Raw genomic sequence first — 72,089 nt, forward strand, 5'->3', positions numbered from 1 at the left:
TCGGTTGGGTTGTATTTAATGGGGAGGCTGTGCAGTAGTGTTCAAAGACCTAATGGCTTGGGTTTCATAGATCTAAACAGAAACCAAGTCTGTGCTACAAAGTAACTGTTTTATTAAGTCACTTGAGCTTCCTCGCAGGATAGCATCAGTTCCTCCTCTGTGCATGGTACGTATTTATTATACCTAGGTCCCTCTCATAGGTCTTTGGATACTTTTCCTTTCTTATTCAAAGTCACAGCACCTTGGCGCGGCGTTCTCTGGAAGTCTGCAGTGTGCCGCCCTTACACCTGGCTTCTTCTCCGGGGAAACAATCACTGATTCGATCCCTCATTTGGCAATCTCTTCATGGAGAATGGATAAAAATCGTAAAAAACTGATGGCAGCCCCACTCTCTGAAAAGCCCTTGTAGAGCTTACTACTCAAGTGAAAGGAGAGAAGTCAGGAACCTCTTCTCGTCGTACCATCTTCCCCGGTCTTTTCTGATACGGAATATTTGAAAGAAACGAGTTAAAAGCAGTAGACGTGAAGTAAAAGGAGAGTTCGTTCCTGGTAGGAACACAAATCTGCGACTTCGGCTGTGCTTCCGGACCCAGGCCGGGACCTACTTCCGGCCCCAACTTCCTGTCTCCAGAGTTTCGAGTTCCGCTGCTTCCGCCCAGAGTTGCTCTAGGCTCCGGCTGGGAGCAGCTACTTCCGCCAGCAGTCCCTAGCGACTGGCACTTGGAAACTGGTCCTAAAACGGCCTCCTCCTTTTCCCCTCAACCCGCCCGCACTTCCCGGGTCCCCAGGTGGCGGCTGTGGCTGCTGAGCCGCTAGCGGAGCATTCTCTCTGGCCGAGTCCTGGGTCTGGGGGAGAAACGCCCTGGTCTGGCCGAACCTCGGTCTCTCCGCAGCCAGTGACAGAGGCCACAGGCCTCACCGTGCCCACCCTGTCCTGGGGCGGGGCCCGGCCTCCCCGCCCCGGACCCCGCCCCTCCGGCCTGCCCAGCGCCGAGTCAGTTTCTTTAGCCCTGCGGCGGAGTAGCCGCCCTCCTTCTCCCGGACGCGGCAGTCCCCTGGCTCCGGCTGTTGGGGAACATGGAGTTTGCGGAGCTGATTAAGACCCCACGGGTGGACAATGTGGTGCTTCACCGACCTTTCTATCCGGCCGTTGAGGGGACCTTGTGTCTGACTGGCCACCACCTGATCCTGTCTTCTCGGCAGGACAACACGGAGGAGTTGTGGCTGCTCCATTCAAACATCGACGCCATCGACAAGCGGTGAGTGCTCATCGCGCCCCCTATTCTGCAGGGAACCTGGGGTCCTTAGGTGGTCCTCTGAGGAAACGCGCCCCAGTGTTTTCCTTTTGGCCCGACCAGCCTGCAAAATGAGCCCTGTCTGGCCTTGACTGAAGATTTGAGTTTTTGAAAGCAGAAAACCATCCATAGGAGATCCCCTGGTTGCTAGTAAATCTGGATGGAATTCCCAGGGCGATCACATAATTGGTATCATCCTGATCATCATTTTTGGTACATGACACTGTTTCAGTGGATTTTTTTTCATTTTCTTTTCCTTGCACCATGATATTCCTCGAATATGTCCATCACAGTTCATGAAGTTATGATTCAATGCGATTTAGGTAAAGTCTATATTTGCCACTTTTGAGGAAAATTCAACTCAGTATGTATGGTCTAAATTCCACAAAACTCTTTCTCCCCTCAAAGAAATGATCACATTTCTCTTTATTTCTCACCTTTCATTTCACCCATTTAATCCTTCCCACTATGGGAGATTATAATGTCTTTTACTTCTCTTTACTCACTTCTGCTTTTGGAAAGAACAGAGTTGGAGATTAAGCACAGGTTTTAATCACCCTCTTTTTTTTTTTTGTTTTTGCACCCAGACTCTATCTTTCCAAAGTAGAATCTTAGAGTCAAAAAAGTTATACTTCCATCTGCAGTCAAAATTCCCATTTCCCCAATGGCTGTGTACTTTAGCCAGGAGAAGTTAAATTGATTATCCAATTTACACTAACGTGTCAATGAATGACAATAGCTTTACCTGTTATCTCTCAAGAGAATTTGATATTAAGAAGATTTCTAAAGAGGTTATGCCTTCAGAGAAAATAATTTCTAATGGTAGAATTTGAAAGAGTAGAGTGAAAGGGTAATCGATTATTTTTTTTTAACAGAGGGTTGCTATTAGACTCTGCAGATCACCTCTGGGGCAAAGGTTTTCAGTGCTCTCTCCTGGCCTGCACGATAAAGTCTAAACCCCTTCGTCTGACACTCATGGCACTCCATGTTGTTCTGTCACCAGCCTACTCTTCCCACCCTAGGTCTTGCCATTCCCTTTCATGAACTTTTCTTTACTAGCCAGTCCTCACTGTTTTTGCCCACCCATGTCCCGCGTGCTCTCATGTCTATATTATACTGACACGGAAGGAAGTGGAGGGAGTGCCTTGTTCCTCCCAAGTTTCCTAAACATTTACTGAATGTTATTATATTGCAGCTATTTTGTGAGGCATAAAGGACACCGTGGTGAATAAAATACATTCCTTTCAGGGGCTTATAGGCTATCACCCAATCGTTAGCCATCTCTCGATATTCAGTCTAACCATTTCAACTGCCATCCATCTCTTTCACAGATTCTTCTGTTAATCCCACAACTAGAAGTAATTCCCCTTACTCTCTTTCCCCTAATTCTCTTTCATAAATGTATATTAAAACTTGCATTTGGATGGCTACACATATATTAGCCCCTCGATGCTGGGACTCACATTTTGTTAATTTTTATCTCCTTCAAAATGCCTAACTGTGGCTTGGGCAGATAGGCACATAGGAAATAAAAGAAGGCTTGACCACTGAGTGGTCAGTGGTGCCATTGAATGCAAATTAAGAGTTTCTCCATGCCAGCAACTGTCTTTTCTTTCTTACCTACTACTTTGTGTGGTTCCTTTTCAGTGTTCTATCATGCCTGCCTAGCATTTACTACATGCTGGGCCTGGTAGGGCTTAAGGAAGTATATAAGACGTGGGCCTTTTAATCTGTTTGGGGGTAAATGACAAACTGCACACCCATTTGCCTTTTTCCTGGGGAGCAGCATGTTGTAATGGGGAGAGCAGGAGGTAGGTGGTCAGATCAGAGGTTGTTGCTTTCAAGAAATGTTTACTTCCGTGTGCCTTCTACACACTGCACTGTCAGGGCTCTGCAGATGTGGTGGTGACTAAGACGGACGAGGAGCTTATGTACTAGTGGAAGAGACGGACGTTCAAAGAAATCAACAAATAAGTGCCAGGAAGGGAAATAAAGGCACATGGGAGGATAGAGAATGCCAGGAAGACAAGTGACACTTGAATGAATGACATCCGAATGAAGGGAAGAAGCTAGCGCTGTGACTATCAGAGGAAAGCATGTCAGCCAGGGAACAGTGAATACAAAACCTGAGACGGGAACATGCTGGCAGGTGCAAGGAAAAGCAAAGAGCAGTGTGGCTGGAGGGCAGTGAACACGGGGTAGAGGCCAAGGGGACAGCAGGAACTGAGGTTGGAGGGGTAAGCAGGGGCCCAATCTGGTAGGACCTTATATGCCACTGTGACGGTTTTCATGGGAAGGCCTTGGAGAGTTGAAAGCAAGGAGTAGCAGTTGATAGACTTTAGGAGATGATTGTGGTTGCTGGCAGAAAATTGATTCTAGGGAATCAAGAGTGGAAGCAGCCGCCTGGTTAGGAGACTGTTGAATAGTTCAGGTAAAAGGTGGTGGTGACCTAGAGTCGAAGGAGTAGAGGAGCAGACTCAGACTTTGAAGGCTGAGCTGTCATGCCTCACTGGTGAATCGTAAATGGGGTGTGAGAGGAAGAGCAGCATTAAGGATGACTCTTTCAGTTTGCCTCTTGTCAGACAGGTGCCCCCTGGGCAAGCTACTTAACCTCTGTGAACCTCAGCTGTATCACATAAACGGAAGACAACCCCTCTCATGTCAAGTAGAAATTTATATTGGATAATGCTCTACAAGCTTGTAAAAAGCTTTCATGTACACTGTGTACATAATTTTATTTCTTTCAGTAGACAAGGTTGTACACAAGTTTTACAATTGTACTTGTTTTTTCTTTTGATGGACCTCAGATGTAGACAGTTGAGTTAATTCTACTCAGTTGATGACTCATCATTCATTACAAGGTTTTCTCAGTGTTTCATTTTATTCTTCTTTAGCCCTAATTTTCATTCCCATTTTTCACCTCATCCTCAATCCCGATAGGTAACTGTGTTAAGTGTTGCTTTTTGTCCTTGGAGATTATATACACACACACACACACACACACACACACACACACACCTATTATATATATAACATCACTGTGTGGGGGTGAATGCACGCATGCATGTGTGAGTTTAATTCACCTGAGTAGAATTGTGTTGTAGATCTGGGTGTATCTCGGTACTCTTTTTCAAGATCTCTTGATACTGCTTTCTGTACATTCATGTCACTGCTTCTGACTGCAGCATAGCATTCGAGAGTGCCTACAACATTTATCTGACCCTTTAGATAATCTCCAAGTCCATCATCCAAACAGCTCTGGTAAGATAAACATATTCATTTGGGTCCCAGTACAATCTTGTGCAAGAAGAGTTTCTCTGAGATTGTGCCTAGGATGGGATGGAGCCGGAGAGTCAGCGCCTAATTCATTTCACAAAGTAGCACTAGATAGCTCTCCAGAATGACTACTCTACTATGCCCTCCTACATTCTTACCAACATTTGATATTATTGTCTTCCTAATTTTTGCCAGTCTGATGATAGTGAAATAGTATCTTTTTGTTTCAGTTTGTATTTCTCTAATTACTTGTGAGTTTAAGTATTTCTTTACATATTTGTTAGCAATTCGGTCAAAAATGGTTTCCTTTTTGTGAAAAACTGGATTTGTTGTCATTCTTGTGTTGATTTGCACCAGTCCCTTGTGCACCCTCTAGCTGTTAAGTCTTCACTTATGTAGTGCAGATGTCTTCTCCCAGTCTCTCATCTCTTAGTCCATTTTCCTGGGGTCCCCTTTGTTGAACAGAGGTCCTCAATTTTAATGCAAAATTTGTCAGTGCTCTACTCTATGGTTTGTGTTTTTAAAGTCTTACTTTAAGAAGTCTTTTCTTATCCCAAGGTCATTAGATATTCTCCTACATTTTCTTTCATATTAGCTTTCTAGTGTTAGTCTTCATTTTTAGGCCTGTAATGTGTTTGGATTCTACCTTTGTTTCAAGTGTGATAAGTATCCAACTTTGCTTTTTGCACATAGCAAGTCTGTTTTCCTAGACCACCATCTAACAACCCATCCTTGACCAATTTATCATATATCAGGTAGTTTAATGTGTATATATATTATATATATGTTTATGTAATATTTATACAGCTTTTGCTGTGTTCAGTAAGTTTTGTAATGTGTTTTTAATTTGTCTCTTAAGTATTTTCTAATTTCCCTTGTGACTTCTTAGATCCATTGGTTGTTTAAAAGTGTGTTGTTTAATTTTCACAATTTTGTGAATTCTCATTCTTTTTGTTGTTGTTATTGATTTCTAACTGTATCCCATTGTGGTCAGAGACTATACAGGCAAACATTGTTTTATTATGCTTCACAATGAGAGTGCAACTTACTTTGTTGCAGTAGCTGCTCTGTTTTGGTGTTTGGGACCGAAATGGCAGTATCTCCAGCGCATGCCTGCTGTCTGCGTCTGTGACGAACTCTCAATATGCTAATTATAGATTTTTTTGCTATTCTTTGACGTAAGGCCCCAAATAATCTTTGATAAATGATTTGGTCTAGTATAAATTATATTTGAAATTTTTTTCTATATATGTATTTTTTAAAATAATTTATGGTTCGCATTTTTATGATGCAGTCTTGACTCTTGCTTAATTAAACTAATTAGGGAGAAGAAAGTTGAACATAGATGGTGATTATAACTATATTCTCTTTTCACAGAAATAATCATATACTTAAAGTTAGAAATATCTATGTTCCTAAGCATAATCTATAATTGTTTACAGATTTGTGGGACCCCTGGGTACCATCATCATAAAATGTAAAGATTTCCGAATAATTCAGCTGGATATTCCTGGAATGGAGGAGTGTTTGAACATAGCCAGTTCCATTGAGGTAAGCATTTTGGAAGCAAAATGTGTGATGAAAATAAATAGTAATGAAAAGAGCCTTGTATTCTGACTCAGTGTAGCTCTTAGGTTTCTTCATTAGGTATTTGCTCATGTTCTGTGATTCAAATATTGAAGACTGACAGGAAAAGCTTCACCCTGACTCATATTATAGGAATGTAACAAGATTTTATTGACATATAGTAATTTTTAGGTTTACTTATTCTTCCAGGTTTATCCATATTATAGCATGTGACAGAATTTCCTTACCTTTTAAGACTAAATGATATTTCATGTATAAGAAGATGAGCTGAACTGTCTTACATATTTATCATTTGGAAGTGACACAGTAATGTTGATTCAGCTAAATTCGCTGCCATGAGTAAGAAATGCACGTGGCTTCTAGGCTGTTAGACTGAAATGTGGCCCTGTTATTTGGGCAGGGGAATGCTACTGACCCAGTCCAGTTAAGCATGTGGTTGTTTGTTTGCTTTGTTTCTTTTTTCCAGTTGTGGGGCTGGGTTTTCACTGACATGTCTACATTTCTCTTAATCCATTTTCTAACTTGTGAAGATAGAAGGTTGGTGGGTGTTATTGAAGTTGCCCATGGTAAGGAAACAGGGCAAGACTTATTACTCCACTTTCTGATTGCATTACTTAGCTCTGTTAGCATCTGATACTACTCAGTTGTTTACTTAGCCGTAGATATTATCTGATGTTCTGTACAAATCAACTGATTATATAGATGCCCTTACAACTTAAAAGAGGTCATAAACTATGAGTCATCCTCATAATTTGATATCAGAATGTGAACTCTCTATTGTTTTTACAGTTTGGTAAACACACATAGTGAACTTGGCCTCTAGCCTTTACTGTCTTTCAATTCCTCTTCCCCCAATACATTTTGACATAATTTTGGAGTAATAAGTAAAATTCCCATATAGCATAGTTGAGCTATTTGTAATCAAGAGACCATATACCCAAATATATTCTGTTTGCGACAAATAGATTCCCATTGGAAGGATAATTGGCAAGTGTCCAGTTTTCTAAATTGTAGCAGGAAGTTTGATGAAGCCTTTTGCTCTGTACTTTCAACTGCCTTTGGGATTGAAATGTTTTTGTTCTTTCAGCATTAATGTGTTTAAAGGAAAAGTCCTATCTCTAGTGACATAAAATGTAATCATGACAAGTGTTTATTGTCCGCCAGAGTGGTTGTTGACTTGCATTTAAAATAATAGTTGTACCAGTCACAATAGAAAACAGTATGGAGGTTTCTTGAGAGATCAAAAATAGAACTACCATATGATCTAGCAATTCCATTTCTGAGTATACATACAGAAAAACCAAAATCATTATCCTGAAGAGATAGCTGTACTCGCTGTGTTCATAGCAGCATTATGCTTAATAGCCAAGGTACAGAAACAACCTAAGTGTTGATGGATGAATGGATAAAGAAAATGAGAGAGAGAGAGACAGATTGATTATTCAGTCTTAAAAAAGAAAGTAATCCTGCCATTTGCGACAACATGGATGAACCCGGAAGTCATTATGCTAAGTGAAATAAGCCAGAGAGAGAAAGATAAATACTGCATGGTATCACTTATGTGTGGAATCTTAAAAAGTAAAGCCAAACTCATAGAAACAGAGTAGAAAAGTTGCCAAGGGCTGCAGTGTGGGGAAAATAGGGAGATATTGGTTAAAGTTATGAAGTGTCAGCTATAAGCTGAATAAAGCATGTGGATTTAATGTATAACATGGTGACTCTAGTTTATAATACTCTATTGTTTCATTGAAATTTGCTAAAAGATTCTAACTTAAATGTTCTCAAAAACAGCAACAAAAGGTGATGTGAGGTAATGGTGTGTCAACTCAGTGGGAGAGAGGGATCCTTTCACAATGTGTATGTATTGTGTTCTACACTTTAAATATTTTACAGTTTTATTTATCAATTATATCTCGGTAAAGCTGAAATTCTGCTAAATATTACAAAGTATATCTTAAAAATGAATGAATGAATGAATGAATAGATGGTTGAAGAGCTCTGGCCTACATCAGATGTGAACACTGGCCTTTCTGCTTCTGTTTGGTGTGATTGGCAGCCAAAGACCACATAGAAGTAGATAATGGATTAGCGAGCCATGCTTCTCCATATTTTCTGTTTTATGAGCCTTGGGAGAAAGACTTCATGATTTATGTGAAGTAAAGAAGAATAGCTTGAGATGGGGATATTTTTGTTAAACTGCTGAATGACATGTTCAGCCTATTTCTTAATGAGTCATGTGCCTACCCTTTTGCGTCTGATCTTTCTGTGACCAGAAGGAGGTAGCTACCTTTGAGAGTTTGGGGGTATTAGCATGTTGTTGGGCCTACTGCCGTGCTCCAGGTGTGTGTCTCCATAGTTACTGCAGTTTGAATTATGCTAATTGATTTTGGCACCTTCTTGTCTACCCATAGAAATGCTTTCCATAATTCCCTTGTCTGAAGGATGAAACTGCCACATGACATGTGTCTGTTCCTCCTGTCTAGTTGGGTTTTCTGGTGTTGTCACCCAGAGCTTAAGTGCTGTAGATGAATATAGGCTCATTGTGGGCCCGGCTTGAAAGTGGGTCAGCATGGCTGGCATAAAGATACGCTGCTACCTGACCAGATGGCATTTCACAGTGGGCAGGGGATGAACATTGAGGGAGCATGTGTGTGGAACATGTAATAGCTAAAACTGTTTTACAGTGTATATTATGTGCCAGGCCCTGCTCTAGGCCTGTCACACACACGTGCTCTGAATGCTCCTAACAGCCCTATGAGGTAGGTACTGTTATTTCCCCAGTTTTACAGCTGAGAAAGCGGAGCATGGAGTAGTTGCATAACTTAATTACTCTTGCACTGGGATCTGGAATTTGGGTCCAGCAGTCTGACTCCAGTCTGACTCTTTGGCATCTAAGCTATATCATCCTATTTTACAGTTACTAACAGATGCTGATTTTATATAATTTAACTTACATGTGTTTATATGGTTGATAACTAGATTTTGAGCCAAGGCTTTACAGACTAACAAAACCTGTTTGTTATCTGATCCACCCCCCAAATATATGGTCTGTTTTATTAGGCTTCATAAAGTGATTCAAGAAGGAGTTATTTCATTTTTCTCCTAGAGTGGGTATGCACATTACTTAATTCTTCTCTTCATTCATCAAATGCTAATTGAGTGTATGTTATGTGCCAAAACCTGGTTAGATGCTGGACACATGGAAATTAACTTCAGTATGCTATAATTGTACCTAGTGATGAATACAATGTTAGAGAAGTGTGCCCATCATTATTAAGTCACATTTGTTTAATGCCAATATGGCCATTAGAAAGTGTTCCAAATTATGGTATATTCCTTTATCCTTTCTTTATTTCCTTTTCACCCCTAGGCATTGTCAACCCTGGATTCCATCACTCTGATGTACCCCTTCTTTTACCGGCCCTTGTTTGAAGTGATAGAAGACGGCTGGCATTCTTTCCTTCCTGAGCAAGAGTTTGAACTCTACTCTTCAGCTGTGAGTAGCTTTTCAGAGAACTATGGGTATTGAGAAATAACCCAACACCTTACCGTACTTGCAAAAATAATCACTTTCTTTTGATGAGTAGTAAGGTGCATCTGACTTGCTCATGCCTTTTCTCATAACACTGAACTCAGGGCCCCACCCTGTCCTGTTTTCTCTTCTTAGCAGGGCAGTCAGTTTTTGTCTTCGATTCTCTTAAAACATGGTACCCTTAACATGTAGTCTCAAATGGAACTATTACTACCACTTTATGGCAGCCTAAAGTTCAATTAGGTTTTTGAGAATTAAATTACTAATGAAATAAACTAAAGTTCTACATCTTTTCACATGTGTTATTAAGGGATCCTCCCTGTTTGTTTGTTTTTTTGTTGTTGTTGTTTTATTTACTTATCATTTTTACTTAGATTAAATCCTTTTTTTCCTAGTGGGCATCTCCTTTTTGGTCTGGCTAATTATTTAAGCAATTTGTATATTTGAATTTCTGTTATAGTTTCTTGCAAGTTTTGTAATCCAGATTTAATGAGAACATCTTTAATGCCTTGATTTGAGGTGTTAACTTACTGTTGCTAGATTATAGAAATTTAAGGTAATCAAAGCATGGTCTCTTGTTCAAAGTTTAATAATTATCTAAGTAATCTATACAATAAAGCAAGTGCTGGCAAAAGTATATACAAGCACAGGAGAAATGACGTAATCAAATCTGTGTTATACAAAATCAATTCTGATGCAGAATGCTAAGAAACTGCTTAAGTGTCTACTATAATAATATAAAGAAGATGGTTGGATCAATAGCAGAGGGGTTATAGTGCAGGAAGATTCAGGAAGTAGAATTAAAAGGAGCTGGCCACCTGCATTGCATGAGAGAGGTGAAACAGGCAGTGGCATCTGGGATGGTACTGCTAACATGAGAAAGACAGAAAGAGAAGTGTGTTTGACAGGGAACAGGTTGAGTTCAGTTTTGGAGATGGCAGATTTGAAGGGCCTGGATGGTTTGGTATATATCATTGAATATGCGTAAGAGGTAGTTTAGAGCTTATTTGAGAGATTTATGTTAAAAATGAAAAATTGAGAGTAATCAACGTATATTCTGTGGAAACCATAGAGAGAAGTCAGGATTGACTAGGCAATGCATCTAAAGTGATAAAGGGGCAAAGGATTGAACCATTTAATAGGGGAGTGGAGGAAAAAGTCAAGGGAAGAACAAGTTTCAAGGAGGAGGGCATCGACAGTGTGGAAGGCTTCTTATTCATTGTTTGTCTCTCTTCTGGGCTAGAATATAAGTTGATAAAATATAAACTTAAAAGGCAACTTTGAAAATAAATAAAGTATTTAGGAATAAATTTAACAAAAGAAGTACAGATCTATACACTGAAAAACAAAACAAAACAAAAAAAACCATTGCTGAGAGAAGTTAAAGGACATATAAATAAATGGAGAGATATACCACGTTCATGGGTTGGAAGACAGTGTGGTTAAGTTCAGTAGTGGGCTGACTTATATAAAGGAGCAGATAGTAAACATTTGAGGCTTCGTGGGTCATGCAGTCTCTGTTACAACTACTCTACTCTACTGTTATAGCATGAAAACAGCAATGATAATACACCAATGAGTAAGTGGTGCTATGTTGGGCTGGATTTGACTTGAGGACTATAGTTTGCCAACTCTACTAAGATAACTATTTTCTCCAAACTGATTTATAGATTCAGTGAAATTCTTTTCAATATTCCAGTAGAGGCTTTTATAGAAATTTTAGGACAGGATTATCCTAAAATTTATGTGGAAATGCAAAGTTACTGGAATAGACAAAACAACTTTGAAAAAGTAGTTAAAGGATTTATATTTACTTGATTTCAAAATTTACTATAAAGCTACAGTGTTGCGCGTGGGTCACCGGCCAGCAGTGACCACGGAACGCTGTGGATGGCTCGACGATAAACATGCGAGAAAAAACATGCACAGAGACAAACTAGTTTCTGTGGGGAAGTAGGGACGAAATGGCCACCCTCCCTAGTGGGGAGCGCACTGATTTACCGTCCATACCTGCTTTTATTGGGCTCATTTTGCATAATAATTCAGGTAAAGTACAGTACTCATTACGGGGAAGTAAGGAATCATAGAAAACAAAGAACTCTGCCGGTCTATTGAGTTGGGGGTCAAAGAGCTGTAAGACTGAGGAACAAAATAACTTCCTCCCAAGACCCTTCTCATTCAACTGAGAGCATTCTAAACAAAGGAGGTTTCACAGTAATTTACATATTCTTTCTTAGGCCTGATCACCCTGGGGAATCCGCACTTCTCAGTACCCGAGCTGCACCACCCTGTCATTGTTTCAGGCTTAGGTGGAGCAAGGGAACTAAGGCAACCGAGAGATAAGGAGATTTTCTTCCAGACGCTGAGAACTCAGGCTATGTCAGAGCCGAGGAGCGAGGGCCCATCACCCCCCTTTTGCTGCAGCCCCCCCAAGTCCTTCTTTTGGGGGGGCCTCCCAAAGTGATCGTGCCTGTCTTAGGTCGTTCCCCGTGGGGAATCTTACCCGTCTTTGGCTAACCGACCAAGCTTTTTGGGGTTCAGTTATGAATAAAGCAGAAGAAGCAGCATTCCTGCCAGGAAGATAAGCTTTTGTCTCCTTGCTGGCTTAGGGTTCCAAGGGCGTTCCCTTAGCCTTAGCTAGGCGGGGGTTTCAGCCTCTGATACCAGTCAGGGCGGTTCCCAACACTACAGCAATCAAGAGAGTGTAGTATTGGCATAACAATAGATATATAGATCAGTGGAATAAAATAGAGAGTCCATGAAAAAAATACAGTAAAAATATAAAGATATATGGGAAAAAATAAAATAGAATGTCCAGAAATAATCTCTCTTATTTGCAGTCAATTAATTTTTGCCAAAGGTGCCTAGATTATTCCGTGGGGAAAGGACAGCTTTTTTGACTAATGGCATTGGACTAATTGGATGCAAAAATAAAAGATGAACCTAGACCTTTACACCATCCATAAAAATTAACTCAAAAGGTTTTATAGACCAACACATAAAAGTTAAAACCATAACACTTTTTGAAGAAAACCCAGGAGAAAATCTTTATGAACTTGGATTATGCAGTGATTTTTTAGATATGACACCAAATATGACTGAAAGCAGATAAGTGATCTCCTAGTGTTGGATGTGAAGGGGAAGATATGGACTGCAAAAATATACAAGGGATTTTTGTGTGAGGTGATTAAAATGTTTGTTATCTTGATTGTGGTGGTGGTTTCACAGACACATACAACTGTCAAGACTCATGAAATTGTACACTCTGAATGGATCTATTTTTTAATAAAATCACAATAAAGTTGCTTAAAAAGAAAAGAAAACTTAATGTAAAGGTTAAGTAGCTATTTAGAAACAACTAAAGAGAGAATTAGTGATCTGTAATACATACAAAGTAATTACTCAGAATACAGAACAGAGAAACAAGGAAGATGAAAAAAATGACAGAGAAGTTAGATACTTTCATGAATGATAAAGGAAGAAGAGCCAATATTTACTAAATGGGAATTCAAGAAGATAATAGAGAAAATGGAAGAAAGGCAATATACAAATAGATAATGGTTGAGAATTTTCTAGAATTAATGAAAATCACAAACCCTTGGATTAAGGTACCCCAGGAAGCACCATGAAAGATAATCAGAAAGTAATCTTTATTTAGATGTGTTGAGTCCAACTATCAAACAGTAAGACAAAGAGAACATCAAAACTAACCAGAAAGAGGACAAATTGTATACATAGTATAACAAAATTAGAAGAGAAAGAACTAATTTGATAAAATTAAACATTTATTCATGATAAAAACTCTTAGCAGTGCTGGATTTGAAAGGAATTTGTTTACTATGATAAAGGGTAACTACCCAAACCAAAAACATACAAAAAGCAAATCTTTTATCATTCTCGAATTAAAGAGTGAGACAAGACTCCCTCCAGCTCAATGAGTCAAGAAGGAAAAATAAAAGGTATAAGGATTGAAATGAAAGTAGCGAAATTGCCATTCTGTGTCGATTATGTACTTGTCTATATAAGAAATGAAAAGAATCTTGAGATTATAGGCATTTGTCTATACCAAACACAATTTTGGTATAGACAAATATATAGACAATTTTGAAAACATCAGTGAAATAAAACGGTGAGGGTTTTAGACCTTTACTGAGAGATTTATAAAGCTTTATTGAAAAAATTAAGAAAGTTTTATTATTTTATTTTTTTAATTTTATTTAATTTTAGAGAGAGGGGAAGGGAGGGACAAAGAGAGGGAGAGAAACATCAATCAATTGCCTTTCACACAACCCCCCACTGGGGACCTGGCTGCAACGCAGGCATGTGCCCTGACTGGGAATTGAACCTATGACCTTCCAGTTCACAGGGCAGTGTTCAGTCTACTCAGCCACACAAGCCAGGGTAAAAACATTAAGAAAGTTAAAAAAATTGGGGGATACCATGCTCACGGACAGGGAGACTAAATATTAAAAAGGTGTAACTGTCTTCAAATCCATCTATAAAGTCCACACAATCTGATTAAAACCCCGGTGGGATTTTACATGGATTGTGATAAAGGTTACATGATCGAGCAAAGGACCATGAGGAGCCAAGTTACTTTTGAAAAACAGAAAGAAGGGAGGAGGAGACTTAGCCTACTAAATATCAAGCTTATTCTAAAAGCTGTGGTACTCACTACAGATAGACCAGTGGGACAGGCTAGAGAGTCCTATATGTAAGGAAACTTAATATATGACAGAAGTGGCATTGCCAGTCAGTGGAGAATCATATCATTCTACTGAGTAGGATCAATAAGTAATAATATCTAATAGTGAAAAATCAGGAAGTAACATTATAGTCATGTTTATTTAGAAATTCGGAGGTAAATACATACCCCCCCATACACACAAGCTAAAAGAATAGAAAATTATTGTCTCTGGGGAAAGGAAATTAGGAGAGGGGTAAGCAGGGAACAAGTAATTTCCTTTTTCTATATCATGCATCTTTTAGAAATTGTCTTTTTAAAATTGGCAACATGAATAACTTTGAAAAATGAAATATATAATTAAAAATATGATATTGTAGTCTTTTTGGTGTGGCTCAGTTGGTTGGAGCATCATCCTGTAAACTGAAAGGTCATAGGTTTGATGCCTGGTCGGAGCACATGCCTAGGTTGCAGGTTCAGTACTGGTCAGGGCAAATGAGAGGCAACCAATCGATGTTCCTTTCCTTCTCTGTCTTGCTCTCTTCCCCTCTCAAAAATCAATAACTATTTTAAAATTATATATTATATTTTAATATATTAATATAGTATATAAAATATGTCTATATTCCATATATTTAATAATATTAATATATTGTGTAAAACATATAATATATATTACATAGTACATAATATATATTGTGTGTGGCATATATAATATATGCAATATATTATTATATATGTAATTATATGAATGTAATATTACATATATCATACATTATATTATATCCTATATAATAAAATATATTTATATAATATGTATATTTATACATACATGGTATTGTATCTTGTAAAAGTGTTTTAAAAATACTCTTGTCCTATAGTACATCTAACAAACCAGTTTTATCCTACTGGTGCCACAACCTATGGCCAGTATGATTTACAGGAACATATTAAATTTACATATATATATAATTTTATTCTTTAAAAAGTTTTTTGCAGTCTTCAAGTGGTTTTCATTTTTGATGTTTGAAATAAGTTGTCATTTGATAGTTTTATATTGTATACTTTTTTACTAACTCCTAAGTATAACCTTTCTTAGTGATGTCATTATTCCTTTAAGAAAGATGTTGCCAATCTTTCTACATTTTTCTCCTTATTTATTTATTTATTTATTTATTTATTTTTAGAGAGGGAAGGGAGGGAGGGAGGGGGAGAGAGAGAGAGAGAGAGAGAGAGAGAGAGAGAGATACATCAATGTGCAGTTGCTGGGGGTTATGGCCTGCAACCCAGGAATGTACCCTGGCTGGGAATCGAACCTGGGACACTTTGGTTCCCAGCCCACGCTCAATCCACTGAGCTACGCCAGCCATGGCTTTTTCTCCTTTTTTAAATAATAGAAAGAAACAAGGGATATGAAATAAGTGGTACCTCTACTCTCATCTGTTCTGGTTCAGTATTATGTGAAGTATTACAGTCTTTGTGTTGCTGTACTTTAGGAGTGCCATTAACAAAGTAAATGGTCCCCAGAAAAGGATGGATAAGATGATGTTGGCCCTGATAGTTGGGTGTATATAATATATGTAACTTGGAGAATAGAAGACTGAGAATAGAAGATAATAGGAGAAATGTGTGAATCTCTTTCACACATTTGATGGGATGCCGTGCGAAATAAGGAACCTGTACTGAAATCATGGTAAAAACCAATAGAGGAAGTTATAGAGCAACATATTTTGCTGAATATGAGGAAGAACTTTCTAGGAACTGGAGATACCTAGCATTGAAGGAAGCTGACTCTGCAGAATGGAGCACCTTTTCTCTGGAAGTTTTAAGTATGGGATAGGTATCTTTCTATTAAATTCTTGAGATGGCTTCTTTATTATGTGAAAGTTGATCTCTAGGGTCCTTTAAAATTTTTCGGATTATTTTGTGACATTGAGATACTTGCTTAGCTTTGAAGTATTTTGTGTTTTTTCAGACCAGTGAATGGAGGTTAAGCTATGTCAATAAGGAATTTGGAGTCTGCCCCTCTTACCCGCCAATTGTCATAGTGCCCAAATCCATCGATGATGAAGCTCTCCGGAAGGTAGCTACATTTCGCCATGGAGGACGCTTTCCAGTACTCAGCTATTACCATACAAAAAATGGAATGGTAAGTATACAGTACTGCTGCTTTCCACTGAAGGACTTGGTTTGAGGATTTTTTCTTAGAAATGTTTCACTTTCTGTGTGCCTGTCCATCGAAGTGGTTAGTCTCTCCTGCTATCTTTCTTCATTTAAACTTTAGGGGATCAGGAGCAGAGTGTTTTCTGTGATCAGTATGTGACTTTGAATTCTTTCCATGATACTGCTCAGCCTTGGAAAAGCCCAGAGAGGTTCAGCGTCAGGACCCAGTACAAAGGGAACCAATGTTCATGTGCCACTTAAAATAACACTCAGGCAGAGAATACATTTTTCTGACCAGAATGATAAGATACTTTATTAAAATCATTAAAAATTTTTCTATGAAAAGTAAATTGAGCAGATGTTTTTATCTTCAAAAGGAGAAGAGTGACACTTGTCATTAGTCACAACTTAAGTAAACACAGGCATCAGGAATTGAATAGGCAAGTGCTCGCAGTGTAGGTGCTTCCCAAATATTTTCTAAACTCCGGTTCTCTCCTCTTATTTTCTCTCAATCAATAAACTCTACTTCATTTTGAGACCAACAGTAAATTAGAGGATAAATTATAGCCATCTTTCAATTTTTTCCCCGTAGTATTAAGTCAAACATGGATATTTAGGATAAAAAGATTTCTAAAAATTTGCTAGTTTGGCATCAGGTCACCTGTTTCCTTCCTCGCCAGTATATCTATTTTAACTAGAGTTCATTGTAAAGTATTTTAATAATTGATGTTAAATATGCTCATGCACTGAGTCCATTTACATGGTAAGTGCCATCTGAGAGTTAGCTATTGTCATCCTCTGCATGACTTTTGCTGATCACATTAAATTTCAAGGTAGTTAAGATCACAGAATATACTATGGAATTGAGTTGAAATAATTCTAAGCCTGGAGAACATTATGCTAAGTGAAATAAGCCAGTCAGAGAAAGACAAATACCATATGATTCACTCATATGTGGAATCTAATGAACAAACTGAACTAACAAGGAAAATGGGGACACACTCATAGGTGGAGAGTAGGATGACAGCTAGTGGGAGAGAGAGAGGGGGTGGGGGGATTGAGCAAAAAGGAAAAAGAACTCATGGACAAGGACAACAATGTGGTGATTGCTGCGGGGAGAGGATATAAGGGGACAAAAGGTAATGTAAAAGAAATACAATAAAAAAATTATAAAAAAAATAACTCTAAGCCATTTACCAGGGAAGAGATCAGTATAATAGTTATTGATTTCCTGAGGAAAGTTTCAAAAGAAAATCTTTCAAAATGTATAGTTGGTAGTATTTGGAAACAAGTGGTTAAGAATTAGAATACTGAAAAGGATGAAAGAGGTCCACTGGAGAATAATTAATAACAAGCAGCTTTCAAGATATTGAAAATGATTCCCTGTGGTAGAGCTTTATCCAGCAGAGCTTTTGTCATGGATAAGAATAATTCTACCAAGACATGATCTGCTTGAGAAGGAAAGGTGGCTAATCTCTCAAAGGAGAAGGGCCTTGAGCCTGTTCCTCAGTGGGCTTTTATTGGGTTTAATTTGCATAGGAATACAGGGCATAAAGCTCATCAATCATTGTCAGGCAGTAATGATCAATAATAGATAACATTCAGAGAGCTATGAGGGCTTATCAGAGTCAGGGTCATATAGCCAAAGGTCCATGAAACTTTGGGGGACAAAGTCATTTTAGGCTTGGACCCTTATCATTTAAATTGAGGCCATTCTTAGCAAAGCAGGTTTCACAGGATTTTATACATTCTTTCTTAGGCCTGATCATCCCAGGAAACTGCCCTTTCTAGCACAGGGTCACACCCACCTCCGGCATTGTTTTAGGCTTAAGTCAGGTGGGGGGATGCCCCCAAGAGATTAAGAGACTTTTTATAGATAGAATGAGGATTCAGGCTATGTCAAAGATAAGGGGTGAGGGTCCATCACCCCCTTTTTCTATAGTCCCCTAAGTCCTTCCCTGATGGCCCCTTCATGACCATGTCTGTCTTAGGTCGTCCCTCCCTTGAGGAATCTTACCCATCATTGGCTAACCAGTCATCCACCTGGGGCCAAGCAGGGTGATGTAAAGGGGGCAGAGGCTGCGTCCATGCCAGGAGGATATGGTGCAAAGAAGATGAGAAGCTTTGTCTCCTTAGTGGCTTATGACCCCAAGGTCTTTTTACTCAGCCTTAGCCATGGGGGGCTGTAGCTTCTGAAACTAGGCAGGGTGGTTCCCAACAATTCCTGAAACAAGAATAATGGATAAACTTTTAAAAAATATTGCCATTGGTGCCTTTTTCTTTATAATTCTGGCCAACACTAAGCTTATGTAATTGAAGCCAAAGTTTATTGGTACATAGGTTATTGGTACATAGGTTATTATTCTCTTCATTATAGGGCTAGGTCAACTAGATAATTATTCACTGACTAATGAATTGTAATATCTCATCTTAAAGAGGAACTATGATTTATTATGTAAAAGTATTTTGAGATGGTGGGAAGAAAAGTCATATGAGAGTGCAAGGCTTATTTTTGTTTTACAATTATTAACTTTGTCAGTATGCAGAAATGTGTCCTTGTTTTAGGATCGCTCCATCTCCAAAGTGTCACACCATTATTTTTGAAATACTCTTAATCTAGCTAATTCATTTCTGTTTTCAAAAACTTTAAAAACAGCTACTATGAAGTTTTAAACTGTACTGTGTGTGATTCTAGGTAATTATGCGAAGTGGTCAGCCACTGACTGGCACAAATGGTAGACGGTGCAAAGAAGATGAGAAGCTGATAAATGCCACCCTCAGGGCAGGAAAGCGCGGCTACATCATCGATACCCGATCTCTTAATGTAGCTCAGCAAGCTAGAGCCAAAGGAGGCGGTTTTGAACAAGAAGCTCATTATCCCCAGTGGAGGCGGATTCATAAGTCCATTGAGAGGTAAAAGATTTTGGAAACAGTGATGGACTCTATTTGAAGCTAATTAGAGTGAGCAAACTCTTAGCTGTTTATAAATTACAAGTCTATGCATTAACTTAGAGTTCAAAATGGACTGGCTATCCTATCATTTGGTTTTGTAAGCAGAAAACTTACCTTGGATGCCCACAGGTGAGTTTTAGTCAAATAGCACCGTTTCTCTAAGTCAGCTCTGAAATTTTATCACCACAAGATCCGTTCCTCTACTTGTAGATCAGTGGTCACCAACCCTAAACAGATATGCTACACATAACTATATTTTCCTAAGTCAAAAGACTAGACATTTAACTTTCCCCATTCCCACCTATTCTCACACCCTGTTTCCTCCACCTAGATCATTTCCTGTGTATGCTTGCAGTTACTGGTTTCTCAGTGCTTCTGGGTAGGTGGGTGGAAGTCAGAGCTAATAAAACAATGGGATCTGGCACTGGCTGGTGTGGCTTAGTGGATTGGGCCCAGGCCTGCAAACCCAAGGTCTCCAGTTTGATTCCTAGTCAGGGCACATGCCTGGGTTACAGGCCAGGTCCCCAATAGTGGGGGTGTGTGAGAGGCAACCCATTGATGTTTCTTTCACACACTGATGTTTCTCTCCCTTATTCTCCCTTCCCTTCTTTCTAAAAGTAAATAAATAAAATCTTTTAAAAAATCAAAACAGAAAAACAGTGGGATCTGAGCTGACTTTGGGCACCCTACTGACAGCACCAGGTGGATCCACGGGAGGAGGATGGCAGATGTCGGCGATGCTCTGTCTGACTTGCCACAGAACACAGTGCTCCAGCCGTCCCCACACGCAAATAGTTCAGCTCTTTGACCAGGGTTTAATCTGTTCAGATGAGAAACAGCTTCCTAGGCATTACTGGCATTTAAAACATCTTTACAATCATGTTTAAATATTAATCTTTCAGTATTTAATCCTCAAGTTTTTATACAGCAAGGCAAATATTTTTATACTATTTTGAGCTATTGCACCTGGATGTATTGGAGGCTGAGTTTTTGGTTTGGTTTCTTCCTTCATTGTTTTTTGTTTGTTTGTTTTTCTTTTCCTTGTGTTTGAAAGGTACCACATTCTTCAGGATAGCTTAATCAAACTTGTGGAAGCTTGTAATGACCAAACACATAACATGGACCGATGGCTCAGTAAATTGGAGTCTTCAAACTGGCTGACTCACATCAAAGAGATTCTGACAACCGCCTGTCTAGCAGCTCAGTGTATTGACAGGTAGAGTACCTTTCAGCGTTCCAGAATGGGACGCACGCTGCTAACTGGACTCTGCTTTTATCCAGATACGTGTTAATATACTAATGTACATCTCAGAGATGTCGTAGGTTCGGTTCCAGACCACTGCAATAAAACGAGTATCTCAGTAAAGCACTTCACATGAATTTTTTGATTTCCCAATGCATTTAAACGTTATGTTTACCTATACTGTAGTCTGTTAAGTATGTAATAACATTCTTTCTTTTTAAAAAAAGTATATACCTTAATTTTAAAATACTTTATCTAAAAAAAAACGCTAACCATCAGAGCCTTCAGCAAGCTGTAATCTTTGCTGTTAGAGGCTCTTACCTTCAGTTTGTTAAAAATGCGGTATCTGCAGAGTGCAATGAAGTGAAGCTCAATAAAACAAGTTATGCCCGTATGTTAAAGTTTGTGCCTATTCTATATCTTATGTTCAGATCATTGTATAAATCACTATGTAAGATAGTCAACAGCATTCATTTATTGAAGATGTGTGTGCAGAGTTTGGCATTTAACTGATAATTAGTTTGTTGAGTGAATTGTGAACCATGTACATATATGTCTTTGATGACACAAGTTTTTTAGGTACCAAAAACCCACTTTTTTATACAATCTTTAAATTACTAATCTACCAATTTTCCTTTTCTCAAACTGTGAGTTTTCTTGTATCTTCTCAGAGGGCCAAACTTGCCTTCCTACTTTTGAAATATCAGTGAATGGAAGTATGTAATTTTGTTGCCCAGTAAAATGATCCTTTCTAATCTCCCAGATACCTTATTACAAATTATTTGATGTGTGCTGACATAACAGGATCTCAAGTTAAGCAAACCTGATGGTGGTGATGTAAAGTATACGAAGTGATTTTAGTGTATTCGGTCAGTTGAGAGTTGCTAATTCTTGAGCCTTGAGGCAGAAGACTTGAACAGAGGCAGAGGACTGGTGTAGGTTCTTGCGGACGTTCAGCACGCCCTTTTTAAGAAGGGATTCATTCCCACTGAAACAATAGGTAGGTATAAGCTATGCCACCATGTAGTTGGATGCCACTTTTCTTTGAGAATTTGATTTGTTTTATTGATGCCTCCAAATTAGGGAACTACATATGTAATTTTTAATGGGTAGTGAGAAATCATGGGTTAGGTCAGTGGCAGAACCAAGATGTCAGGATTCCCAGGCCGTCACTATTCTTTATTTTAGATGAAGCTCATTTATCTAATAAAATATGGGAGTTAAAGACTAACATTATATGGCAAAGAAATGAATAATACAGAATGATGAGATAATAATATTAAGGATTTTGTTTCTTTTTTAACCTAAGTTTAAAAGATTTCCCCTTACATGGTAAGTACAGAGTCTCCTGCTTTCTCATGAAACATGAATGGTGATAGACACTTATCACCATGTTGTCCGAGTCTTCAGCCGCAGGTCTAGGCAACCCTACGTGCAGAACGTATTTGTTACCTCCACCCTTGTGTGGTTTGGGCCGGCCACCTTAAACAAACAGGAGCTTTCACATTCTTTGGAGAGTTGAAGGTTTTGGTGATTTTCCAATATTTGGTTTCCCTTTTGATATATACATATACATATATATACATACATATATACACACACACACACACACATATATATATATATTAGCTTGTTACTTATACCTCCATAAAAATCTGCCCTTATAATTAGTTGCTAAAAATGTAAAAATCAACCTTAAATAATTGAATTAAATTTAGAATATAACACAGATAACTAAGATATGTATTCAGTATATATCAGAAGCCTTAACCTATTTGCTCACGCCCTTTCCAGCCTACTCATTAGATTTCATGCTAAGAATGAGGTTGTTAACATAACCATAAGTTAACACCACGGAGTCTTATTTTTAAATTAAGAGCTCAAACAATTCAGTAACAGACAAAAAGCTAAGTACATCATGAACAGTGTCACAAAAATTGGCAATAACCTTAATGTTCAACCATAGGACTAAGTAAATTGTAGATAATCACTTAACAGAATATTTAATAACCATAAATACAATACTTCTAAAGATGGCATAGGAAAATGAGAAGGTATGTATAATAAAAGTGGGAATAATAAGAAATTACCTTGTGTTAATAGCTATGTAAAGTATATATGTACATAGGAAGATAATTAACAGTAATAACCAAACATGAAACTTCTATGAAAAAGTGGTGAGCTTATTTTCTTTTGTTTTTCCAAAGTTTTCTTCACTGTCATTTGAACATAAGAGGTGGCAGGAGGTGGGGAACAGGGGAGCTGTGCAGCTCAAGTTTTTGTGCTCCCTCCCATTCTCTGTAGAATAATGGAGTCCCAGACACCTCCCAAGTGTCATTGTATCATTGCCACTGACTTTCTAGATTGATTTTTTTTAATGTTTTTTAAATTTTTTTCTTCTTGTTTCATGTTTCTCAAAGTATGGTTCAAGACTTGTTTCCCAGATCCATTCCAGTTTTGAAGCCGTTCTTACAGTCAGCTAGCTGATGGTGAAAGGTAGAATCGAGGTCAGAGAGATACAGAAAAATAATTTTAAGTGTTTGTTTCTAGGTTTGATGAGAAAAGCCTTTTTAAAAAATCCAAGAGGGTAATGTGCTATTTTTGTCACTTATAAACCACAAAAAGTTTGGATCTCTGTTTGGCTTTAGCAAAGCTGCAATTAGAGACTTGACTTCTTGGTTTCCTTTTTTTTTTCCCTCTCTCTCTCTCTCTTTTTTTTATTCTTGTTTATTCTATTGTTTATTTATTCTCTTGTTTATTTTATTCTATTTATTCTATTAGTTGTCTCATTTTTCCCCCTTTGTCCTGCTCTGCCCAGCCCACCCCCCACTCCCGCAGTCAGTCCCCACACTGTTGTCCATGTCCACAGGTCATTCATTGAACATGTTCTTTGGCTACTCCCTTCCCCTTCTTTCCACTATTCCCCGCTCCCCCCTCTGGCAGCTGTCAGTCTATTCCATGTTTCTGTGTCTCTGGTTTTGTTATGCTTGTTATTTTATTTTGTTCATTCGATTCCTCTTATAAGTGAGATCATATGTCATTTGTCTTTCACTGCCTGACTTATTTCACTTGACATAATACTCTCCAGTTCCATCCATGCTGTCCCAAAGGGTAGGAATTCCTTCTTCCTTTATGCTACGTAGTCGTCCATTGTGTAAATGTACCACAGTTTTTTAATCCATTCATGTACTGATGGGCACTTAGGCTGTTTCCAGCACTTGGCTATTGTAAATAACGCTGCTATGAACATTGGTGTGCATAAGTTCTTTTGAATTGGTGTCTCAGGATTCTTAGGGTATATTCTCAGCAATTGAATGGCTGGGTCAAAGGCAGTTCCATTTTTAGATTTTTGGAGAAATTTCATACTTTTACAGTGGCTGTACCATTGTGCATTCCCACCAACAGTACACTAGGGTTCCCATTTCTCCACGTCCTCACCAGCACTTGTTGTTTGTTGATTTATTAATGATAGCCATTCAGACAAGTGTGAGGTGATATTTCACTGCGGTTTTTTATTTTTCATATCTCTGATGGCTAGTGATGTTGTGCATTTTTTCATATGTCTATGGGCCACCTGTATGTCCATCTGTATGTCTATTCAGGTCGTTTGCCCATTTTTTAAAAAAGATTTTATTTATTTATTTTTAGAGAGATGGAAAGGGAGAGAGAAAGAGAGGGAGAGAAACATCAATGTGTGAGAGCTACATCGACCAGTTGCCTCTCACACATCCCCAACCAGGGACCTGGCCTGCAACCCAGGCATGTGCCCTGACTGGGAATTGAACCAGCAACCCTTTGATTCTCAGGCCAGCGCTCAATCCACTGAGCACACCAGCCAGGGCACTTTGCCCATTCTTAAATTGGATTGTTTGTCTTCCTGGTATTGAGTCATTATTAGTTCTTTATCTATTTTGAAGAAAGCCTTTTAATCAACTATTAAAGCAGAAAAGGTAAGTGCCTACTGTGTGTATTAAAGACCACTTTTTGTTTTTGTAAAGGGAGAAAAATTTTAGCTAAAAGTTTCCAAAGGAAGCTCTTTTCAATATGCCTTATTTAGACTCTAAACTCGATAGGGCAGAGCAGAATACATAAGACTTTGTACCAATGAATGTTTAGTATTAGCAGATTCAGTAGACCATGTTGAGAGTATCCCATTTGTACTGTGAATTACCCCATCAGGGAAGGAGCATCCATACTGATTCATGGAACAGAAGGAACTGATTCCACACTCCAGGTTACCTCCCTGGCCCAGATCATCTTGGAACCAAGGAGCAGGACCATCCGTGGTTTTGAGGCCCTGATAGAAAGAGAGTGGCTGCAGGTGAGAAAAGCTATTTTGTAGTGCAGAGGAGCTGTTAATCGTTGATGCTGTGATCTTGGTTTGTGGAAGCTGATATAATGTATGAAATTTTGATTAATTAAAATGTTTAAATTGTATGTTCATTCATTTTCTAGGGGACAGTGAGTTTATCTTCCTCTCAATAAATGGTTGTAATATTTACTGCCTATCAATTTCTGTATGTATCTTTGCTTATGTTGCTCATTTAGCATTTCGTTCCCTTAAACTCTTATTAGTTGTACTTTGTTACCCACAGGGGAAATGCAGAGAATGTAAAACATAGTGTGTCTTCCAGAGCTTAGTCTTGTTAGAGATAAGAGGCATAAACACGGGGGAAGGAGGAGTAGGGATCTGTAATTACAAGGCGTGTGCTTTTTGATGTTCACCTTTTGCTGTAGTCTAGCTCCATCCTGTCTTCTTCCCCAGCCTAGTGAAATTCTCCTCATCCTTTAAAATACAGTTAAATGTCTTCACCTTCCTGAAGCCTTGGGAGCCTTAACCTCCTTCACAGATAGAATTGGTCCACTCTCTTTGTGCCTTATTTCCTGAACTAGACCAAAATAAAGTGAGTTCTTTGAAGTCAGGGTACCTTGGCCAATTCATCTGTTTGCCCTTAGGACACAGCACTGTGGCCACTTAAGGCTGCATGACAACCCCAAAAGAAGGATCTCATAACATAGACTGAAATCCCCCATGTGAAAGATTAATTTGTGAATGCATATACTGTGTAATTTATGAACAGTTGTTAAAAAATAAATGTTTAGATATATTTTGAAAATGAAAGTATCTCTGAAGAAAATAATTTCTGGCCCTCCTAGTTACATTTGGATTTATTGTGTGTTAATGCTGCGTGTACCGTGTCTACCCTGCCTGACTGCTGACCTTCCTCTTGTTAAGTCAGACCATCCTAAATCATGGTGGAAGTCTATTTAGCCATGTTTTTATAACATAGAACAAACGAGTATGATGTACTTATATGTTATCATTTTAATTGCATCAAAATCTCATTAGCCCCTGAAAAATGATCATGGCATTATCTTTGTCACGCAGATGGACCCAAAGGTAAAGCAGGTCTGTGAAATACCTAAAACGGTATGATTTGGGATAAGGTCAGTACTCAGGTTCTGAGTGGGCCAGAGCCGAATGATTCCTACATTTCCTTTGGTCAGTAGATGGCAGGCTCTTCCGGGTTCTCTTGTGGAGAAGAGGGAAACTATGGAGCACTTTTTCTCTAATAAAAGGGTATTCATAAAGATTGAAGGTAACTCCTTTCCCACATGCAACTAAAGACAGCATCAGGAGTGCCCTTACAAAGTTTGTCTGTTACAGCCCCTGTTTATCTCCATTTAGTGGTGAGGCTCATGTAGCTTACAGTAGTCTACAATGCTTTGGATAGGTAGAAGGTGAGAGCCATCCTTCATTTTGTACCTGAAGAGCTTATGTTCTTTGACTTTGCTCCAGATTAATGCAGACCTAGAAAAATGTTTATCATCACTGAAGTTCATTATTCTTCCATTTGCCATTCTAAGGACACTTGTGATTCTTATGGCTGTGTCTTTACTGTACAACGTTGTGAAGTATTTGGAAATTACTCTAAACCAAGAAATCATTATTCTAAACAGCAGTTACCAAAATTACACAATGTTCCATCTGATAAAAGTTTCACTGCACCTACGTGAAATATTGTTCATAGAATGTGGGATCTCATTAGGAAATGACTGCCACATTTTCATCTTTTCTCGTAGGCTGGTCACCCGTTTCAACAGCGCTGCGCACAGTCAGCCTATTGTAATAGTAAGCAGAAGTGGGAGTCACCTGTATTTCTTCTCTTCTTGGATTGTGTGTGGCAGATACTTCGTCAGTTCCCTTGTTCTTTTGAATTTAATGAGAATTTCCTCATCATGCTCTTTGAGCACGCTTATGCCTCACAATTTGGAACATTTCTGGGCAACAATGAAAGCGAAAGGTGGGTAACACTGCTCCCATAGTGGCCATTTCAATGTAAGTTTTTTGGCCACTTCCTACAAGAGACCAGGGTTTGGTTCCACATTAATGCTGCTTAGAAGATGGTGGAGATTACATTTAGTATAAATCACATGAAGTGTATGCTTATTTTGAGTCTATGACATGCTAAGTGAGAGCATATCCTAAGACTTTGTTTTGTTAGATTAAAATTAGTCCATGTACCAATTAAAAAATTTGAGTAAACTGGGCAACCATGTTAAATTACAGTTTCCTTACATAGGATCATCGTGTCTTACCTCTGCAAGAAGCCTTAACATGTAGCCTAACTGTACCCCTCCATTCAGTGTTATAGAGTTGGGAGGGCAATATGCAGATAAGTTAAATGACTAGTCCAGGGCCACAGCCAGCTGGTCGCCAAAAGTAGGGCTACAGCGCAGGTCTTCCTCCTCCTGCTCCAGCCTTTGTCTGTTAAAGCAACGTGTCTATATTTAACTTGGTATCTAAATAATATACTTGACTGTGGACTCTTTTTGGTGTTGTACTTGTTAATATGCCTGAGAACTACATTCAACAAAGGGATTACAAATAGATTTTATCTCACATTCTGATTGCCATTTGGTAGAGCCTACCAATAGTGCTGATTGGGAAGGATTCTGAAGTTGTGTGGGGCGGGCTCAAGCTGAAAAAGTTCAGGGATTGGCTCGCCATGGGCTTGGGGGCAGGGGGCTGGACGGAGCAGTGGTGCAGTGGTTTCCCGTCCTCACCATGCCTGGTTCCTCAGGACACAGTGTGGAACTTGCTATCCTAGCAATTAAATGCTAGTGCCACATGGGTTCTGTGATTATGTGGATTTTCTTTATTATTGGCATAATAATATTCACATAGTTAACTTTCATGAAGCTTATAAGTAAAAGTAGTTTCAGAGACAAAACTAATTTTATGGTAAAACTTCAGCTTGAACAGAATCCTGTGAAAATTTAGCATATTATATTTTTGGTTAATGTAAGGTTTACCATAAATTATCTTTCAATTCTTGTTAAAAGTTTATTTTTTTCTAAAATGTGCCAGTTTACTTTCCATCCCTAATAGTTTATTCCATGATAGAAATTCAGTGTTACAGAATTTCAGGATTATTATGAAGACTGTTCATTGAATATGAACATAGATTAAATCTTTATTTATATCAAGATACATACTTGTTTTTAATCTATTTAATTCTTTTAAATTAAAATACAATCTCAGATGTGAAAAGGCCTTTCTATATGGCTTAATGTTTAACACTGAACCTGACATGACCAGATTCTGGTATTTCCTTCTTGTTGTAAAGCAGTCTTCTTTTTGTTGTTATCGACAATTATAAGGCTGAATTTTCTGACATATTTTTGTTTTACATTTTATTCTGCTAATAAAAGCCTTGTGTTCTGCCTTCTGACATACAGAGAGAAGTATCCTATTAGAAGGAACATTTGATAGAAACTGTCATAAATGAACTGCTCTAAAGGTAATTTTTTTCCTTTGATCAGATGTAAGTTGAAGCTACAGCAGAAAACGATGTCTCTGTGGTCTTGGGTCAATCGGCCCAGTGAACTGAGTAAATTCACCAATCCTCTCTTTGAAGCCAACAATCTTGTCATCTGGCCTTCGGTGGCTCCACAGAGTCTTCAGCTCTGGGAAGGTGAGCTGTGCATCCCTTACAAACTCTTTATCCTCAGCCAACATCTCTGTCAGCTGCCTCTGAGTACATGCTCTTGTTGGTACTTGAAGATGGCAAGGTGGGCCTCACTCTCAGATGTGTGTGTAATCATTTCTTTCTCAGTATTTTTTGAGGAACCCTCACACTGTATTCTGTAATGGTTGTACCTTTTTACAGTCCCACCAACGGTGCACAAGAGTTCTGATTTCTTCACATCCTTGCCAAGAGTTGTTATTTCTTGTTGGGTTCCCCCCCCCCACTTTGGTAGTGGCCATCCTAACGGGAGTGAGGGAAAGTACGTTACTTTCTGTAAGAAAGCTGGTAGATAGTAGGACAGGAATAGGTCATAAGCTCCTAGAAGACGGTTCCTGTTTCCTTTATTAGGCAGTCATTAGGACAGACTCTTGTGCTAACAGCTCCTGAAGGGTTCATGAGGCAGCTGTTCTAGTTAGGGTCTACAGATGTGCACAGATGCCATCCACCAACGCAGTAATGCACACATCCCATTGTTCATTGGGGAACAATAGTCCATGCTTAGTTTTGAAATCTATTTGAAGGTGTTTTACTTACATTAATTTTTCAGACTCCTGAAGCTTATTTCTTTAAATACCAAAGCCTGTTTTTCTAAATAGCTAAAATCTATCTAAAATTTATTAGCCATTCATTAAAAAAGACTGAAAAAATACCATTTAATTTCTCTTTCATCATTTTGAAGGCAGTAAGTTCATCTTCATTCATCTCTGTAGCAAACGGCAGAAGGCTTACCCGGGGATGGTAGCTGTTTGGTAGCTTGGACTGCATTGCCATTGGTGTCAGCTATCATGCCTGGCCCCAGTGTGGTGTGCCCTCCAGGACAAGTCATGGGTGGAGAGCTATTTGCCCTTTACGTGGAAGAGAGTCTCAGCTTGCTCTGCTTTTCCCGGCTTGAGATCAAGTGTGTTCTGTCACTTCTCTAGATGTCCGCTCTCACATCTTAAAGATTTTATTTATTTATTTTTAGAAAGGGAAGGGGGGGGAGAGAGAGAAAGAGAGAAACATCAATGTGTGGTTGTTGGGGGTTCTGGCCTGCAACCCAGGAATGTACCCTGGCTGGGAATCAAACCTGGGACACTTTGGTTCCCAGCCCGTGCTCAATCCACTGAGCTACGCCAGCCAGGGCTCGCTCTCACATCTGTTCCTCTGGCACATCTGTCAGTAGCTGCTTCCTTCCTCTCAGCTTGTGCTTCTAACTTGTCTGTCGAGGTGACCCCTTGTCAGAATTGTGGGAAAGTGGCCTCAGACAGTCTCGAGGAGCTCTGAGTCTGAGCGTTAGTGCTTTGGGAACTTTTGGCTTCTCTTTGCTTCCTCTCCTGATGGTTGTAGACAATCACAGGTGCAGAATAAGCAATCTGTTAAATGAGAGATTTCAGCTATACTTCTTGTTTAAGACTTGTGGGATCATTGACGTAAAAGCCACTGTTGTGCTTAATAACTGAAATGAGAAACCAACTTACTGGGGAGAAAAGCCAGATTTGGGAGGTGAATGACCCAAAGGATGATTTAACTAGTTTTTACCAAACATCATTAAGTGATAGGAGGAAATTTTGTTTTTATGTGAATGGATTCCTACCACTCTATTAAGAACAGTTTCTATACGTGTTCATCGTTCCCTCAACTTAGACCTAGAAGAAATTATATGTTAGGTAAAGTCTTCTCATGGTCAGTAAATGGAGTATAATGAGACTACTTTTTAGCCTTAAAATCTCTCTCTGCTGCTTATATTTACATCATAGTTAACTGCTAAGTAATTCCCATATTGAAGAACAGGATTTTAAAAACAGGCTTATATAATAGAAAAATCAGCACAGGTCACTTGATCTTTAAGCTGTGTTTCTGTTTTCCCTTTCTGATTGAGAGTAACATTTGGACATACATAGAAAGACTCTTTAGGGCCCATGGCAGTTTGGTCCATGGAATGTATTTTAATGAATCATAAAGTCTTTGTGAACTGGCCGGATACTGACACGATGAAAGACTGGGGAGTTTTTGTACCTCCTCACCTGAATATCTTTAAGCCAGTGTGTTGGGATGACAGAGTTAACATAGGTCTATGTAGAGGAGAATATGTCTCCTTTTAGTCCGTAATAAAATAATAATTTTTATTGGGTAAAGAAGCAATTGCCTGCATAATTTAAAGACTGCCTCTTAAGTCACAGGGAGAGAGAGCTCTGAAGTGAAGGCTTTTTTAGATAATAAAGTTGTATGGCTTATTTTTACTGGAACTCATGTTTTCAATAAAAGTGATTTCACACATGTGGGAGGTCTTATAGGTCTGAATAAAGTTCTGTAATTGTGGAAAAAAGATTTCTGTTGTGAAACTGGAAAGTTTTTGCCATTATAAATTGTCAGCTTGTTTTCCTAAATATATTAGAGAACATTATTTTGGTCCATTTCATAATTTTTCAGGGGGTGAAGAATTAATGAGCAAGTATGTACATAAAAATCATGACTTCTTTTTTTTTAAGATTTTATTTATTTTTAGAGAGGGAAGGGAGGGAGGTAGAGAGAGAGAGAGACATCAATGTACAGTTGCTGGGGGTCATGGCCTGCAACCCAGGCATGTACCCTGACTGGGAATGGAACCTGCAACACTTTGGTTCGCAGCCCACACTCAATCCACTGAGCTATGCCAGCCAGGGCATGACTTCTTAAATCATGACTTCTTGTATTTAATTGTACTCTTTCAATACCTCAAGATTCCTACATATTTTAGAGTATAATAAAACACAGATGTGAACTGTGCCCTGGCTGGTGTGGCTCAGTGGATTGAGTGCCAGCCTGTGAACCAAAAGTTTCCTGGTTTGATTCCTAATCAGGGTACATGCCTTGGTTATGGGCCAGCTCCCCAGTTGGGAGTGTGGGAGAGGCAATCTATCCATGTTTCCCTAGCACATCATTGATGTTTTTCTCCCTCCCTTTCTCCCTCCCTTCCCCTCTCTCTAAAAAGAAATAAAATCTTTTTAAAAAGTGAATTGTGAAAAAAAATAATATGTGGAATTATATATTATCCACAACTTTAATGTTAATCCATTGTATGTATCTTTCTCTCTTTTGTTTTCCTTTCCCGGATCAACAGGTATTTTCCTGCGCTGGAACAGATCCTCCAAGTATTTGGATGAAGCGTATGAAGAAATGGTTAACATTATTGAATATAATAAGAAATTACAAGCAAAAGTAAATATCCTTAGGAGGCAGTTGGCAGAACTGGAGACTGAGGATGGGGTGCAGGAGAGTCCCTGAAAGACGTCCCCACATGCTGCATAAGGAACTTCCCGTCCTTGTGTCCCTCCTCTCTCTCCTTTTGCCCTTCAGCTCAGTTTTACACAGTAGCCTTGAACTTAAGGCTTTAGATGTGAGAACCCTCTAATTTAACGGATTTCTCAATACTTTATGAACAAAACTTATTATAATTACTCATGTTTCATGTGGACTCTTAGGCCTTTTTACTTAAAGAGCAGGAAGGAGGTGCTAGTCATTTTATTTACTTTGTGTGAATCAGGTGACTATGTAATGTCATTTGTGTTATATGCCATTTCATCATAGGTTTTCCTTTGCGTCCACTTTCCAGACAGTGCTTCAGACCAGTCAAGGATATGATTAATCTCTTTAAGGAATATGTTAGTTTCAAAAAAGTCCAGCTGTTTAAACACTTTGAATATAGAAATATTTTTCAAAACTGAAATGGATAAACCAATTTATGTTTAACGTGTCATTCCCAATACTTTTGTCATTCTCTTTAAAATAGTTTTGGACTAACAAAGCTGAATTCTGTCTCATTCTGGTTTGTCAAGAAAGAAATTCTGAATATTTATTCAAGATAAATTATTTTTACAAGGGCGACAGGTAAAGTCCTCTGATATTTATATTAACAAGTAAATTTAACAGGCACTAAAAGTATGTGCAATAAAGAGATAAAGTAGGAATTTGTTACTGATATGGTATTGTTACTATTGAATTGGTTTTTCAGGTTTTATCATATGCTGGATATAACATTAAACCATCATTTATAATAAATGTCAATTTGTTCTGATTAAGCTACATATATGGTTTCCTTAAACCAGAGATGCACTGCCCTTGTCTGAAGTTCTTATTGCACTGGTTTATGTACATATGTGTATATTTTATTGTGTTTTGTTTTATTTTAAGTATTCTAAGAGTTTACTAATACTAAGGTTACAGCTTTCATGGTTATTTAAGCCTTTTGAAAATTTATCTTGACCATTACATGTGAGGCAAATGTAGTTCAAGTGGAGGCGAACGTTTAGGAACCTGACGCAGCTGTGTGTTAGACTTCAGATCTGAAATGGTTCAGTGGTGGAGACACAGCGATGACTGTGTTTATGCTGTGCCAGTTCATGCCTGCAACTCGAAAGGCTCGCAGTTCAGTGTTTTCCATGGACATTTCTGTTTTGTGGAGTTGCTCATTTTAACAAATACTATCAATTCTAGTTATCCTTTAAAAGGATAGTTGAAAAGTAATCATTAATACTATTTCTACTCCATCTGTATATAACCATTTCAGTGTAAAATACCAAAACTAAACACTGCTTTAGAGCTATGTATTGACCTAAAAATGTAATTTTTAAAAACTGACTCTATCAGAATCTCTGGCCACATTCAGAAGCCTTAGAAAGTGACAAATTCTTCCTATCTCCAGTTGCCTGTGCTTTATCTTTTTTCTGTTTCCTCAGACTTCTAGCAAAAGGCTGAATGACAATTTGTAGTCAGAACTTTTCTTTTGGTAAACTTTTCTGCCTTCTCCTGTGAGCTCAGTTTTATTCTCACCTTTTTTTCTTGGCTCTAGGTATAAATCTCAGGGCACTAAAGCCCTCCCCAAAAGGCTAAGGCAGGGAGCAGAGGAGATACACTAACTTGATATGTATATGTATCTGTGTTATGTGAAATGTCTATATTTTTTAAAAGGGGAAACACCCTCGCTTTTTTACAAAATTGCTTGCTGCTTTGTTCAGGCAGCTGACCTTTTTTGTTTTCTTCTAATTTTGTCTCAAGACTAGATATGAAGAAGGCACCCTTTTCCTTCTCTGTTAATGGACCCATATGGAAAACCATCTAGACATCTAGAGGGTTTTTTAGTAATTCTGTAAAAGTGACCCCAACTAGTGATATTTCCTGGCCATAGGGCTTCTGTGGGTTTCAACATAGGAAGGAGTTTCGACTGGGTTTGGTCATGGAGAAGTTGTACGCCACCAGTTTACACCCGTCTTCCTGATGTGCATTTGACGTGCAAGTCGGAGTGCAACAGTGTGATGTTTCCGTTTCTTTTTGTTTCTTTTATTGAGACAGGAGTCTTAAGTTGTTTGGATGAGTTTCATTTTAGTATTAATTTACAATCAGAGGACGTCTAAACCTCAGTTCTGATTTTAGCTATAAAAACAAACTTCAGTATCAATGCACTTTCAAAAGGGTCATCTAATAATGTAAATATTAAAGTTTCCCCAAACTTGAGAACTCTGTCAAAAACATGTGCATTATCAATGTAGCTTGAAGAGTGTTTTTAGTAATATTACTAAGTTACCCATCTGTTGGATGAAAATACATACAATGGATAAACTCATAAGACAATACTTGTTAAACATGAATTTTGGACAGTTATCTTTGATAAATGTGGCTTTAAAGAGAATAGTGGCAGAATTAATGAGCAAGCAGATTGCCTCATAGGAGTCAATAATAATCAAGGAAGACACATTCAAGTTCTTGTATATTAGGCATCTTCTGTATTCATTTATAGTGAAGGCAGTTGGTTTACATTTTTAGGAACCAAAAAGTACTCCCCACAAAGAATATCTTAACAATACAAAGGATTGCTATAATCCTCTATCTGCAGTACAAAGGTCTTCAGATTTAGATTAATGATTTTTTTTTTTGATCAGAAGAAAATGGCTGGCAGTATAAAAATGCTGAAACCTTCAGTGGTAGGACTTTTTGGTAATTAATTGGTTGGTCAAAATTTTTCATTTTGATTTTATTTAATGGGAAGAAAACAAGCATAAATTGTAAAACCTAACAGGTTTAAACAACCTATAGATGTGTTTACTTCTAAGAAAAATTCAGACTGAAGCAAGATTTTAAAGTGATTTGGGGGGAAACTTTGGAAGACAGTAGACAGTCATTTCAGACCCCATATGGGGAATTCAGAGGCTTTTCTTTGAGCTCTCAAACCTGATTTAGAGCGGTGACGTGTGTCCTTGCTTTTCATTTTAAAGGATGAAATTTAGTGAGGTTTTAATCTCTGATTCAGTTAATACAATATTTATGTTAAATTAACACACCAATATAACAAAAGATTTTGCTAGTGGTTGTCTTCTTGAAGTGAAAAATAGGGACACTCCGCTGCATTTGAAAAAATTCTGCTTAAAGATGTAACTCCTGTAGTTAATCTGGTTTCAGAATTAACTATTTTAATTGTCAGTCTTAACTGGGTTATCGGGTTCATTTCTTGTAAGACCTTAACCTGAGGCAAAAGTTTTGGTATTTATCCATATCCAGATCTAATGAATGAAAAGCATACGAAGGTATTTTGAGCACTCTTTATCAGAAAGTTATTTCTTAGTCCAAAAACGAGCAATTTTTGGAATAGTCGATCCTCTGTTCTGGCAGCTTTGATGTACCGGAGAATGAAGCAATTCAGCATGTCTTGACACCAGTGCATGTTGTACCTCCAGATAGTGGTTCCCCTCCTCCTCCAGCATGTCAGCTCTCCCCTCCTCCCAGTGCTGGCTGCCGGTTATTACCAGGTAGTATTTTTACGTATGTCATCATCTTGACAGAAAAACATTAAAAGACTGATTTCACATTATTATTTATTCTCAGGTGACATGAAATGCTGATTTTCCTACATTTTCAGTTTTCTGACTTTTGTTTTACTAAGTAAAACTGCTTTTACCTTCACTCAGTCTTTATAATCTAGTGTCCACAGCATCTTCTTCTTTTAAACCAATAGCCCAGGGGAGACCCTCTGAAACTCTGACCAGGCTTTAGAAAATCTGGACTTGTTACCTAAATTCCCTCTGAGAAACCCAGTGTCCTGATTTTGAACACCACTGCGGAAACTCTAGTTTGTGCTTAACTTAGAGAAAGGTGGTGGGGCGGTGAGGCTGACCGTAGACACTACTCTGTCCTGATAAATAACCCCCGATGAGAGCTTGCTGCCTTTTAGATCCACCGTCTAACCGTCTGTGACTAACAGAGAACTGTGTTTGTGATTTGTAATAAAAACAAGCTGTGCAACACTGCCTGTGTTTGTGTGTCTGCCCAGCACTTCTGTTTCCCTCTGAAAATGCACCTGTCTTGGAGAGGTGGCTTATTCCACACAGATACACCCTGAGTTGTGTTGTTTAGAATACTTATAGCTCTATCATCATCAACACTAAAAATGTTGTACTTGCACAACTTAGTTATAAAAAGAATATGTATTTCTTCAATAGCGGGTATTTGAATTGTACTCTTGATATATTTGAATGTGACTCTTGGAATTAAGTGCACTATTATTCATGTTTTACACAATAAAATTGCACTATATGGCAAATGTATCTATAATGTATGCTTTGCTGAAACCTCAGAGTGCTGTAATTTATAGGTTTCTGTATTGTGAACCTGTCTATATATACTCTTTGGGACAAATTCTGAACTTTCATAAGTCTGTATAACATTTTATTATTATTTATAATGTTCCCTAAGTGATAAGTTCACTCATGTCCTAAAATTGGAATCATTCATCTTGAGTTGGATGCTTTGTCTGGCTTGGTTTCCTGGGTTACAGACAGTCTTGTCAAACATGATGCTGTTATTCCATGTGTAAGATTTGTGTATGGTGTGCTCCCTCTGCCTCAGAGGGCTGTTGCACAGATGCTAGTGTTTCAGTTTCTATAGACAATGGAAATAAAATTTGAGTATATTCAAATACTGGTAAATCACACCTGTAGGCTGACTTTTGATTTTTTTACAAATAAGTCATAGAGTAGTACAATGGTCTCCCATACACTGTTCACCTCAACTGAAGAACTGTTAACATTTATTTCACCTTTGAGTTATGCTCTTGAGTGTGCGTGTGTGTTACTTTGTTGAAACATTTGAGGGTAGGCTGCAGACTCCACGCACTTTTCACCTAAGTGGTCGCAGGTGTTAGGAGTATGTATTTACATACTGTTTACTTGGTATGTATTGATATGAATAAATTAACGAGGGAAAAGGAAAAACTACCAGAACAGTTTGCCAACAATGAAATGCAGAATGACAAAATTATAAATTCACTATTTCGCAATCACTACGGTGACAACTGACCTGCGCAGTCACCATTGGTGGATGTTAAAACCAGTGGGATAAAGTTTGTGAGGAAAAGTACATAAAGCACATAGTCTCAAAATATTTTTCCAAAAAAAATAGTTATTAATTACCAAGGGGAAAGTAGCGACTACAGTGAAAGAACCTGGTGGCCACCACCGTGTCAAAGCATGATCAGCACCACCAGTGATGGGACACGGCAACATCGCATGCCTTCTGATGTGATGCACCGAGAATACAGCATCGCTTTTTGCTGACATGTTAGCAAAAACTAACCAAGAAAAGCATAATCTGAATATAATTATGATGTATCGGGCAAACTTAAATTGAGGGGCATTCTACAAAATAACTGCTCTGGATACTTTAAAGAAATTATGAAGCTTATGGAAGAAAAAGACTGAAAATATTTTTAGAAGTTTGAAATTATTTCAAACATTTTTAAAAGCACAAAGTGAACAAAAAACAGTACAGCATATAAAGCTGTAAAATTAAAATGAGAAAATATTTCAGCTCATACAAATTTTCCCCCAATAAATGAAATACTAAATGAGCAGACTAACACATTCCAAAAGGATTATTTACCTTTCAACAAATCTCCCACACACGAAAAAACATCTCATATGAGAAATAAGAAAACTCAGAACAGAAATAGGCCTAAAACAAAACAAATTAGGAAGGTAGAAAACAAGAGTTGAATGAACTCAGGAAATATGAGGAATAAAGACAAAGTAAAGTCATCTTCAAGATGAAATTATGAGACACTCAAGGAAAACTAGATTCAACTGAAAACTTATTACAGAAAATCATGAAAGGCCAAGAGTGAAAATAGTAAGTACAAAGGTCAGAGAGAAAGTGGTCGACAGAGGACACACAAAGAAGAGCCAATGTATGAATAATTGGGTCCCTGAAGAAGAAAAACAAAATAATGGAACAGAACTAATAGTTAAATGTATAACCAAGAAAGTTTCCAGAAATAAAAGGTCTGAGTGGAATTGGATACGGATTAGTCAATATGAAGAGGAAAAATATTCCTGGGGCCTCTAGGTGAGAAGTGTCCGTTAAATGAGGTTGCTATTAGAATTCTCGACAACAACATGCAAAGTAAGACAATACAAGAACTTGGGGAACGTTTCCTGAGAAATGTGTGAAAGGCTGTGTTTCATCCAATTAGGTGATAACTGAAAAACTCTAGCTTAGGGCTCTGTATTGTAACTTCAGATCCAAGATAGACAAAAGTAGAGGCAAGGGTGGGAGAATGTTATGTAGAAATTATGTATTTTGACAAAGTAGAAACAATGTAATTTTTTAATAAAAGGGAAAAAGAATAAGTTTATTGACTGTCATTTAAGTAGTAGAAGTCAAAGATATTTAAACAAAATAATTCAAATTGTAAAATGTCAAGTTAGAATGAAGGTGCCTCTGGTGACCCTCTGGGTATATTACCCAAAAGAGTCGAAAGCAAGATCTTGAAGAGATATTAGCACACCCATGTTCATTGTAGTGATACACACAATAGCCAACCAACCCAATATCTATTGATGTCTGAGTGCATAAACGAAATGTAGTATACAATGGAATATTGCTCAATCTTAAAAAAAAAATAATTCCTGTCACAAGCTACAACATAGATGAACCTGGAAGAAATTATGCTAACTGAAATAAGCCAGTCACAAAAGACAAATACTATAGGATTTCATTTGCACAAGGTATCTAGAGCAGTCAAATTTGTAAAAACAGGAAGTGAAATGGTGGTTGCCAGATTCCTGGGGAGAGAGAAAAGTTCAGGAAAAAAGAAACCATTTAAAAAGCACATAGAACGACATCAACAAATTGACAGAGTAGGCAGATCCCTCCTCTCATTCCCATACAAAATCATCAGAACACAAACTTCAGAACCAAGTTTATCAGAATTCTGGAATACAGTCAAAAGTTTACAGCGAAAAAGAAAATGCTGAATAAACTAAAAGAAAACTGGGGCATTTTTACCTGCTATTGTACTATGCCAGGGGTGTCAAATTCATTTTCACCGGGAGCCACTTCAGCCTCGTGGTTGCCTTCAAAGGGCTGAATGTAATTTTAGGACTGTATAAATGTAACCACTCCTTAACAGTTAAGTGAGAGCTCGGTGCTGCCACTGGATAGAAACAAGGTGCCAGGCTGGATAAAATGAGGTGGAGGGCCAGATTCAGCCTGCAGGCCTTGTGTTTGCCACCTGTGCCCTCTGCCCTCCCTCCCCAGCTCAGTGGCAGTCTTGATACCATGTCAGCCTGATTATCTTTGTGGGGTCCTGGTGTCTGGCTCTGAAGGCAGCAGGAAAGACAGTAAAAGTTTATTACTTTGCTCACCTGTAACCTGTCTGGGGGCTACCTGAAAGGCTGACAGAAGGTGTTCATCTATTTTTCCTAATTCAGAACTCAGGCTGGAAAGGCTGTGAGTTTTGATTGAAAAAAAAATACTGTGAGGAGAACTAAGAAACTACAAATACCTGGCACAAAATATAGTCAAGATACCTAAGGCCTAGAAGGAAAAGCTGGAGCAGATTCTTTGGGAAAGTAAGACATTTTAAAAAGCTTGTGTGTATGGAGTAATTCAGAAGATCACAAACATACCTAAGTTAAAATGCCCGTTTAGAAAAGCGTTGTGAAGACCCAAATTTTCACTTAGGAGTGATCCCTAGATTCAGTGCAAGTTTGGTGTTGAAGGAGGACCCCAACACAGAGCTGATATGCAAAGATTAGAGAAAAAAGTTTTGTTTGCCTGTTTTTAGGTTTTGGGTTTTTTTTGTCCTCACTCAAGGACGCTTTTCTATTGCTTTCAAAGAGACAGGAAGGGGGAGAGAGAAAAACATCGATGTGAGAAAGAGACATTGACTTGATTGCCTTCTTGTACACACTCTGACTGAGGATCAAACCCATGTCCTGGGCATGTGTCCCAACTGGGAATCAAACCTGTGACCCTTTGGTCTAGGGGATGACACTCCAACCAACTGAACCACACTAGCCAGGGCTGTCTTTAGTTATTTCTGTAAACTCCTGGCATTCAAAGAAAATCTCTGCCAAAATATCACGAGAACGTAAGCTGAAGGAACAAACACCTCAGCAATCACACATGACAAGGAATACAATCTTTGAAAAAAAAAAGTTTTGAAAAGTAACTAAACAAATGGACTCCTGTAGCCTTCAATAATAATAATGAAAAAACAAAAAGCCCCCAGCAAACCCTGGGGAAAAGCAAGAATCTAATTTCTAGTGTTATCACATTTGTAATATTTAAATATTCAATTTTCAACAACAACAAAAATTACAAGGAAACCAAAACAAAACAAACCCAGGAAAGTATGGTCCATTTGAAAGAACAGAATAAATGAAAAGAAACTATCCCTGAGAAATTCGAAATGTTGGATTTACTAGAAAAAACTTTAAAATTAACTTTTCTTAAATAGGCTTAAACAGTTAAAGGGAAACATGGACAAAGAATTGAAGGAAATCAGTAAAATATATTAACATATGCAAATATCAGAAACTCTAGAGCTGAAAATTGAAAACTGAAATGAAAAATTCACTACAAGAGTTCAATGAATTATTAGGTCAGGCAGAAGAAAGAATCAGCAAACTGAAGATAGGAATATTGAAAGTATCCAGTCTGAGGGTGACAGGTTCAAGGGACATTGAGAATCCTCCCTATTTATGCCCAAGCCATGACCTTTATTATAAGAATAAAGCACAGGCATGCTCTCTCCCAGGGAGAACTGGCCCTTCTCCCTGAGAAATGAGTACTTTTAATATTTAACTGTTCCTTTGGGGACAACTGACCCTTCTCCAAGAGGGACCTGTTGTTTAGCTAAGTCACACAAAGCCCTTGGCACATAGCCATTTTTGCCTAAAACATATTTAACCATAGTCCCCAAAGTGAGACTTTGGAATCTGACTTTGGAAGGACGCTTGCCTCAGAACTTTTCCAGGTAGACCCTGAATACTGTCTCTGGGATTCCCCAGTATCTGTGTTTGGGTGTTGGTGAACTCCTGTCTGGTGATGTATGATCTTGATTCTTGCTTTTGCTTTGCTCTCAAGCAATAATGTGCTTAGCTATTTACCTTTGATTTGGGGTTTTTATTATCTGCAAATCTGAACCTCCAAGTTAAGTGGCACGATCTCAGTGGAACCTCCATAATGGCACAGAGGGCAGAAAGAAAGAGAATTAAAAACTTAGGCCTAAGAGATCTATGTTACACCATCAAGTGGACCAATGTATGAATAATGGGATTCAGAAGAGAGGAAATAAAAAAAGGAGCAAAAAATTACTTAAAGAACTAAGGGCTGAAACTTCCAAATTTGAAGAAAGACATGAATTTACAAATCCAAGAAACTTTCTGATCTTTGAGTGTATTAAACTCAAAGAAACCCACACTGGGACACATTATAATCAAACTGCTGGAAGTTCTTAGAGGGAAAGAAGAAAATTAGAACATGTAGCTGGATGGGTACATCAACCTATATGTACCCATCCAGCTACATACCTGGATGGGTATTTCAACCTGTCTCTGAAATTAAAACCCAATTCTTTGAAGAACCAAGACAATTGCCCTTATTTTAAAAATCTTTGTGAAATAAAAATGAAACTCTGGGGGCAGTTGAGAGTCCCTGTACCTTTACCATCCTCAGTTCCTGAGACTGAAGGGAAAATAGGGGCTGTTTGTTTGTTTGAATGTGTGTTTAGCCAAAACTACTGCTCTGGCTCCAAGGCTCATTGCCAAGGACAAATACAAATCTTAATTGTCTTCTTCACAAATGCTAATAAGAAAAAGTCTTAGCCATATAAACAAATAACTCATTCTAATCACTATAGCTAGTGAAATTCTGCCTTGTTGTACCTGTCTCAGGGCTGAATATTTTTAAAATTTTATTTATTTTTAGAGAGAGAAGAGAGAGAGGAGGAGAGGGAGAGAAGCATCTTTGGCTGCCTCTCACATGCCTCCCACTGTGGCCCTGGCCTGCAACCCAGGCATGTGCCCTGACTGGGAATCCAAACGTTAGCTTTTCAGGATTATGCTCAACTAACTGCGGTACCCTGGTCAGGGCTATTCAATTCTTGATTTAACTAGCCTGGAAACTTAAACTTTTGAGTTTTCTAGTCCTGTGTCAATGCCTGGATATAGGTCAGCCCTCCAGATAACCGATTACCCCCTGAAGGACTCACATACTCAGATCATCTGAAATCCATCACCCAGACCACCAGATGTGACCAGTCCTCCTGGCGCCCACCATCCAGCCCACCTGACCTCTGACTGATAACCATCCTGGACCAATCTTGGCTAAGAATGCAGGACTGAGTATTCTGAAGTTTGCATTTTTTATTATAAGAACTCTTAACTTTTCTTTCTTCTTTGGAACATTTTTTGGGGTTTTGCCTAGCTGTGTTTCCAGTTAGCAAAACTTAAGATCCTTAAATAAATCTTAATCATTTATTATTAGCCAAAGGCTCCTCATTTATGCTCATTTGACAGATGTTACTATACTTTAATTTGTTTTTGTCCTGCTGATCTGTCTCATGTCAATTTGATTATCAGACCAGCCAGAAGATCCTAGAAGAGAATAGAAAATTTTTTTCCTCTCCAACACGGCCAATATTTCTTCTCCTTTTCTCTTTTTCATGATATGCCCTTTTTATACCTTTATAGTCATTTTAGACAATTTGAGTAGGGAGAAGTCAAACATTTGTTTTCAATATGCTACATTGACCCCCAAATCTCTCTTTTATTTTTTAAAATTGCCATACATTGTTCAAAACAAAGTCAGAAGAAACTTTTATAAACATTTATTGTGTCCAACAATTACTTCATTGTTCTTATCCAATATTTATTCATATATATACTTACTTTCAATGCAGTTACCCAAGTGATGATTTTATGTTTTGCTTTCTGAATTATTCATAAATGTCTTCCTACAAAGGTGTGCGCTACTCAGAATTACCATGAAAATAAACTAAAGATACATTTCTTTTGTAGATCCAGTTCTGACACACACACTCCACAGAGGTCCTTTTCCCTAATAAAAAGGAGACTTCCTGTTCTGTGGCACCGATAAGGGCAAAGACATTCAGTGTGGATCTGGGCTCTGTTCCATCATTGTGACCGAACAGATGTTTTGACTATCTTCATAAATACAAATATTTCAATAAAAATCGTGCAAATATTAAGTTTTTTCAATGACAAAGTATTTTTTGGTTACAAGTCTGTTTTGGGATTTGCCCCAGACCAAAGTTGCTCTCTGCCAGAATTGCCAGGTTCACTTAATGACTGTATTACTCACGGTTCTCCAGGGAACAGGACCACCAGGGTCGGTCTATCAATCCATAGAGTTATTACAAGGAATTGACTCACCAGGTATGGATGCCGAGAAGTCCCAAGATCAACCAGCTGGAGACCCAGGAGAACCAGAGATGTACGTTCTACTCCAAGCCCGAGTCCAAAGGCAGGAGAAAAGCGGTGCTGCAAACTTGAAGTCTGTCAGAGAGAGATCAAATTCTCCCTTACTTTTGTCCTACTCAGGCCTCCAACAGATGGATGTTGTTCACCCACAGAGGGGAGGGTAATCTGCTTTGCTCAGTCTACTGATTCAAATGTTAGTCTCATCCAGAAACACCTTCGCAGAGACACCCAGAATTATGGTTCACTGATTATCTGGGCACCCTGTGGCCCAGTCAAGTTGGCACATAAAACTGACCATCACAGTGATGGTGAGAAATTTCAGAACACCAAGAGATAGAGACTAGTCTACATCTTATTAACTGCTGTGCTCAGACCAAGTTATATTAAATTCAGCCCTGGCTGGTGTGGCTCCATGGATTGAGTGCTGGCCTGCAAACCAAAGGATCACTGGTTTGGTTCCCTGTCAGGGCGCATGCCTGGGTTGCATGTGGGGCAGATCTCCAGTGGAGCGCATGTGACAGGCAACCACACATTGATATGTCTCTCCCTCCCCTCTCCTCTCTCTAAAAATAAAGTTTTTAAAAAACAATTTTTTTCAGACAATTTATTTGTGAACATGTGTTAACATTTAATTATAATCCTGTATGCTGCAGAAAGATCTCTAGTAGGCCAATTCAAAAATTCACTCTAGATAGGACAAAGTAAATTAATTATTAGAACAGCTGTCCTCCAAGCGCGGCCCCTGGGTCAGCAGCGTGAACCTCTCCTGCGAGCTTGCTGAAAAACATCCTTAGAACCCACCCTGTATCTCCTGAATCAGATCCTCAGGTGGGGACCAGAGGTATGTGTCTTAACAAGATCCCCAGTGATTATCTCACACACTAAAGTTTGAGAACCCCTGGACTTGATCATTTTAGGCCAGATGCTAAAAGAAAAAGTCTGGTTTCTTCTGGCAAGATGGAGGAATAGGTGGACGCACCGTACCTCCTCACACAACCAAGAATAGAACAACAATAATTTACAGATATAATATCACTCAGAACTGGTAGAGGATTTATCTGAATGGAAGTCGGACAGCCAAGAAGTTGAAGTAGACCCGTACATCCAGACTGGTAGGGGACGACGAGCCGGGCGGGCCTGGGGCTGGCGCGGGTCGGCAGCGCGAGGTCGGGGAAAATTTGGCGCAAAATCAGCGTGACAGCCATCCGGAGCGCAAGAACGCAGCAGTGATCCCTGAGTATGCAAGCTGCGGCTGGGGGACCCAGTGAGGCAGCAATTGTGGACCAGGGCAGAGCTCAAGGCCCAGGATCCCGAAGAGGTGTCTGAGCCCAGGAGAACAGAACTACCGCCATTGTTCCGGCCCGTCCCCTGCTCCCACCCCTGCCCCCGCCCCCGCCCCCACATATAAAGTCACAAGCTAGCGACTGGAGTGCCCAACTCCAGTGAACACCTAAGGCTCCGCCTCCCACCGTAACAAAAGCGACCAGACCAAAAAAAAAAAAAAAAAAAAAGGGAGACAGGGAAAGACATAAGACATGTTTCCAGCAGAACAGATCAGTCCCCCAGGACTCATCCTTTGAGCGACCAAGAAATAGCCAATCTATCAGATGCACAGTTCAAAACACTGGTGATCAGAAAGCTCACGGAATTGGTTGACTTTGGGTGCAATTTAGATGAAAGGATGCAGGTTACCATAAAGAGATGCAGGAAGATACGCAGAGGAGAGCCAATAGTGAAAGGAAGGAATCTGAGTCTCAAAACAATACAGTGGACCAGAAGGAAGATAGAATCAACCAAGCAGAAAGCATGATGAAATAAGAATTCAAAAAATCGAGGAAAAGCTTAAGAGCATCCAGGACACCTTTAAATGTTCCAACATTCGAATTATAGGGGTACCAGAAGGGGAGGAGCAACAAGTGGAAAAGTTATTTGAACAAATAATAAAAGAGAACTTCCCCAATCTGGCAAAGGGAACAGTCTTCCAAGAAATCCAAGAAGCTCAGAGAGCCCCAAAGAAGTTGGACCCAAGAAGAAACACACCAAGGCACATCATAATTACATTAGCCAAAGTAAAAACGAAGGAGAGAATCCTAGAAGCAGCAAGAGATAAGGGGACAGTAACCTACAAAGGAGTTCCCATCAGACTGTCAGCTGATTTCTCAAAAGAGACCTTACAGGCAAGAAGGGGCTGGAAAGAAATATTCCAAGTCATGAAAGACAAGGACCTACATCCCAGATTGCTCTATCCAGCAAAGCTCTCATTTAGAATGGAAGGGAAGATAAAGTGCTTTTCAGGTATGGTCAAGTTAAAGGAGTTCATCATCACCAAGCCCTTATTTTATGAAATGCTAAAGGGACTTATCTAAGGAAAGAAGATAAAGAAAAGACATGTATAGTAAAAGGACAGCAAACTCACAATTATTAACAACCACACCTAAAGCAAAACCAAAAGAAACTAAGTAAACAACTAGAACAGGAACCGAACCACAGAAATGGAGGGCACATGGAGGGCTAGCAGCAGGGGTGTGGGAGGAGGAGAGAGGGGGAAAAGGTATAGAGAATAAGTAGCATAGAATGTAGGTTGAAAATAGATAGGGGGAGGGCAAGAATAGTATGGGAAATGTAGAAGCTAAAGAACACACAAGTATGACACATGGACATGAACTAAAGGGGGGGAACGTGGGTGGGAGAGGGGTGGGAAGGAGGGGAGAGAAGGGGGGAAATGGGACAGCTGTAATAGCATAATCAATAAAATATATTAAAAAAAAAAAGAAAAAGTCTGGTTCAATGTCACTACCCAGTTGACTCTCAGCAATGGATGAGGAGGAAGGGTAGGTGGGTAACTAGCTTGTCAGAGCCAAGTCTTAATGAATTCCTTAAGCATTTATTTCAGGATATTAATTTCTTTCTAGCAAGAGGTTCTGAATTACAGAACATGTCTTCGATGATCTTTTTAATGTTACCAGCCTTGCTCTCATCTGTTGACCTAAGAATACCCGAGCCTATCGAGAATGTTTATAGTAATTTATTTGAATCAAACAGAGGACATGCCTGGAAGCAAGATCTCAACAGACAGAGAAATGCTTCTGAGAATAACAGCTTGCAGTTTCTTTTATGCATTTGAGATTCTGACTAATGACACGGCAAGCGCTCAGGAGCCACACGTGCGAAGTGGTTGGGGGACAGTGTGGGTCTCAACCAAATACGCCTGCAGCTGGAAGGGAAGCACCAGTGCACGGTGAAAGTTGTGGGCTGGTGATGTCAGTATCTCTCTTGTTCCATCCATGTGGCTCAATTGCATTATTCTTTCTGGCCCAAGTCCCTATCCAAGCAATCCTATTTGACTTTATATAGAAACAAATCTGTCTCTTCATATTTTAGATTAACTCTCTGCAGGATCCTGAAATTAAAGCACAGAACTTGCATGTGTTGTTTATTCTTCCTCAACTCCACATGCAGATGTCTTAAAGAAAAACATGACCTTTGGATGTGCCTGGTTTAGGAATTTATGCTCAAAAAATTTCCCTGTTTTCTAATTGCACAGAAAGAAAAATTTTAGTTTAGACAATAGAAGCCTGTAATCACTTTTCTGTAAGTGATTTTATTTTCCCGCCTTTTGAATTTTACTTTACACACTCTGTCCTTTAACCTACGACAGTTCTTGCCTTTTGTGACTTTGAGACTTTTGAAGAGCACTGGTCAGTCACTTTGTGGGATGTTTCTCTATTCAGGGGTGTCAAACTCCTGGGGCCATATCAGCCCTGGTGAAATATTACCAGTGAATATTACCACTGAGTTTTGGTTATAGAAACCTGCTTTGCTGACTTAAGCCAAAGGCTATGAGGAAGGCGCAGGTTGCTGAGAAGCTGCAGAGACGGCCTGGAGAGCGGGAGGAGCCCACAGCAGTCCCAGCGCCGGGAAGCTCACAAGCAGTGGCCTGGGGCAGGACTGACCTTAGAGGACCTCTGCTGGTAGGGGCAGCACCTGCCATCTTCAGGTTCTTTGTCACTCCAGTAACTCTGGAAGGAGTGTGCCCTTGGCTGGGAGGGGCAGAGGGCTGAAGGTATTCATGCCAGACTATTTCCTTGGAGAAGAGAGGAAGTAGATGCCAGGTAGCCAGAAACCATCCATTAAGTCCCTGGGAAGCCACTCCGTCTTGCCCTGACCTCACGAACAAAGGGGGAAGCCACACTTCCTCCCAGGGAACCTCCCCAGCCAGCCGGACCAGGAGCAATGTCACTGGGTCACTCGGCAAAATGCATGCCTGAATTCTCACTCCGAGTGAGCTCGGTGTCATCTCTAACCTCATCACAGGGTTTGAAGAAAACAAAAAAGTAACTCCTCATGATATGATGTGGTGTATCAGAAAGGGTAGATGCCTGGGTCAGCATTCTGGTCCCCTTGGCCTTGACCAGATGTCTTCACAGCTCAGGGTGGGGTGCATCTTCCACTGTGAAGTGGGTTTAAGTGGCCTTGATAATCTATGGTCTCTTGACAGCCTACAAGTCTGTAATTAAGATTTCAAAGTTCAAGTGCACAGAAGGTAGACCCATAATGAGAATCATGTCATATGAGAAAATTGAAGAAATGGGGCCCACTAAGAACCCCCCAAATATAAACACATTCCATAAAACTATAGTATCTTAATGCTAAAGGAGAACTTAGAGCTGTTTTTCAAAAGCCTAACATGCATGAGAATCACTTGGGGGTCTTGTTAAAATGCAGATTATGATTATGCAGATCTGAAATGGGGCTGCCTTGTTCAGGGATCACACTTGGGTCCCAAGCCTTTAGGGAGGACAGATGGTTCCAGACTTTACTGCCCATTGGAGTCCCTTGAGGAGCTTTGAAAAAATATACTTATGCCTGGGCTCCCCTCCTTCCCCCGCCCATTACTCCCGGTCCACCACCCGGATACCCTGTCACCAAAGAGATTCTGGTTTACGAATTAGGTTTCGAGTGCAGCCTGTGCATCAGGAGGTTCAAAAACTCCCTGGTGATTCTAAAATTTAGCGAGGTCTGAGAACCAGAGTCCTAGCTTAGGCTTCTCAAACTTCAGCGCGCATATCAGCAACACCTGGGGGTTGTGTTTAAACACTGCGCTGGGCCTCGCCGCCACAGGTTCTAACTCACAGGTCTGGGATGGGGCCCCAGATTTGCATTTCAAACAAGCTCCCAGTTGGCGCGGACTCACTCGGCTGTCCGAGGCTTTGGAGGTCAAATTGACAGCGATGTTTCCCACGTGGAAAACTAAGAGGCAGTGACTCGCTCAAGGTCTCTCCATAGTCTGTCTCCTGGCTCCCGACTCAGGCTCTTTCCTCAGTTAATCTTTCCAGCTTCCTCTTCGGCGTCCGCAAGCTTCCACATCCGCTGCGGAGCCACCCACTGCCGCCCCGAGCGGGCTCCAGAGGGGGCGGCTTCCTTTTGGGGAAGGCCCTGCCAAAGCTGCCTCCACCCTCACGGTCCCCACGCGAAGACAGGCAGGCTGGCTGCACGCGGGTGCGGGAGACGCTGCGCGTGCGGGACTCTACCGCACCCCTAGCGGGTCCCTGGATTTTCCACAAGATGGGTCCCAGGCTGAGGCCGGCGTGGGGGGTGCGCGCCGCCAGGAACCCCCTTGGACCCGCAGTGAGAGGGTTGCCATCACAACCGGGTCACTCCCCCTCTCCAAGCCCCACCCCCAGGTGACCTGGAGCCGACGCCCAGGCGGTCTCGGCGAAGAAGCGGATTGGTGCCCCGGGAGGCGGGTTTGGGTGCGGAGAGGATAAAGGTGCAGCGCAGCGGGTTTGGGTTGAGGGTTCGGTCTGCGCGCTTCGGCTGCTTACCTTGTGCTGCTCTGCTCCGGTGCTACAGCGCAGCATCTCTGGGCCGCTTCATCAGGTCGGTGCGGAGGTGCCCGGAGGTTTCCCCAGGGAGCGGAGGCCTCTGTCGCGGGGCCCCTAGCCCCGGGTGGCTGGATGGCAGGATCGGTGTGACCCTGGCGCGGCGCCGCCGACTAACCGCTCCCGAGTGTGAGCACGGCCCCCCAGCCATCACCCCGCACCTGGGAGGGAGGTTAGCGGGGAGCACGGTGCTGCGGTGGGGTCCGCAGGGCGCGATACCCTGCCCCTTCCACTTTTTGCAAGGGCGTCCTTATTCCCCCGGCCCGGCGTCCAGAGAATAGGGGTAGACGAAACTCTTGTCTTGAAACCGGTCTGTCCGGTCACCTCCCCGGGAGGGTGGGATCCCACACCCTTTTCCCCGGGAGTCTCGCTGAGCCAGAGACCGGAGTGTGGCTCTAGTCCCCGCGTGTTCTCGGGTTCCCTCCCCCGGGCGGGTGTGCTGGGGAGGAGGGCGACGCCGGCTCCGCAGCGCCAGACCTCCTTCTGAGACCCTCTGCGGCTCACGCTTAGATTCGGGGTTCTTTCGGATCGTCCCCACATTAAGTCCAGTCTTTATCAGCTCATAATGGAGACTTTACGTCGGACTAAGCAGCTTGCTAATATGTTTTTCATAGATTAATTTTACTAAATTACTTCAACAATCTGCCCTGGCTGGTGTGGCTCAGTAGATTGAGTGCCGGCTGGCCTGCACACCGAGGGGTCACTTGTTCGATTCCCGGTCAGGGCTCAAGCCTGGGTTTCCGGCCAGGTCTGCATCTGGGAGCGTGTGAGAGGCGACCTATCTATGCATCTCTTGCACATCGATGTTTCTCTCCCCTTTTCTCCCTTCCCTTCCTTCTCTCTAAAATAAACAAAAACTTTTAAAAAATTATTTTAACAGTCACATTTGGTGGTGCCTTTCATTGTCCCCTTTCCAAGGATGAAGAAACTGAGGTTTGGTGTGGTAGTGTACGCAGGCTCACACAGCAAGGAGTGGGGTGCCTGGCCGTGAACCCCTGAGGCTAGTCCCGTGCTTTTCTCCTGGGGAGGGGCGGAGGGGCGGAGGGGCGCGCTGGACCGTGGAGGGTGGTGGGGGAGATGCCCCCTTCGGTTTCCTGTTTTTCTCTGGTACCTGTTACCATCTCTTGAGAGAGAGAAGAGTGGGGGTGGTGGAAGAAGGGGTTGAAAGTCAACGAAATGGGCTTCTTTCCCTTTCGGCGATGAGTATCTTCCTGACCTTGGGCGGGTCAATGCATCCAGTGAAATGGAGAGAAGATCCCAGTTTCAGGGTCACTGTGAAGGTTAATTAAGAGTGCAGGAAAGCAGGTGCTTGTCAAATCTCGGTAGTTGGGATGTGCCCAATTGATTTTTCCATTGGGCCATTACTATTAAGAGGATACATTGTTATTTAATGACCCAGAAGATTTAAAGCTCATACGGCCTTACAAATGCGTTTTACCAGCATTGTGGGTCCTTAAAGCAGAATGAGAGGTGGGAGAACCCAGGGGGAATGAAGGCGAGCTGGCTCAGCAGCGTCCTATAGAGGTGGAGAGGGGCCTGGGGCCAGGAAGTTGTCAGCTAGGCAGTGGCTGGCCTTTTGTGAGGAAGCAGCCTCACTGCTGTAGGGCCAGAAGCCTCACTTCATTGAGGGAAAAGGAATGGAGTTTGGAGCAGCTGATCATTCCTGGGAACCCCTGAGACTGGATCCAAAAATAAAGGCAGTAGGAGAACAATAGGTCTGTTGCCTGCATTTCTAAGTGGAGAAAAAAGAACCCGTTGGGGGGTAACTGGGACAAGGGTTTAGGGGTTTGGATGAGACTTGAATTTGGAAGGCACTAAACTGAACCGTCAGGTCTCTGGGGCCAGCACTGGTCTTCGTTAGGTGAATTTCCTAGCTCCTTGGCAATATATGTATAGATCGTTTCTTGCAGCCAGATACTTTTTCTTTTCAATTTAAGTTGTATTTCAAAGTGTGGCTTCAGTCCCTTAACAAAATTGACCATGTTAACCATTTTTAAGTGTACAATTCAATAGCTGTATGTTCACACTGTTATGCAGCAGCTCTCTGGAACTTTTCATCTTACAAAGCTGAAACTACATCAATTAATTCAACACTAATCTTCAGTTCCCCTGTCTCCCACCCTTGCTGACTACCTTTCAATGGACTGTTTCTATGATTTTTGATCACTTTAAATAACACATAACTCATACAAGTGGAAGGCCTTTTCTGACTGGCTTATGTCACTTAGCATTATGTCCTCATAGTTCATCCAAACTGTGGTATGTGACAGGGTCCCCTTTTTCAAGGCTGAACAAATAGTCCACTGCATGTATATACTACATTTTATTTACCATTCATCTGTCAGGGGCTGCGTGTTTTAAGCTTCATGCTTAATGTGCTGGAGACATTACTTAATACACCATTATTTACTGTCTCTGTGCTTAAGAATGATTAAAGCCAGAAATTTGAGATCACAAAACAGAAAGAATATTAAGGGCAACTAACAGTACATCCTGAGGGAAAAGTCTTGTTTTCTTGGTCTTTAATATTTCAAATTAGAGCTTCTTTTATTGTTCCTGAAACAGAATGATCTATCAGCTCCACCCTGTCCATGATGCCACTGCTGGCTCAGAGTTCTGCTGTGCACCTGCAGATGGTGGTGTATGCTGGGAGACGGGAGAAAGTGTACAATAACCACCCGAGAGGGGTCAGGCTGGGGAGGTGTTCCATGACTTCTGGAGCAGAGGGTGTTGACCTGTTTCTTTTCATCCCTTTGCAGTTGAAGTGAACAAGGTGTTTGGGAGAGAAAGTCTATGGACCATCATCTGATCTTTAAGGAGGGACTGAATCTCCTTTGATAGTGTCCACGTATAAATTTAATCACTAGCCTGGCAAAGCAAGCATTCCTTTAGAGCAGCTGTTCTCCAGGTGCAATCTGGAGTTCTCTGAGACCTTTCATAGGGTCAGTGAGGTCAAAACTATTTTGAAACTAATGCTAAGATGCTATTTTCCTTTTCATTCTTTCTCTTACAAGTAAGTGTACAGTGGAGTTTTCCAGAGGCTACATAACTTGTGATGAGCTTTTCCACTGATGAAATGTGTGCTTGTGTAGTGTGTTTCTAGAACCTTCTAAGGGTAGTAGGTCTACAGTACAGATACGTGCGTTTTCAGAGATGACCTAAGCTTCTTCTTAGCACTCCTGTGTCCTTACTAGCGACCTTGAGTTATACCTGCTGTCATCTTTGACCTAATTTTCTTTTACTAACTCATTACTTTGAAATTCCTAAGTTTTCTTTGGGCCAATATGGAAAAAAACAGTAGAAAGTATATCAGCCTTCTGGTCAAGATGGATGTGTAGGTAGACACACTTTGCCTCCTCGCACAACCACAAAAAGGAATTACAACTAAATTTCAAAACAGGTAACACCCAGAACTGTCAGAAAATCAAACCATGTGGAAATCCGACAGCCACTGGGACATTGGAGCCAGTTGACATCAGCACTGGGCAGTTTCCGATTCTAAACGACCACCCGCCTTCGTTTGCCTGCATGTGGCCCGAGGAATGATTTATCCCCTTTCACAGTGCCCTGCTCCCCCTAGGCTCTTGACGGCACACTCTGCAGTCCCGTTCATTCCATTCATGAATCCAAAACCCAGCTTTAGTCAAGAGCTGACAGTCTTAGCGTTAATCTTGGTTAAAGAGTTTATGCTACGAGGGTTTGAGAGAATAAAGGTTAATAATAAACTCAGCTCCTTTTGTCTTGCAGGGTATTTGAAGAGAAAATGCCGGTCGTTAGGACACTGCAGCGAGCTGTGGGTCAGATGCTACAGGGCCCTGCCTGCGGCTGTGGGACAGCTGCCCAGCCCCACCAGCTCCTTGGCTCCTCCCCTTGGCAAATTCCCGCAGATGCCAACTTCTACTCTGCCTCTTTCTCCAAAGCTGACCGGCCACGTGTCTTAATTACAGGTTGAGTGTGTGGCTTGATTTTTTTTTCTTTTTTGTGCAGCCTCAGTGTGGTTGTGTATTTGCTTTTGGAATCTCTGATGTGCTGTCAGTAAGCATTTATTAATCAGAAACTACCTGCTCCACTACTACAGAATAGTGCAAGTCTCAAATCTTTATTTTGTCACCATTGCCAGTTCTTGGGTTCCCTGCCATCATTTTTAATTGTCTGAGAAAGGACCTATGGAGCTCGGGGTCCAGAAGCTGCTGCAGATCTGCTGCCTTATTAGGGTCAACTTGGGAGCAAAGGCTCACGGAGAGGGAGTGTGTAGGGACGAGAGCATGGGTTCTGGAATCAGAAGCATTTTTTACTGGCCAAACTGCTCAAGCTAAATTCAGTGCCTTTCATCCCAAGCAGCTACTGCATGTTTATGTGTTGGAGACAGAGAAAATAAGTCAGGGTCTGCCCAGAGGACCTCACACCCATCCCCTCTTGTCAGCATTCATCTCCTCCTCACAGATTTGCTCCCCGACCCTCCCCACATCTTGTACACCCAACACCTGATTCTGTACCTGCCTCACTCCAAACTTCACTTCCACGTACTTCCAGCCACCTCTGGGCCCACCTCTGATTTGATTGACACGTTTTATTTCCTTTTTCTTGCCAGGTTTTCTTCCCTTTGCTTGTAGTCGTGTTCTTACTACATTCCTCACAGTTTGTATATTTCTTTCACTGCTTCCTCCTCTTCTCCCGTTGTGAATGGGTTTCAAATGTAGTTGGTTTTCCTCTGCACTTTGCTCCCTGATTCGCCCTGCTTGTTTTCTCTCTTGTTTTATTCCCTCCTGCCTCCACTAACGAAGCACCTTCCAGGGCCCATGTGAGCATCAGCGGGCCAGGTTTTAGTCCCATTAACCAGTGCTTATGAGAAATCCTACTTTGCGTATCTTCCTGCTCGTTCATTTCTCCCAAGTGAAGTTGATGTTTGTGTTCCCCCAAAGTGCTCCCATCCCCCAGCTCTCCCATTTCTGTCAATGGCGTCTTCAATGCCACTCTGTCAATTTTAGTGCCTCCTTGTTGATTCAGTTATCTGCCCTTTTTTTCAGATGACACCTTGGTTTTTCCCCCTTATTCCTTTCGCATTCCATTCCAGTTCCCGATGGAGGATGGGATTCTGGGAAACCCCACCAGAGGTTGATACAAACTATTAAATTTGTCTTTGAGTATTTTGGCCCCTGTAGTAGATAACTTCAGAGCCTATCCAATAACAAAGGCAAGGCTGGGAGCAAATTCCTGGCCCAAGGAGCTAGGAGGCTGCCCAGCTTCTGAGTTTTTTCTTCCTACAGTCTTTCTCCCCTTCAGCCACTTTGTGCTGTAGAGAGCTTTGTCTCTGAAACTAATGTTACCTGTATTGATTTCTGTCCTTCCTTAGAGGAGGTAATTCAATTCTATCAGGCCAATCTGGCGTTTCCCTACTTAGCTAAGATTATAAATATAGTCTTATGCCATTATATACTGGGAATAATTGGGTTGGTTACATTTGGATTAAAGTTTTACTTTTTCCCCCCTTCATCCAGGGGGTCTTGGCCAGCTTGGAGTGGGGCTTGCTAACCTTTTAAGGTAAGAGCCCTAAAAGTTGAAAGTTAAAATCTAAGTTCTTCACATGGCACCATTTAATTTTTTCTCTCCCCTCTGGCCCCTTACTGTTTTTAAGAGACGGTATCTCTTAAAAACAGTAAGTGGCTGTTTAGAATAAACACTTTATTTCATTTTGCCTCTTAATATCACAGACACTGAGACACTGAGTCTTTGACTCAACGACTCCCACATTGGTCCTCTGCCCACTCCTTTCTCACTTAGAGTAAGACACATATTTCCAAATGCATCACTTGACTTTTAGATTTTTAGGGCAGAGGGAAGTATGTGTAGAAAATGGCAAACAATACTGTGGGGTTTGGAGAGGGTGGGATGAAAGGACAAGAACAATGAGAGAAGAATGAGGAGGAAGAGGTAACAATTTAGGGGAACAGGAAGACACTGGTGGCAAATAGAGGGATGATAACGGAATGAGAGTGGGGACAGAAGGAGGGGCTGTGGAAAGGGAGCGGGAGGCAGGCCTGAGTGTGGTCAGAACTGAAGGCATGTGAGTTTGGGACAAAGGGAGAAAAGACATGAAAAAAGGAGGGATTGGAGGCTGACAGGAAATTGCAGTTCCTATTTGAAAGATTGTTTTCATAGAACCAATTATACCCTAGGTGTACCAACTCGTGTGTATTGGTTTTCCCTCTAGGAAGCAGTTTGGGAAGGACAATGTGATTCTGTCTGACATAAGGAAACCCTCTGATCAGGTGTTCCACAGCGGTAAGGGATCCGTACACCTTGCTTTGTTTCTGTCTTCCTTTCCAAAGTGCAGTTAGAGAAGCAGCACCTGGAATCAGTGTGCGCTACAGCTCATAACCAGGCTCATGAGTTAAAGAAAGAGAAGCTACTGAGGCACAGATGTGTCACTTAGAAATTCTTCATGTGTTTGTCCCCAGCAGCTCTGTGAACTGTCTGCAGTAACGGTGCTGTTCGTTTGAGTGTTACAGGCACAGGAGTGTTCTTCTCAACGTGGAGTAAAGTTTTGGAATAATGTCTTTGAGTATCATTTGGAGTACAGTTTTTGGAATAAAAACTTTGATTCCTATTTTTTTAGTTTTTAGTTAACTTCTTGGTTCAGAGAGCAGGCAAGCAAAAGTCAAATCTTGTAGTGAGGAAAATGAACTTCCAAGACCTGGAGACGTCAATCATCATATGTCACCAGACGTGCTCTGAAGCTACTGTGCGCTCTCTCTCTCTCTCTCATACACACACACACAGACACACCCCTCAAGCTCCTCTAGCCAAGTTTCCACTGACTCAGAAATGCTTTTATAATGTCTTCTAGGCCTTTCTGGTTCAATACCATCCTTTTGTTGCTTGTAGGAGGGAAGAGCAGTAATTTCCTGAAGGTGGGAAAAACTGGCATTGAACAAAACCAGCTCTACCTCTAAAAGTAACTGGGTACAATAAACTTGTGATTTGTGGTTCTCCTATACCAGTGATTTTCAACTCTTTTCATTTCAAGACACACATAAACTAATTACTAAAATTCTTTGACACACCAAGATATATATTTTTTGCCACTCTGACAAAAAAATAGTATAATTTTGATTTGTTAACACTAGATAGCTATTGTTGTACTGGCTGTTGTCATTTTTTTAAAGATTTTTATTTATTTTATACAGAGGAAGGGAGGAAGGAAAAGAGGGAGAGAAACATTGATGTGCAAGAGATACATTGATTAATCGGTTGCTTCTCACATGCCCCAACTGGAGACCTGGCCCACAACCCTATCATTTGCCATGACTGGGTATCGAACCTGTGACCTTTGATTTACAGGCCAGTGCTCAATCCACTGAGCCACACCAGCCAGGGCTGTTGTCATTTTTTATTTGACAATGTAAGGGAAAAGTGGTCAGTGCCCCTGACTAAATAATAAATCATTGCATGTTTTAAAAATTCTTGTGGCACACCAGTTGAAAATTGCTGCTCTATATCATGGATGGTGTTTTGCTTTGGATTTTAAATCCATTTCTCTCTTCTTTTAAAAATATGCAACTTTTAAGCAGAGTGAAACCACTCTGCCTGTGGGGTTGGTGTTAGCAGTGCTGATGGAACCAACTGCCTGGAGGTGATCATATTTCTTTCACTTACTCTCTGATCCTGGCAAGTTTTTAACCTTTCTAGGCCTAAGTTTCCTCATCAGTAAAGTGCATCTGCCTCAGAGGCCATGTGAGAGCCAAATATACAGAAAGCCCTTAAAACAGTACCTGCAAGCCTAAGTCCCGTGTAAGCATTAGCTATTATCAACTGTGAGGTGGCTGCAGTCAGTGATTCTGCCATAAGAAAAATGCCACATGGTCCCCAAGAGGTTTGCTTACCAAGTGGGTACTAAGGAAATTCACAAGTCAAGGTGGGTTGTGAGAAGGAGGAAGGACCCTTTAGCTTTTTGAATGCCAGACTTCTTACTTCCTGTGGTTTCCCCATGTTCCCTGTAGGCCCATTTGTATATTCCGACATTCTGGACTACAAGAATCTTCGAGAGATTGTGGTCAACCACCGTGTCACCTGGGTATTTCATTATAGTGCACTGCTCAGTGCGGCTGGAGAAGCAAACGTATCCTTGGCAAGAGCTATAAATATCACCGGTAAGTTTCTAGATCTTGCCCAAGGTGACCTGTTTGTCAGTTTTTCCAGTTTTTCAGTGAGACTTTTCAGACTGTGACATTACTGTCTTGTGGTTGCAGGGTTGCATAATGTTCTGGACGTGGCCACAGAGCACAACTTGCGATTGTTTGTGCCCAGCACAATTGGAGCCTTCGGACCCACTTCTCCCCGGAACCCAACCCCCGATCTCTGCACTCAGAGACCCAGGACCATCTACGGGGTGTCCAAAGTCCACGCAGAGCTCATGGGAGAAGTACGCAGGACTGGGCAAGATGCCTGTTTCCTTTTCTCTTTCGCCTCAAACATCTGCAGATTTATCCTTAGGGGGACTTCCTTCTTTCCCTATCCCAGCCCCGAGAAATGCTCATCAACTGATCACATTTGCCAAGTGGCAGGTACAGATGGTCCTTAGCCACAGGTACCACTCAATACTTCCTCAGGACCCCTCAAATGACACTTGGTGCTCGTTGTATTTGCTTCATTCTTCTCCCATTATTGGTAATTATTGATAATAACTTTCAAACTTTGTGTTAAAACTTCAAACATCTTCTTGGTTTTATTTTTTTTATACTCTACATCTTTATAACTGTAGCAAATTTTAGTTGGTGCCTGGTCCTTCAGCTGATGTGTCACAGTGGTGGCCTCTGGTCACCCCTGTCCTCCCCTCCCCCCCCCGGTGCCACGTTGTGTAGGACAACGAGCAGGGACTCCCTTCAGAAGAAAGGTTGGAAATCCCTACTGTGCGCAGATTTATTATTTATCGTGTTGATGTATCCCCAGAATGATGATTCTTTGAAGATGAAAACTGAAGGGTGATTTGTTAAAGAAAAATGAGATGAGTCTCACTCTCCCTTTCTTTAAGGAGAATTTTAATAATAACCACAAGAGATGACATTTCAGGAAAAAGACTACTGCTTCTCTGTATTGCTCTGTCTGATTTAAAAGATTCTTTTTAAAGTTAAGTTTTCTCTTTTCCATAGTATTATCATTACCGGTATGGGCTAGATTTCCGATGCCTGAGATATCCTGGCATCATTTCAGCGGACTCCCAGTGTGGAGGAGGAACGACTGGTGAGCGGTGTTTCCTGTTTCTTTTGTCTGTAAGATGGACCCTCTGGGAGGTGAGACAGAGAATGGTGGTGATGGATCTGCCGCCTTCATAGCCGGCTGCCGGCTGGAGTTTCTGTGTCCCATCCAGGAAGTGCGTCTGAGCAGCCCAGTGATCCCTATTGACTTACACTCACGAAGGGCAGCTCCTGCGGTGTTGTAAATGCACTTCGGGTGCGGCCACTGGGTGCACAGTGCCAGAATCACACAGATCATATTCTAGAATGCCTGTTACCCACAATGTAGGAAGACACAAGTAAGAAATAGCCTCTTTTCTTTGACTGCAGGCTTCATTTCTTAACACAGACAACTCTATTAAAATGGACTCTATACATTGTACTTTTAAAAGGAACATAAGCCTTATTATCGCTATTACTAACTTGGACTCAAGCATGCATTATAGTTCCTAACTCCCACATTAGAAATCCTTCCCATATGTGAGGGGTCCTGATATATAACATAAAAGGTACTTGATAAAATCTGAGGGATTGTAAAAGAGGTTTTGGGTTTTATTACTTTTAAAAAGCTTTTTCCTGAGTGGGGTGCTTCTCCAAGTATTCACTGGGGACCCCTGGACATCTCTGAGACCCTTTCAAGGGGTCCAAGAGGCCAGAAACTATCATGTCAATACCAAGACATCATCTGCCTTTGTTGCTCTCCTTTGCAAGTACACTGTGTGTTTCTCAGAGGTCATGTGCCATGTGATAGCTCAGCAGACTGAATGCACGAGCAGATAGGGGGCTTCAATTGTTTCCTATGAAGCTGAATAGTAAAGGGATTTTCAAAACATAAAACACGCTATTCTTTTTACTGAATTTTTTATTGATTGGGAAATATGTTCTTTTTTTATATAGCATGTCATACATATTAATATGTCAGGGTTTGTTATTATCATTTAAAAGTAGTAATATTTAAAAAAATTTCTGTGTTTCTGATATAGTAAATATTGATGTAATTCACATTAATAAAACCTCTTTGGGGGTCCTCAGTGTTTTTTTAAGAGCATAGAGAGGTCCTGAGACTAAAAGGTTTGAGAATTCCCACCTTCATCCAAGAGGCTCACTCCTGATTTTGTTCTCAGAAGACCCACAGACAGGATTCTCTTTCAGACTACGCAGTCCAGATTTTCCACGATGCTGTAAAGAATGGCAAATTTGAGTGCTACCTGAAACCCAGCACGAGGCTCCCAATGATGTACATTGATGACTGCCTCAGGGCCACCCTGGAAGTCATGGAGGCCCCGGCAGAGGCCCTATCCTTGAGGACCTACAACATCAATGCCATGAGCTTTTCCCCTGAGGAAGTGGCCCAGGAGGTTCTCAAGCACATACCGGGGTTCCAGATCACGTACAATGTGGACTCTGTCCGACAGGACATAGGTTGGTACATCGTTGCAAACCCCTCAAAACCAAAATTAGGTTTCATCGTGCATTGTGCCCCTTGAGGACATAAACAGTGGAGGACAGAAGGAGCACAGTGCCCTCCTGAGGGTCCTGACACATTCTGGGACAGGCACTGTTCAGCCAAAGCCTGTAGAGGCTGCAGTTTTTGGAAGTGATATGTCACGTGAGCAGAATAGTTTCATTCCAATGAAACAGCTTGTCAGCATTGCACCATTTTTACAGTTTCAACATAAAACAAGCAGACAGAGTACGACAGCAGTCCTGGGTTTCCAAATGCTGTGAGTGTGCCACTCTGTAGCCCTGAGCACCTTCGAGTAGAAGGTTCCTACCTTATAAGTTTGCGTGAGATTTCAGCAGTGTGTGACAGTTCACAGTGCCTGACAGTAGGTGTGTGATACAACCTTCTAATCTCAGAGGGTGACTGTATGTGCGTCATAGCTGCTCTGGTTTGCTCAAAGGGGGAACTTCTTTTGTGGTACTTTGTATGATAGACCTTTATATAATGTGTTCTGGACCATTTTTGCAATGACAGAGCCTATAAAACTTAAGCTACTCTTCCATATCTTTTCCTAGCAGATAGTTGGCCTCTGAACTTTGATGACAGCAATGCTCGGAAGGACTGGGGGTGGAAACACGATTTTGACCTTCCGGAGCTGGTGAGGACAATGTTGAGCTTCCACGGTTCCGATAGTAGAGTTGCCCAAGCTAACTGAAGGCCTCAGAAGGAAGAGCTCATGTATCCCAGACGACTCTCAAGGGATGGCCGTAGACAACAAGGAACCTAGATTATCCACAGTCGAAGGCCTAATTGGACTAAATTCTGGCAGCTCATATTGAACTGCTGGACGGAGAATTGAGTTGGCTTTAGCATTTGCAAAATGCTGTTGTTTTGGTAGTAGGACCTCTGAATCTTTGCTCTTTGCCTAAACTTGCCACACACATAAACTAAACTCACGGATCCCAGAACAAAGACTTGAGTCATAAAGATTTCTATTTCCTTAATTAAGATGAAGTGACCATTTCTGGGAAGGTGGAAGTATGCGACGTTTGTGTTTAATTAAATTTAATTTAAATATCACTTCTGAGTCTCTTATTCTTTTCACTAGAGACCAAAAATTACATTTTACAGACTATCAAAGAGGATCTCATTTAAAATCACTTCTTTACTATCTTATCAGAACATAAAATACTGGATTTTTTTGTATTTATCCCATGTTCATTATGTTCAAGAGCTTTTAACACTTCTGCAAACATTAATCACTTCTCATTTCTTTTTCTGTGAGAAGGTGTATCTATAGGAATTGAAGGGTAGCAAAGATGCGGAACTCTTTTGGTTGCCTTCCTATTGGTGCGCTGAACGGTAACTAGGAGTATAATTTCCTTCCTTGGCAAAGTCAGTCCCTCAGAGGAGCTTGTCTAAATATGCAGGTTTCTGGGCCCACCCTGTCCGGGTGACTCAGTAAATGGGGATGGGAGTCTCGAAGTGCCACTAGTTGTCCTATTCTAGCTCTAGCTCGCTAGTGTAGACCAATTCCAGAAACTATTTTCTAAAAAGAACTTTCTGTTAACATCCTTTTTTATGTACTCTTAGATCGAGGCTTCCAGAGAGGCACTCTAAACCCTCTGAAGCCATTACGATGCAAATCCATACAGGTTTACTTTTTTCCAGTGACCCCTGGATACGCTACATTTAAACTCACTGGAAAGTGAAACCACACAGAAGAATCATGGGTATATTGGACAATAGCTGTTGAGGATCGTTATCTTGTGTGCTTATTGACGATGCTGTGTATTTGGAATTTTTAGCTGCTAGGTATACATACAATTTTCTTTTGGAGGCATAACTGGATTGAAATTTTAATGGGAGAAATTGCAGATAATTGAATTATTAAATAGTCATGTTGATGTAGTTTCTTTCCTATGTAATATAATTAAGCTACTAATGGTGGGGTTTTTTTTACAACTTTATTGAGGTCCTTCACATACTGTAAAATTCAGTATGCATATTTTTTCATTATATTCACAGAATTGTGCAACCATTACTATAAACTAATTTTCAGCTATTTCGAATCCCACGAAGAAATCAAGTATTAGCCCTCTGTACACTAGGCAACCATGATTACTTTCTGTGTCTGGATTTGCCTGTTGTGGACATTTCACAGAAGTGGAATCATGCCATGGGCGGTCCTTCATGATAGGCTTTTTAGATTAACATAGTGTTTTCAAGGTTCACCTGTGTCGTGGCTTGCATCAGTACATCATTCACTTCATCACTAAATGGTGTTCCACTGTGTGGATACAGACACCACATTCTGTCTGTCCCTACATCCGCCAAGGGGCATGTAGTTGTTTGTGTAGATAGTTGGGTTTAGAAGCTCACTTATTTCTTATTGTTCAGTTTGACAAACAATCCTTAAACTCTCTTAATTTAGTCTCAGTTATCATGAAGAAACAGAAATTGGTTTTTTTCCTTCCATGAGAAGGGAAGAAGCATCTGACTTGAATGACCCTTTGACTCTTCCAGTTTTTCCACTAGGTTCCTTGGGTGACCTTGAAATTGGGACCCTTTGCAGGGCTTTGCTCTGGAATGGCTACAGAGTTTAACAATCTATAAATGCACCCCTAGGGGTGTTGGAAACCGCCCTGACTGGTATCAGAAGCTGAAACCCCTGCCTAGGCTAAGGCTAAGGGAACACCCTTGGAACCGTAAGCTAGCAAGGAGACAAAAGCTTATCTCCCTGGCAGGAATGCTGCTTCTGCGGCTTTATTCATGACTGAACCCCAAAAAGCTTGGTCGGTTAGCCAAAGATGGGTAAGATTCCCCAGGGGGGGAACGACCTAAGACAGGCATGATCACTTTAGAAGGCCCCCCAAAAGAAGGACTTGGGGGGCTGCAGCAAAAGGGGGTGATGGACCCTCGCTCCTCGGCTTTGACAGAGCCTGAGTTCTCATCGTCTGGGAGAAAATCTCCTTATCTTTTGGTTGCCTTAGTTCCCGTGCTCCACCTAAGCCTGAAACAAGGACAGGGTGGTGCAGCTCTGTGCTGAAAAGGGCGGGTTCCCCGGGTGATCAGGTCTAAGAAAGAATATGTAAATTACTGTGAAACCTTCTTTGTTTAGAATGTTCTCAGTTGAATGAGAGGGGTTCTAGGAGGAAGTTAGTTTGTTCCTCAAAGTCTTACAGCTCTTTGACCCCGACTCAAAATAGACCCTCAGACTTCCTTGTTTTCTATGGTTCCTTACTTCCCCCTAATGAGTACTGTACTTTACCTGAATTATTATGCAAAATGAGCCTAATAAAAGCAGGTATGGATGGTGAATCGGCGCACCCCCCACTAGGGGGGGTGGCCATTTCTTCCCTACTTCCTCATAGAAACTAGTTTGTCTCTGTGCATGTGTGTTTTTTCTCGCGTGTTTTCGTCGAGCCATCCGCAGCATTCCGTGGTCACTGCTGGCCGGGGACCCACGCATCATAGGGGAACCGCAGAGAAGCATAAAAGAACAGTGATTCCTCTGAATTACATGGATGATTCTTATTTCACTGACATCTTTGCATTCTAATTAAGACTAAAATAGAGTCACCCTTTCTATCAAAACACTTTCTATCTGGTGTACATCTTGGGATCCGGATGACTCCTTGTTTTGCTATAAAAAGCTTTCCTTTCTGTTGGGAGAAAGGTTTTTATGGTTAATTTAGAAGTGACCTGAAAAAGGTCATTTAACCACAAATTTAGGTTCTACCAGCACCTGGTATTAGCATGGTGGGGGGGCTGTCTGAGGCTAATCATGTGTTTCCACAAACAGCATCCTGTCCAGGTTATTAATAGTGCTTAGGGTGCTATACATGACATTGTGATGGTTCACCTATAAGGTGAGCCCCTCTAAGGGATACTTTTGGAAAAAAATTTGCCTTATGTTGGGACATATGTGATATATTTTCTATTGGTAAATTTGTTTGAAGTCTTCAGGGAAAAAAGTTCTCTTTTTTGATTTGTTAACAAAGGATAAATTTTTCATTTTGACTAGTTCTTCTTTAAATTTAAGTGTAATTCTCATGTAAATTCAGGAATCTAAACTGTGGATTACTGAGAGAAGTTTAAAGAGAATTTGTAGTGGGCAGGAATTAACCAGAGTAAGTCCCCAGCCCTCAAGGATGTGATTTTGCATTTTTTCCCCATTCAAGGCACCCAGAAAATATATCACTAAAAACAGAATTTAAAAATTGCCCTGGTTGGTGTGGCTCAGTGGGTTGAGTGCTGGCCCAGGAACTGAAAGGTCACGGGTTCAATTCCCAGTCAGGGCACATGCCTGGGTTGTGAGCCAGGTCCCCAGCTGAGGGCATGCGAGAGGCAGCCAATTGATGTTTCTCTCACAAATCAATGTTTCTCTCTCTCTCTCAAAATAAATGATTAAAATAAAAAAGTCATTAGAATATGCCATTATTTGTTATACCATTCTTTTTATGTTCTAAGAAACAAAATCTTTTTAAGTCAATGGTTTCACACTACTTAGAATTTTTATTTTATACCTTATGAAAGGACTTATTTAGACTTTACTAGACATAGGTTTTTATCACTTTAGCACACATAAAAAGAGAAAGTCAAATGCTTGTTTGGTATAATACCTAAATCTTCAGATCTGACTTTTCTGAGCCACTTTTTGACTCACTTGTTTCTTTTTATTCTACCCATTGTTATTTTGTGCTGATAAGAGTATTGGTAATAGAGCATTTCTTAAAAGAATTCATAGAAACTAAAATTCAACCCTGACCAATGTGGCTCAGTTGGTTGGAGCACTGAGCCACAAAGTGAAGGGTTGCTGGTTCAATTCCCAGTCAGGGCACATGCCTGGGTTGCAGGTTTGGTCCCTGGGCCCAAGTGCCTGGTTGCTGTGCATATGGAAGGCAGCTGATCAATGTTTCTCCCCCTCTCTTTCTCCCTTATCCTCTTTCTAAAAATAAAATCTTAAAAAAATTTTTTTAATTTTCATTTTTTTAAGATTGTATTTATTTATTTTTAGAGAAAGGGGAAGAGAGGGAAAAAGAAAGGGAAAGAAACATCAATGTGTGGTTTCCTCTTGCACACCCCCAACCAAGGACCTGGCTCACAGCCCAAGCATGTACCCTGACTGGGAATTGAACCAGCAACCTTTGGATTCATAAACCCACACTCAGTCCACTGAACTATACCAGCCAGGTAAATAAAACCTTCTAAAAAAACAGTATTCAGCACATTCATATTAAAGCAAAATTGGTTATCTTGTCGAGGAATTTATAAAGACTAATGTTGGATTTCTGTTCAGTGAAATAACTAGAACATATATATTGCAAAAGTTTGAAAATTCTTAGTTTTCTCCTTAAGATACAGAGTTGTTTGGGGGGGGGGGGGGTTGGGGAATTTGCCAGCTATTTGTCATATGCTTTGAAACTAATCTTTCACTGTTTACTACATTCTGGAAATGAACTACTGTGCTGGCAGATTTATTCAGCATTGAAACAGATGGGATTCTGTCTGAAAGGGAGAAATGAATGATTTTTAAGAATCTTTCTGTTTTAATAAAAGATTCACAATCTGTCCCTGTTAATATTGAATTTTGATCATGTGGCAGTTCATATGATTGTACAGAAACTGTTTTCAACACTTCTGTTCAGTAAGGACAATTTACAGTTCCTTGGAAAGATTCCTTTGCACTAATGGATAATGCTCATTATTTTATATTTTAATACTTTTTGTAAATGCTTCTGTTTTACCTTCATTTTTATGACATATATCAGAGAGCCTAAAATTACTTCATAACTTTTTAAAAAGTGTCACTCACACCTCTCCTATACCCAGTAGAAAATTTAAAATACCGGTTTTGGTGTTTTCCCCTGTTCACCTAAGAGATACACACACACTTACATTCTTGCTTCCTTTTCTTCACTCTGTTCACATGTGTGTGAGATGTTGTTATCGACTCCAGTGAGGGTAAATGCATATTTTACTAGATCCCAACATTCTTAAACATTTTTCACCAAAGTATAACATAATAGGTACACAAAGTTATGTGTACAGATGGATTCATTTTGACAGATATGTACATCTGTGCAACCACCACCTAGGATCAAGATACAGAATACGTGTCAGCTCCCAGGACCCGGTGCCCCCTTCCGGTCACTACCCAACCTATCCTACAGGTAGCCAACCCACACTTCTAACACTATAGATACGTTTTGTTGTTTTGAAATTACATATAATTAAATCACAGAGTCCTCTTTTGGGTACACGGCTTCTTTTCTCAACATTTTATTTGCCAGCTTCATCCGTGTGGTTGTGAGCAGTTCATTTCCCTGCCAATTAGCATTCCAGTGAATGACAAAGCCAACATTTTTTTAAAAGTCCATATCAATTTTGGAGAACGTCTGCGTTGTCTCCACTTTGGTGCTATTATGAAGAGGGGTGCCATGAGCCTTATTTACACATCTTTTGTTGAATATAAGTTTGCATTTTTGTTGACTAAAGACTCAGGGTTTACAGCCTGTGCTGGCTCATAATGTAAGTTCAGTGTTAGTATATCCTACCTAACACTCATCCAAGTGGCTGGGACACCTCCTTAGACTCTGGTGAGGATGAACAGCGCTTGACATTTGCTGGTGTGGGCATGGGGGGGGCGGGTTCACAGTTTTGTTTCGTTTTTTTTTTTCAGTAGTGTTTGATTGCACTAGAGTAGTTATTTCCTAAAACTTTCTGTCTTGTTAGGTTGCCTCTTTCCTGGTTATTTAGCTAAGGAGCACAGAGTCTGGGGGTGGGCCTTCCCCCCATGAACAATGAGCAGTTCCGGACTGCCAGCTTCTCCAGCACCCACCTGGGATGTATGAAGCAGAAAGAAACCCCAGAGAACTCATCATTGTTTTTCTTCGGGTCCTGGGACACCCCGCCAGTCTGCCCTCTCATCTTCACCTTTTAGTGTCTTCTTATATTTGTTTTCTATATCCAGGCTTTTTAGTACTTAGAGGGAGAGTTAGGGAAACATAAGTCCATTCTATCTTTCTGGACATCTTGGACTGTTTTTTAAAGAATTAAAAACTCACCCCTTTCCACCTTCTCTCTCACTTCACAGGTGTTAATGTGTAACGTAAGACAAAAAAATATGGAATAGCAAGACTCAACTACAGCTGAGTCTAGAAAAATCACATTTTAAATCACATTTAAATCACATAAAGATGCAAATAAGTTACAAGAAAAAGAGTGATACACAGAGAAACCTCATAGAACATAAAAAGAAGTCTAGTCAGGTTGCGGGACACAAGGTCAGAATACAAGAATCAGTTGCTCTTCTATACGCTGGCAACGAGCATGCCAAGATAAAATTTATGCTAGAACAGCATCTTAATAGATGCAGAAAAAGCATTTGACTGGACCCAACATTCATTCTTCGTAAAACTTTTCAATAATTAGAAATAGGCAGGAACTTTCTCAACCTGATAAACGACATATATTATTCCACACTGTACTGGAGATTCTTATAGGGAACCGTTCTGCGTGGCGTGGGAATGTAGCCCAGCTCCCACTGGGAAAGGCCAGTGGGAAGTGAGGTATGGCACACAGGGGCCAGGTCCATGGGTAGGTTCTCTGGTGGGGAATCAGGCCTGCATTGTACCTAGACTGCTATGAGACTTGCTTTTGCGAAAACCCCCTCACCCTGAATTGCAGCAAATGTTTACTGCGTATCTTTAAACTAACTTCCTAAAATTTACGCTAAACCTCCCAAGGACCAGTGTAATCAGTTCAACCACTTTTCCCTTTGCATTTGCAAATATCCTTCTTCTGTGATGTAATTAGCAACATCCTCTGCTTTGTTTTCTGTAAAAGGTAACCATCTAAAGTGAACCTGTGCATGTAAATGAAGGACCATCCACAATGTAATGTGCTCAGGAAAGCAATACAAGCTTGTCCAGGCAAGGGTCTAGGCCTGCCCTCTCTCTCACTCAGAGAGTGGTCATGCCGTCCCTTGTTCTCCACAGGACTTCCTTAGTCCATGTGAATCTGTGTCTTGCAGCCACAGCACACAGACCCCATGGGCCGGGGGGTCTGCATCAGGTTCTGGCCAATGCAATGAAAGTAAGAAAAAGAATAAGTCTAGATTAGCAGACAACATGACGGGCTATATAAAAAATTGTATAGAATGCAAAAGTAGCTTCTAGAACTAATAAGTGATTTTAGCAAGGTTGCAGGATGTGAGATTAATCAAGCTGCCTCCCTGGCCCCTCTGCTCCCAGTCTCACCCTCCTCTAATAAATGCTTTGAGCTGATAAACACACTAAGCCTCTGCCATGCCCCTGGTCAGAACTCTTCAGCTAACTTCTCATTGCCTGCAGCATAAAACCTACTACCATTTGCATAGGGGACACTCCCTGTTTCAGGTCCTGCCTACTATCCAGCCTCATTTCTCCCCACTGGCTCCCTTGCATTCATCTCAAGTAATGCTGACCAAGTTGTTTCCAAACATTCCCTGTTCTTTTGCCTCCGAATCTTTATATTGACTTTTCCTTTTTCCTGAGGCATCTTTCCCTGCATTGCCATTCTTACTTCTTCTATCATTAATAGTTTCTGCTTAGTCTTCTGCATCAATGCTTCATTGATTTTCCAAGAAATTAATGAATGTATTTATTTTTTTAAGATTTCATTTATTTATTTTTTAGAGAGAGGGGAAGGGAGGGAGAAAGAGACAGAGAGAAACATTGACTTGTTGCCTCTTGCACACACCCCCAACTGGGGACCTGGCCCATAACCCAGGCATGCACCCTGACCAGGAATCAGACTGCTGACCTTTCAGTTCACAAGCCACTACTCAATCCACTGAGCCACACCACCCAGGGCAATGAATGTATTTACTAACTAATTTATTTATGACCAAAGGTACATGGCGTTCATTACAGCCTTGGATCATTTCAACCTGCTTCTGTGGCTTCCACCATATCATGCACAGGTCCAGGATGTCAGTATGGGATTATCAGGCCTTTTATCGAATACTCAGGTAGATCCCAGAATGGGAGAATGGTGGATTGGCAACCCAATCTATCTTAATTGTTCCCTTGGCAAGGGCCTCTGCTGGGTGCTGGTGTTCTGTACTAAGTGAGAAATAGTCCCTCTCCTAAGTGGCTGAGTCTAGTGCAGAGAAATAGAAAAATGTAAAAAAGCAATTACAATACATTGTGATAGATGCTAAATAAAAAAAAATTAGCATATGCTGAATGGGGAGGAGCTCACAGTCTTGGGGTGAGGAAGGGCGGGGGGGGGCGGGGGGCGGGGATTTGGTCAGAGTGTTTCCCTGAGGAGGCAAAACCGGAGCCCTTATTCTCCGTATATCCACCTGAATGTGTAGCACCTCCAGTTGGACATACACACGGCATCTCATACTTGACTTGTTCACACTAAATCTCTTGCTACTTTGAGGAAATGTTGTGAAGGAATTTGAAACGGGCGAAGATTATGAGCACACTCTTCTGGATCATCTGTGTCTGTCATTACTTTTCAGTTATTTCACAACTCTGTAACTTAACTGAAAGTAGTAAAAATGATTCTTGTTCATAGAAATGCAAATGAATTTTATCTGATGGAGGAGCAACTAACCCCCTTCCCAAGAAGCAAGTGTTACATTTATTAACAAATTAGGCTGGCATTCTTCATTGAGCGAATATGTGTTGTGTATGTTGACTTCTTTGAGTCACCTGTAACATCTTATTCCTTCATTCATTAATGAGTTAAATACAACCTTTGTTTATTTTATACTTTTATGAGGGTCACGATTTAGGCCATTTCAAAGAAAATCTTTTAAGTGTTCCACTTCCGTGGAAGTCATCCTCCTAGCTGGCCAGTGGACCCCCTTGGCACAGCAAGGTAAACTGCATGGCCTGGGAAGGGCCTGCTGTTTCCGACATAGCCCAGACATGTGTCTTCTGGATTTCCAGGAGAAGCGCCAGCAGCCACAGGACTTTAACGTTGCTGAATTTCTGTTTCCCTAGTTTTATTTTTCTCCATTTACTGATTGTGTGTTTTGTTTTTATTTCTGGCTCCCAGGGCTCTTTCCCCAGGGTAGCAGCAATGAGGGAATTTTGTGTTATGGGTTATTTAAATGTATTCTCTGTTGAGTGAAAGACAACAGAGAATCTGGTTAGTTTATCTTCTGTTGTTTTTTCCATTTGGCCTCTTTTTATTTAGCTCAAGTCACAGGCTTGAGAATTTTGTGACCACTGGGAAGAACAGCTCTGTAATATCCTATACAGGGTTAACTCATGACTCTTGCATTTCTGCAATTTGTTCTTGACTGGTAGATGAAATTGTGGAAACAGAAAAAACTATAAACTCTATGTGTCGTTGCATGAGTGTGAATGTTCGTCTGTCTCTAGAAGGTATTCATACATTAAATTATCACATCTCTTAACTTAATAGAGCTCTCTCCTCATTGGCTTTGGAGATAAATAAGTGCTGATATAAATTGAATATTCCCGCAATCCCAGAAAATAAGGAATTTTGACATCTAATACCAATTCAGAAACATTTTAAAATCCCAGTTTGTATAAGTAAAATTAATCTTAGGTAAATGAGAGTAATTGAACCACGCTGACTTTGAACAACAGCGTGTTGCTCCCCTTATTTATCAGTGCACAACACGAGCATACATTTTCTCACTTACTTTATTTTTCCCAAGTGCTGACAGGCTTAGTAATCAAATTAGCTAATACTTAATGTTACATAAAATTTAGTATTATTAATATGTAAATTTATGTTCAACTAAATTCAGTCATTATTCTGACACACATTTTCTTTCCATGGTAATTATGATTTTGTAGCTGGAAGATAACTTTCAAGATTTTAAGGTTATCTGAAACCTTGGACTGATGTTAGTTCATGGAAAATTGTGGGATACCTAGACAATGTCTAAATACTGTAAAATATAAAAACACTAATTATGAGTATCATTTTAGGTTTATGTACTATTGCTTCTTATTTGTATGCTGTGAAGAGGCTCTGTCTTGGGTCACGTGAATGACTGTCTTCATTTTGCCACTTGAAGATGTAAAAGGAGGTGTGTGGCTGTAGAATGCTGTGTTCTGTGGGGTCATGAGTTTTGCTACTCTGCTGAAATGTCTGTGTATGCCAGACAGTTCTCCCTCATCCACTCCCCTGGTTTTCTCTGTGAAACAGAAGGAAGGAACAGGGGTGAAAGTCATGCAATTAACATAATGCTGGGAGCTATACAGGAGAAATGGTGACAGAATTTTTCATGGAAAAAACATCCCCTCTCCCACCCAAATCAGTGATTCTCCACGTTTTGGGAGCTCCTGCAGGCCACACAGCAGGAACCGCCCTCCTGCCCTGCCCTGTTTCCCTCACGGGCACTTACTTTCCCCAGGTACTTCTCGGATCCCATCTCGGCATCCCACGCTCAAAGGGCCCACGGTGGCAGGGGCCCTTCTCCCTAAACACTGTCATTGTCCTTACATCTGCCCCGCCTCTCCCGCTGGACGGGGAGCTCTCTGATAGCTGAGTGTGCTCAGTCCAACCAAACATCCGTGTGCATTACTGAACTAGGTGCCAGGAAAACAAGCATGTATATGCAAATTGTGTCCTAAGGTGTTTGAAAGGATTGCCGTGGGAAAGGCAGGAAACAGTATTGTGAAAGCACAGTGCCTGGAGCGGAGCAGAGGCTCATGTCAGTTCTTTTGAAATCTGGACACTCACCAGCCTCCCAGGACCCAAAAGTTGCATTTCACTTTTACTTCTCAAGGAACCTGATACAGCCAGGATAAAAAGACAGACCCAGAGCCTGGATGGGTGGGGTGGCAGGTCGGGGGCCAGCAGCCTCAGAGACTGGAGGCATTTGTTTCTGCCTGACCTCAGGGACAGGTTGCCTTTGCTGTGCTCTTAGGTGTGCAACTCCCTGGAAACAAGTGGATCTGGTTACCAGTTCACGGAGAGCTTTTATCCTTGGCCACGTGCTGATACCCTATCCACCTCCACTGGTTGGGAACAGCTGACTTGTACTTAATG

At 40.7% G+C, this 72,089-nt stretch overlaps 2 protein-coding genes across 2 annotated transcripts; both read left to right on the forward strand.

Moving 5' to 3' along the window:
- Window positions 1-698: 698 nt before the first annotated feature.
- Window positions 699-36,314, forward strand: MTMR9 (myotubularin related protein 9). The gene is made up of 10 exons (XM_045831329.1): window positions 699-1,259; window positions 6,014-6,122; window positions 9,529-9,654; window positions 16,350-16,523; window positions 19,233-19,450; window positions 20,544-20,705; window positions 24,912-25,053; window positions 26,817-27,037; window positions 28,560-28,711; window positions 31,845-36,314. The coding sequence occupies exons 1-10, from the start codon at window positions 1,078-1,080 to the stop codon at window positions 32,006-32,008; spliced, it is 1,650 nt and encodes a 549-aa protein (XP_045687285.1). The 5' UTR covers window positions 699-1,077; the 3' UTR covers window positions 32,009-36,314.
- A 12,952-nt stretch (window positions 36,315-49,266) lies between these two features.
- LOC123813965 (L-threonine 3-dehydrogenase, mitochondrial-like) lies at window positions 49,267-61,136 on the forward strand. The gene is made up of 9 exons (XM_045831413.1): window positions 49,267-49,377; window positions 53,127-53,326; window positions 54,878-54,920; window positions 55,591-55,661; window positions 57,380-57,529; window positions 57,629-57,801; window positions 58,529-58,619; window positions 59,765-60,034; window positions 60,632-61,136. The coding sequence occupies exons 2-9, from the start codon at window positions 53,143-53,145 to the stop codon at window positions 60,769-60,771; spliced, it is 1,122 nt and encodes a 373-aa protein (XP_045687369.1). The 5' UTR covers window positions 49,267-49,377; window positions 53,127-53,142; the 3' UTR covers window positions 60,772-61,136.
- The last annotated feature ends 10,953 nt before the right edge of the window (window positions 61,137-72,089 follow it).

This window comes from Phyllostomus hastatus, unplaced genomic scaffold, assembly GCF_019186645.2.
Source record: "Phyllostomus hastatus isolate PE091 unplaced genomic scaffold, TTU_PhHast_1.1 phas_contig_159, whole genome shotgun sequence".
Taxonomy (NCBI): Eukaryota; Metazoa; Chordata; class Mammalia; order Chiroptera; family Phyllostomidae; genus Phyllostomus; species Phyllostomus hastatus.

Excerpts from the sequence above, each read along its gene's own strand:
- MTMR9 (XM_045831329.1), top strand. The coding sequence starts at position 1,078 with ATGGAGTTTGCGGAGCTGATTAAGACCCCACGGGTGGACAATGTGGTG. Across the intron at positions 16,524-19,232 it reads ACCATACAAAAAATGGAATG|GTAATTATGCGAAGTGGTCA; the intron begins GTAAGTATACAG and ends GTGTGATTCTAG. Across the intron at positions 20,706-24,911 it reads GCAGCTCAGTGTATTGACAG|GGAAGGAGCATCCATACTGA; the intron begins GTAGAGTACCTT and ends TTACCCCATCAG.
- LOC123813965 (XM_045831413.1), top strand. The coding sequence starts at position 53,143 with ATGCCGGTCGTTAGGACACTGCAGCGAGCTGTGGGTCAGATGCTACAG. Across the intron at positions 57,802-58,528 it reads ACGCAGAGCTCATGGGAGAA|TATTATCATTACCGGTATGG; the intron begins GTACGCAGGACT and ends TCTTTTCCATAG. Across the intron at positions 60,035-60,631 it reads CTCTGTCCGACAGGACATAG|CAGATAGTTGGCCTCTGAAC; the intron begins GTTGGTACATCG and ends ATCTTTTCCTAG.